Here is a 72,089-nt window from a genome sequence, read left to right as displayed (position 1 = left end):
GATAATTTTAAATGTTCCATTTTGGTGTAAACCTCTTCTACTACTGATAAGAAATCCCAGAAAAACAAATGCTCCTGTACAAATTTTCCTTACCAATATTGACCTAAGCAAGAAGAGGACAAAGGCTTACTATCAGCAAGATGTGCTGAAGTTAATGCCTGGGAATATGCCTATGCCTCTGGCGGGCTTTGTATAAATATTTTCATTTTTCTGTCATTCAAATCTGAGGTCAGTAATATTCTTGATTGGCTTCAGGATAAGGTTGTGTGGGGTAGATTTTTTCAACCTCATGTGCAAACACAATATTGGATGTAGGATATATGTCTGGCTTTGTAATCTGTTCTACCTGTGTCTCGTTGGTACTGAAAGAATGTTGGATCTCCCTTCATGTATGGAAAGCTAAAGATGAGACTCTGTGGGAATCTATCCTACAGCATATTTCATAGTCTCACTTGAAACCACAAGATGACCAAACTTTCCAGAGCTTGTATCCAAACTCCAAGAAAAAAGAAAACTTACCTTATCAAGAAAAGAAGATAGTTCTTAAAAATGCCAGGTTCAAGAGCCAAGGGAATTCAGTAAGAGGAAAGCTTTAAAGGGAAGGGAGGTAAGCTACGTGAGGTGATTTGGGATTCTGTATTATGTTTTGTGGTTTTCATCCATGGTTCCATTGATTCACTCCACCCCAAAGCAGGCCAAGAAAATAGGATTTTCTTCCTCTAAGCAGATCCTAGAAACCTGATCTCTGAGTGCTGCTGCCTCGTAGCTACTTATCACATAGCCATTCTTTCACTGTCCTCTTCTGATGGTAGAAGACTGATCTCCACTTTGAAAGAAGATCTGTCAAACACCTACAAGACAGAAACACTACACAGTAAGGCCAAGCAAAATGTGGAAAGGCCTCGTTGGGTCTCCCTATCCAGTCTATTAACACAGCCTTATGCATTTTTGGCTTTTCAAGTTTTAATCTGGTTATTGTGCTTAAATCATGCCCAAGAAATGAAGTTTCCATTGTGAGCGGGGGGTGCAGTAGAGCAACCTTCCGCTACCACAAGGGAGCACATGAAGACAGCACTCTCATACTGGGCAGGGAAGCTCTGAGTGTTTTTCCATGGGCCTCGTCTTCGGCATCTTTTCATCTGCATCTTCTGCAATAGTCTTTAAAAACCAGTGAATATAAATTTTCCTTACTTTTTTACTGTTTAAGAAAATTAGCCAAACCCAAGAGGAGGTTAGTGGGAGCTTCCGTTTATAGACGATGGATCAGAAACACAAGTAAACAGCTGATATCTAAAGTAAGTGGAGGCAGTCTTGAGACTGGATCCTCCAACCGAAGGATCTCATATCATCTCCAAGTACACAATGCCAGAATCCAATTAAATTAAGGGACATCCAGATGGTTTCCACTACAGGACTGATGGTTTTCTTGGTGTGTGAGGAAAACTACCATCACATACACACATTTAGCATCAGATTTTTATGTCGTGTGAGTAGAAGAAAAACAGTTTGCTTTCCAACTCAGATTCTGCTTTTCAACTTTTCTATTTAGGGTACCTGTAGCCTTTGACGGATTGCAAGTGTTGGAAGGAGTTGATTCGAAGCCAGTGATGTAATTCCTTTCTATATGTGGATTTTGATAAGGGCGCACAGATCACTTTGATTGCACACTACACTGGCAGACAGTTTTACCCTGAGGTATGAAGATGTGGGTCATAGACAAAGACACAATTTTAGACAGAAAAGAAGTGTAATTTTATGAAAGACTCGTGGATAAGAGCTTTGGGTTACCTTCTTGCAGTTGCAATTTAAGTTGTAGTTGCTGTGAACTACAAATGTCCCCTAACTCATGTGTTCTAGCTGTGTTGGAGGCAAGACCTCTGTGACAGTATTTAGGTCACAAACGAGGAGGTTTGCTATCTTCTGCATTTCTGTCATGTAAGGACTGAAAGAGTGCCTCTCTCTTGCCTTTCCTCATGAGGAATGTTCAACACAGATGGTGGTACCTTGATCTTGGCTTTCCCAGAGCCCACAACTACTGTGAGAAAATAGATTTATGTCCTTCATAAATTACCCAAACTGTGGTATTCTATTCTAGCAGCACAAAGTGGACCAAGCTAATTCATCTTCCTAATCTCATCTAGTGAGAGGATGAATAAGTGCATTGGAAAGGGTGGAGCGGAAGCATCAGGATGGGATTGAAGAAGAATGATTTTGCTGCCATCAGAACATGAAAATGACTCCTATAGACAGTAAAGGCTTGGGGACAAACTCATGAAGGCAGCTAGGTAGGAATGAGTGATAATCATCTCGGGAGCTGCACATAGTCCTATAATATGTAGGGTGAACAGTGGAGGATGGCGGAGCAATGGGAGTTGCAGGAAAAAATTCCAGGTCCAGAACCACAGCAGAGCAAATCAGTGGTCTTACACTGAGAACCTTCTTCCCAATGTTCGCCTTTACCCTGTGTGCACAGTAGAAGGCTAAGATCAGCAGAGCCATGTTTTCAAAACTAGGCAGGTAACATTATCAATCAACACTTAGGTAAGTGTCAGACGGCAGTTACCTGGACTACTTCTATGGAAACTTTCACATAAACTATTAAATGGGCCATGTGAGAAGGCACATGAAAATATTTTTGAAACCTTAACTGAGAGTTGCAGGAAAGCAGCAGATTAAGACTACAGAGATGTCTCTCACCCCATTGTAGACACAGGTGAGAGAGAAAATGTTTCTCTATGAATTGCTTGGAAGCAAGCTGTTGTTTAAAAAAGCTCCTCCAAGGTCCACATGTTAAAGTTCACTTTCCAGGGTGTGGAGCTACAGACAGCAGATGAAAGTTTCAAGAGAGGGTTGATCACCAAGTGTGCTAGCGCACATCTTTGATCTCTGCACTTAGGAAGCAAAGGTTAATGGATCTTTGTAAGTTTGACACCAGCTACTTCAAATAACAAGCTCCAGGTCAGCCCAAAGCTACAGCGTGACCTTGTCTTAAAAGGGGGGGTTCTTATCTAAACAAGTTTGGAGCTTGAGGGTGCTTTCGGGACTTCCTATCCCCAACTCTTTTCTTTTTACTTCCTGTTCTCAGAAAAGTGAACAGGACTCTTGGTCACATGTCTCCACCATGATATACTAAGCCTCTAAAGATCCAAGGCAACTAAGCCAACCACGGGTGGAAACCTTTATAAGCCATGAGGCAAAATACACTTTTTTTTTCCTTACGTATAGTTTAGCTTAGATATTTTGTTACACTAACAGGTCCTAATACAATAGCTTTGTCCAGAAGCCAAAAGAGAAATTCTGAGAGCAAACTTGATATAAATCAGAACCAGAACAAAAAGCAGAGCTGGTGGCTTTTGTCAAATGAGGTCTGAACCTAATTTGATGTGTACTGAGTATCTCGGAGCTTGGGGATGGAGAGGTAAGCCTTGGGTGAATGTGAAGCTGGGAGAGTGAACACTGACTGCATAGTTGCACAACTACAAATCTATCCCATTCGGGAGATGACATCTATTTCAACTTTGATATTAAATTCAGAAAAAAAAATAAATTCACCCCAAAAACTAAGGAACTCGGGGAGCTACTTATAATAAATTTCAAGCCACATGTGTGCCATACCGCATGTAGGCATGGAAGTTTAATTTATTCAAGTAAGCAACATGAAAAACTTAAGTCATGAAATTTGTATGAGAAGCTCTTTGTACGTTAAGAATTAAAAATCTTAAAACCTGTAGTGGAAACACATTTGAAATAACTCAAAAACAGTTTTGGTTCTTTCTTTCTTTCTTTCTTTCTTTCTTTCTTTCTTTCTTTCTTTCTTTCTTTCTTTCTTTCTTCCTTCCTTCCTTCCTTCCTTCCTTCCTTCCTTCTTTCTTTCTTTCTTTCTTTCTTTCTTTCTTTCTTTCTTTCTTTTCCGTTTTTACCTCTTTCACATCTAGAGTAATCAAAATCTCCAGGGGAAAATAGGCCCTGCAAAAGATGAGTTCACACATTACAGAATTACAAACCTCACGAGGAAATGAATCACCATGAAGGAGAGTCAAGACATAAAAACAAGTGAAGATTGGCTATCCAAACCTTGAACATGAATTTGAGATCATGTAGATTTGAAAAGAATTAAATAGAACTTCAGGAAATGAAAATGGCAGCAACTAGCATTAAAAAGGAAGCACTAAAGAATCTAAGTTTGGGTGTAATAAGAGTTCACCTGCTTTATTTTGTAGAATGATAATAAATGCTCTGTGAAGAAGGGGTCCATGAAGTACTTACTAAAGTCCTCTTTGAGACTCCACAATAGGCTCTGAAGATGTCAGAGTCAGCTAAGACCTATCCAGCCACTGACCTTATAGAGCTTTTATTCTAGAGAGCAAAATTCCAAGTCTTAACAATGAAGTGTCACAGCTGAATCAGGGTGGATGATGGAGAAACTGTTAAGCCCCTCTACTGGGCGTGAGTGCACAGAAGCTAGTCAGCAAAAGCTCTATGGAAATACTTGAGATGAGTCTAGAAGGAAGGATGTCATTTTTAGACTCATAAAAATGAGAGAAACATTAAGTAGAAGGGTACAGTAAACATATTGCTACAAGACTTAACAGTGGGCTATAGGAATGGAGAAAGAGGATCTAGGGTAGACCATGAGTATACTGTACGATTCACAAGGATGTAAAAAGACGTATGGTGATACAGACTTGGGGCCCAGGGGCAGGCTGCCTGGTTTAAATCTTGGGTCTGTAACCTATTAGTAAAGAAGCCTATTTTAAGTCACTTAATCTCCCTGGATTTTAGTTCCTTCTATTGTAAAAGAAGAAGAAAACTACAAAACTTTTGGACATGATGTAAGTTCATAAAATGAACACTTGTCAAGTTCCTAGAATATTTGAGAATCATGGCACTAGACATTAAACTTCTTGAAGTTTAATGGGAGATCTTCAATGAAGTAAAAATCACTATGACATATGTGAATGGAGCCATTGAAAATTATTCAGCTCCAGGTACATTTATTATGCCTTCAGCTTTTCTTGTATTTTTTTTCCTGAGACTAATTCAGTTTTAAAAGACTTGTTCCTTAAATTGCATCTTGGTAAAATCTTAAGAAAGAAATCAATAGCTAATTATAGTATGTTTGATTTCCCCTCTTTGTTACCCTCAGAGAAATAAAATATGTTCCTGCTTTAGCTAGCAAGGAACTCCACAGTCATCCAAGGGACATAGAAAAGATCACAAACAAAAACCAGGAGGGTCAGCCATGCCCATAGACTGGCTTTGCCAAGAACCCATCCTGTTCATGGCAGCCATTGCCCGGCTGTTTCTATACTTCTTAAAAGCACGGCATTGGTGAGTCAGTGTGTACTTCTGAGCTTTTGTTCTTTAGTGCACACACAAATTGGGACAACACAAACTGCAGTTCTCTATTTGAGTGCCTTCCAGAGTAAGACTCAACTCTATAATGAAGAAATCATTTGACAACCCATTCCAAAGTGTCTCAAATTATCAGGCTGCCCAGTCTGCTATAAATCCAGGCTACACCAGCGTAGAGGGACATTTCTGTGTCACAACTTGTGAAAAGATGACTTGGTGACACCCTAGGTACACTCTCTGGAACTGCTCACCTTAAAGAGTAAAGCTACTGACCTAATTAAAATCGCACAGCTGCTCTCCAGATAAATGCAACATCTTCGAGGCCAAGGCTGGTCTAGAGGTAATTTCATAGGTAAAGTTTGTTTGTAAGGTGGTTTGAGTGAAATTCCCTCATAGTTACCTTATTTCCAGGGAAAGGAGGTTTCCAGGCCACCCCACAGTGTTTGTAGAATGTCAGTAACGATGCTGCTAAGCATAGTCACAGCCACAGAGACTCGGGAGAGACTCATTTAGATACAGACTATTTCCTTTCTTCAGTGACTCTTTCTTCAGTGACTCCGTGACTCTTTGCCAGCCCTCAGAAGGACAATCACTTAAAATGAAGATTGATTCCTTCATAAAGGTAGAGTACTTTTACATTTCTACATTTGGGTAGGGTAAGAAAACACTTGGTATAAAATATTGGCTGCAGGTATTTGGGTAAGTAAGTAGAAGTGAAGGATAAATTGAGTACCAAAGTCACATTAATATGCAGAGAAGGGCCACCTATTTGAATTTTTTTTCCAAGACGACAATGCAATTTCATTACCCGAGATTTTTTTTTCTGATTTTTTTATTTGTTACAATTTATTCATTTTGTATCCCAGCTGTAACCCCATCACTCATCCCCTCCCACTCCCACCCTCCTTCCCTGTTCTCCTCCCATGACTCTTCCCAAGTCCACTGTTAGAAGAGGTCTCCCTCCCCTTCCATCTGACCCTAGTCTATCAGGTCTCATCAGGATTGACTGCATTGTCTTCCTCTGTGGCCTGGTAAGGCTGCTTCTCCCAGGGGAAGGTGATTAAAGAACCAGCTCCTGAATTCATGTCAGAGACAGTCCCTGTTCCCATTACTAGGGAACCCACTTGGACACTGAGCTGCCATGGGCTACTTCTGTGCAGGGGTTCTACGTTAACGCCATGCATGGTCCTTGTTTGGAGTATCAGTCTCAGAAAAGAACCCTGGGCCCAGATTTTTGTTTGTTTGTTTTTTGATCTGTTGCTCTGCTTTCGAGGCTCTGTCCCATCCAGGTCTTTCTATCTCCCTCTCTTTTCATAAGATTTCCTGAATTCTGACTAAAGTTTGGCTCTGAGTCTCAGCATCTGCTTTGATACCTTACTTGGTAAAGTCTTTCAGAGGCCCTCTGTAGTAAGCTCCTGTCCTGTTCCTTGTTTTCTCCCTCTTCCAATATCTGTCCAGTTTGCCTTTCTGAGTGTGCATTAATCATCTTATTCAGGACTATTTAATCTATTTACCTGATCTTGATTTACTTTTGGTAAATAGAATCTATCTTGAAAATTGTCCATTTCATTTACATTTTCAAATTTTGTGGCATACAGGCTTTTGTAGTAACACCTAATGATTGTTTGGATTTCCTCAGTGTCTGTCATTATGTCTCCCTTTTCTTTTCTGATTTTGCTGATTTAGATAGTTTCTCTCTGCCTTTTTTTTTTTTTTTTAGTTTTGCTAAGGGTTTGTCTATCTTGTTGAGTTTCTCAAAGAACCAGCTCTTGGTATCATTGATTCTTTGAATTGTTTTCTTTGCTTCTAATTCATTGATTTTGGCTCTGAGTTTGATTATTTCCATTTGTCTGCTCCTCTTGGGTGTGTGTGCTTTTTTTTTTTTCTAGGGCTTTTCGGGGTGCTGTTAAATTGCTTGTATGAGATGTCTCAAACTTCGTTCTGGAGGCACTTAGCACTATGAACTTTCCTCTTAGCACTGTTTTCATTGTGTCCCATAAGTTTTGGTAAGTTGTGCCTTCATTTTCATTGAATTTTAGGAAGTTTCTAGTTTCCTTTTTCATTTCTTCCCTGACTAAATTGTCATTGAGTAGAGAGTTGTTTAGTTTCCATGTGTATGTAGGCTTTTTGTTATTTCTGTCATTGTTGAGGTCTAGTTTTAGGCCATGGTGGTCTGATAAAATACAAGGGATTATTTTGATCTTTTTGTATCTGTTAAAGCTTGCTTTGTGTCTGAGTATATGGTCCGTTTTTGAGAAGGTTCTGTGAGGTGCTGAAAAGAAGATATATTCTTTTGAATTTGGGTGAAAAATTCTATAGACATCTATTAGGTCCATTTGATTTAGGACCTCAGTAAGTGCCATTATTTCCCTACTATCTTCTGTCGAGATGATCTGTCCTTTGGTGAGAGTGAAGAGTTGACATCTCCCACTATTCAGGTGTTGGGATTAATGTGTGATTTAAGCTTTAATAATATTTCATTTACAAATGCAAGTGTTCTTGTATTCGGGGCATAGATGTTCAGGATTGTGATGTCTTCCTGGTGGATTTTTCCTTTAATGAGAAGTAAGTGCCCCTCCTCATCTTTTTTGATTAATTTTGGTTGAAAGTCTATTTTATTAGATATTAGAATAGCTACTCTAGCTTGTTTTCTTGGTTCATTTGCTTGAAAAACATTTTTCCAGCCCTTTACTCTGAGGTAGTGTTTATCTTTGTTGCAGAGGTGTGTTTCTTGGATGCAGCAGAATGTTGGATCCTGTTTCCACAACCAATCTGTAAGTCTGTGTCTTTTTATTGGAGAGTTCAGTCCTTTGATGTTGATAGATAATAGTGACCAATGAATAGTAGTTCCTTTTATTGTGGAGTAGGTGGTGTTACTGTGTTTTTATGCTTGTTTTCTTTTAATTTTTGTTGTTGTTGTGAATTTATCTATATCCTTTGTTTTCTTGGGTGTAGTTGATTTCATTAAATTGGAGTTTTTCTTCTAATACCTTCTGTAGGGCTGGGTTGCTGTGTAGATATTGTTTAGTTTTGTCATGTAATATTTTGTTTTCTCCATTTATGTTGATTGAAAGCTTTGCTGGGTATGATAGTCTGGGTTGGCATCTGTGGTCTCTTAGCATCTGCATGATATTTGTCCTGGCTTTCATAGTTTCTGTTGAGAAGTCTGGTGTGATTCTGATAGGTCTACCTTTATATGTTATTTAGCCTTTCCTTTGCTGCTTTTAATATTTTTTCTTTGTTCTGTAGATTTAGTGTGTTGACTATTATGTGACATGGGGCATTTCTTTTGTGGTCTGGACTATTTGGAGTTCTGTATGCCTTTTGTATGTTAAAGGACATCTCTTTCTTTAAGTTGAGAAAATCTTCAGGGCCTGAGATTCTCTCTCCATCTCTTGTATTCTGTTGGTGATGCTTACTTTTGTGGTTCCTGATCTTTTCTCTAAGCTCTCCAGCTCCAGGCTTTTCTCTGTTTGTGTTTTGTTTACTGATTCTAATTCTGTTTTCATGTTCTGCCCTATTTCCTTCATCTGTTTGAATGTGGATTCCTGTCTTTCCCTGATGGCCTCTATATTTTTGTTTGTTTCCTCTATATACCTCTACGTGTGCCTCTATTTGTTTGACTATATTTGCCTGTATTTCTCTGAGAGCTTTGTTCGTGTCTTCTTTATGTTCCTCTCATACTGGATAAACTTAGATTTGAGATCATTTTCCTGTGTTTCCAAGGAATTAGATATCCATTGATGTGGGGGGTTGGTCGTGAAGCCATGCTGTCCTGATTTTTGTTGGATGTGTACTTACACCAACCTCTAGCCATCTGCTTATCTGTAACCTTTGCTGTTTGTTCCTGGAGTCTGTACTTCAGACTGGGTCCATCTGTATCTGGTGTCTGCAGCATTCTTGAGGAAGATGAGCGAGGTCCACCGGTTGGAGAGTGGGTGTTGGTGTTTCAGCTGTAGCTAAGGGAGAGGTTGCAGGCACATGTGCGCAAGTGTGGGCATGTGTGTGGAAGTGTGCCTTGAGGGACAGGGGGCTAGAGCGTGGAGATGCCTGGAGGGCGGAGCGTAAGCGCAGGAGTGGATGAGCATGTGCAGGTGCCCTGAATACCTCAGTGCCCTACAGGCCTGTTGTACTGTCCTCCTGGTATTCAGGATGTCTGGGTTCCAGGAATTTTGTGCCTGGTAGACCAGGGCCTTCAATGTTGAAAATGTTGCCCCAAAGATTCCTATGTTGCTTACAGTGGGGGTGTGGGTGGGAGGGTTCTGATGTCTGGCTGCTAGTGTAGAGGGAGCCTGGATCTGGGGTTCTGCACACACTCACTTGAAGGTACACTCACTCACCCACAGGCCTAATCAGAAAGCACAGGTGTTACCCCCTTCTCTACTCTCAGATTTGGGCCCACAGAGGCAAATGAGAGTGTAGGAGATCTGTCACTTCATTAGTGTCCACTGTTTGGCCACCAGGCAGGGAGGCCTATACTTGGGGCAGCCTCCTCTGCTGTCTCAGTCACCAAGCTTAGGGGCTCCTGCTTGGGCTTACCGCCGCTCATCACAGACTCACAGACCCAGATCATCACATCTGCAGACCTGGGAGGCCCATACTGCCACCGCCTCTGCAGTCTCAGTCACCGAGCATGGAGGCTTGTGCTTGGGGCAGCCACTGCTGCCTCTGCAGAGCAGGGAGGCCCATGCTTGGGTCTGGGGAAGTCCAGTGGAGTTGAGTATTCACCACTTTCATTCCTTGGGGACATCCATGGGTGGTCTGGATCCAAACTGTCCCAGCTCACAGGTTGTCCCCTCTCACCCAGGAAGCCTCAATGTCGATGTTCTGGCTTTAGCTACCCCTCCACTCACCAATTTCGGAGTTTCAGACCCCGTGCCCCTCAGATATGGTGCTCGCTGATTGCCGCCATCTTAGAATCCCTGGGATATATTCTTGCCCTAAAGCACGTGCTATTATTTAACCATATCCCTGAAAACATAAACACTTGGATTTATAGACTAAAGTTTGGATTTATAGACTAAAATATACTCTGGGCTTTTGCATTTAGCCTTTCTCTGTGGTGGTTTGAATTAGAATAGTTGCTATATACTCAGATATTTGAATACTTAATAACCAGGTAGTAGGAGTGTTTGGGAAGATATGGCCTTGTTGGGGAAAATATCTCACTGGGGTTTGGCTTTGGGATTTCAAAAGACTCCAGCCATTCCCAATGTCTCTTACTCTGCTTCATTGTTGTGTCTCAAGATGTAAACTCTCAGCTGCTGTCCCGGTGTCATGGCTGCCTGCCTGTTGCCATGCTGCCCACAGTGATGCTTATACTCTAACCCTTTGGAACTATAAACATTGTAGCAAAACTGAGAGAAGTGCGGATGCATTCATCCAATGCAAAGATGCCATTGAGATGTTTCTCTTCTCAATAGCCAACAATCTCAGCACCGTGTGTGTAACCTTTTAATTTCTATATCAATGGCACATATATGTGTATGACTGCAAAGCTAAGAAATTCTAAAGTGATTCTATTATCTGCAGTTGTAAATGGCAGCAGCTACAGCTACACAGAGATGGCAACAGCTACTGCATAATACATTTTTAAAAATCAATTTGTTTGTGAATGATTTTTGGCTTCTTGGGTCAAAAAACTGTATCAATGAAAAAAGAAGTAAAAGGTTCTGCCATTTCACCAGTAAATACTGGAAGAGAGAAGACCATGCCAATAATCAGAATCAAGGAGAGCAAAGAGAAAATGTATTTAAATTAGTGAAACTAATACATTATTAGAAATTTATCTATAAATAGAAAATATATTTATACATGACAAAATTATGACAGATTTCAAAATAAATAGAATTTCTTACACTGAGCCACACTGAAATCACCTTTAACCATTTTTTATTTTGAAAAATGCCTTGCAGCAAATTATACTTAGAATTTGAGTGTCTGAGAACAGAAGACACACAGCTTCACTGATGTAACCAGAAGCTTAAAGAGACTGGAAGGAGGTGGTAAAGGCAGCAACAAACCTTATTACAAATATGACTAAGATGTGCACAGCAGGGTTAACAGATCCTACATCGATTCAGAAGCAGAGACTGGGACAGCAAACCTTGCTCCTCACTGTGTAGCACATTAGTTACAAGTACATGTGCAGGCAGAAATGATTGGTTCTTCCCTGTACATTGTATAGCCATCCTACATTTAAACCTGCCCAGTGACACCCTAACCACCCAAAAAGAACGATTCAGACAGGATAAAAGAGAGTGAGGATTTCTGACTTTCCTTTCATTGTCCAAAGCCGTACAACTGCTTCCACAATAAGCTTCATCCTCCAAATCCCTTATTCTAGACTAATATCTGTAAGTTTCCACCTGCTGTGGAATTATTATCTGTATTATCTGATAGGCTTCACCTTCCTAAGTTAGACTCAGTCAATGAGCCAAATGGACCACGGTTGTTCAGTTGTTTCTCTCCCTCCTCATGGTGACAGATGGGGTAATGCTTTTCAACCAGGAGCCAAGGAGCTTCAGCATTCCTCTAGCACAATATGTAAATGAGGTTTCTATACTTACGGTGGCATGTTTCAAGTAGGAGACCTGTCCCAAGGATAGCACGTGGGCACTCTGCTTAATCTTGACTAAAGAAATGTTTTTGAAGTGTCCAGTGTGTGGTGAGTGAAGTAAAAGTTATCTGTTAGAAATATCAGTTCAGGGCTGGTGAGGGGGTTAGCAGTTAGGAGAACTTAGCCGGTCAATCATGGGGATGAGAGTTTAGATCTCCGTGTTAAGTGGCTCACAACAACCAAAGGAGCTGACATCATCTGCATGCAAGTGCATCTTCTCCAAAACACACATACATATAACTTTTAAAAATCTGAAAATGTATACACACACATACACACATTTAACTGAAGCCACTACAAAAAAAAAAAAAAACAAAAAACAAAAAACAAAAAACCCAAGTTAGAAATTACTGATATGTTCAGCGTGCCAGAGTGTGTTACCGTCTGCTAAAGGATCTTGGTGACATAAATGAGTCTCTAGCTGACTAACTCGGTGTTTTTTTTTTTTTTTTTTTTCAAAATTAATTCATGGTAGCAAGACACTTTAGTATATGTATAAATCAACAACAGGATTCTGGTTGTCTTGTGCCAACCACTGCCAAGGAAGCAAATAAAACATTCTGCTCTTTGCAGAGAGTGCCTCGGCCTCCCCGAAACATCAGGTGAGACAATGCAAGGGGCCATTTCATCAAGATGTTTAAGAGCTGAAAATCATCACATGACACTCTTTTATTTGAAAAGTTATGTGGCTAAGATCTTCAGTTTCCATTATGCTGATTGTCAAAGCTAGATCCAAAACTATACTATTGAGATGTAAACTTGAGTTACTTGCGGAGCTTTCCAGTAAAACCTTGAATCCATTGGGAATCAACTTTGATCCCCTCATTTTCAGTGTTTTCAATTGTTTACCTATGTGCGATGTTCGTGGGAAATAATTCCTACTGCAAAGAATTTGGCAATGCATATGAGTTCTGTGCTTTGACTCCCTGCTGCTCAGTCACTAGGAGGCTCTGGAGAGGACGAGATGACACTGAATTTGATCACAGAAGACAGATCATGTTTAAAGGAATTCTCCCAACAGTTAAGCTTCACAACAGAAATCTGCTGGTTTCTTTTTTGTTTGTTTGTTTGTTTTGTTTTTTTCCTTTCAAGATTTTCAGTTGCTGGGGCTCTTTGAGGCTTTAGTTTTGGATGAAACCTCAGAGAATGGGATCATGCTCACACAAAAGCACTGTCATAAGGCAGCTGTGAGGGAAGACAGGCCATGTACCTCAATGCTCTCTCATTCTCTAAGCTTCAGAATAAATTCCATCCAGTTCCTTACACTGAACACCACAGGTGTACATTTCAGCTGAGGAAGAAATCCCATTTCATCATAATGCCAACTAGTAGCTCTGTTTCAGGGTCGTATGTGAGGCAGGGGAAGGTACAGCCTCTATAAAGGCCAACTATGAAGTCAGGCCTTGAACATGGCTTTCCCTGCACCACAGCAGCCCTGTGGAGTCTCTGCCACTTCAGCGGAGCCGCTTGTTAAAGAAGTAGCCATGATAGCAGCCATCAACGCACTATGCTGAGCTAAGTAAGGGGTTCTGTGTTTTGGGCATCCCATAGATAAGGAGAAACCCATGCTCACTGGAGGCAAACTGCCACCAACTTGTTCCTAGCTCATTGATAGTCTTGTTATTTAGGAGCTAAGTGTGCAGTCTGCAGCAGGTCTCTGTTCCAGGATGGGGCTTCCCGCTCTCTGATCATTTGCCTGTTATTTCTATCAGCAAAGGGAGGCCAGTGAGTGAAGTCATCAGACTGTAAGCCAGCCTCCTCTCTGCTTGTCAGCACCAATAGTAACAGAGCCTTTCGCACTTGGCTGCCGAAAACCTGGAGATCTGGAGATTATTCAAGAATTTCATTATTCACTTCTCTTCCACCCACTAATATCTACAATAATTGGGTTGCTTACAGCGTGAGCACAATTGCAAGTTTGTAAGTGGGTCCTATGCCCTGAAGAGATGAGCATAGTCAGCTCATTGTATATCCACAGCAAAGAATTAAGAGCTTCAGAATACAAAAATAAAGGAAACTCTTATGGAAGCTCAGGTGAGATGAGTGGGAAGTTTAACACTGTAGGGACATCTCGCTCTGGATAAGAAGGATATTTTTCTTTTTTATTAATTCAATCATGTAAGTCATAAGCTCCTCCTCCCAGTCCTACCCTCTCTCCCACATCCCCTCTCCCATATTTGTCAGACACCCCAGGTCATCTATTCACATGAGGACTGAGTTTATCTTTCTCCACTGTGGCCTGGTAGGGAAAGCCCATCGGGGGGTGGTGATCAAAGAGCAGGCAAGATAGTCCATGTCAGAGATAGCCCTCACTCCCATAACTATTGTGTTTATCTTCTTAGAGTGTGTACCTTGTAGTGTGTCCATCGTGTACTACATGACTGAAATCCGCTTCTAAGTGAGTGTATATCACTTTCTGAGAGTGTTCCCTCTCTCAGGATGACCTTTCTTAGACACCAACAAACCGAATAATCCAATTTTAAAAATGGGATACAGCGCTAAACAGAGAATTCTCAACAGAGGAATCTCGAATGGTGAAGAAGCACTTAAAGAAATGCTCAGGTCTTTAGTCATCAGGGAAATGAAAATCAAAATAACTCTGAGATTCCATCTTACACCTGTCAGAATGGCTAAGATCAAAAACTCAAGTAACAACACATGCTGGAGAGGATGTGGAGAAAACGGAACACTCTTCCATTGCTGGTGGGAGTGCAAACTTGTACAACCACTTTGGAAATCAATCTGGTGCTTTCTCAGAGAACTGGGAAGACCATACCTCAAGACCCAATTATACCACTCCTGGACATACACAGGAAAAATACTCCACCATACAACAAAGGCATTTGCTCAATCGCGTTCTTCGCAGCTTTATTTGTAAAAGCCAGAAACTGGAAATAACCTAAATGTCCCTCAATCGAAGAATGGATAAAGAAATTGTGGTATATTACTCCGCCATGAAAAACAAGAAAATCATGAAAGTTGCAGGCAAAAGGATATCTCTTAAAAACCCCTGCACATTAGATTTATAAGCACTTGCTTACATTTGCGTCAGCCAGAGGAGTATCTTCTCCTCGAAGCATGCTCTGCTGTGAGCTTTTCTTCAGGGCAGTGTGAGGAAACAATTTCCTCCTTGTCTGTCTATTTGTAATCTCAATTTTAACACACCAAGTTGTCTAACGCATCTGTAGAGATGCTTCCACTAAAATGTTTCTCCTTGAATATCTAGCAGACGAGGAGACTCATTCTCCCAGGGGAACATTATAAACGTCAAGGCTGTTTTTTATCTTCAAAACTGAGAACTGCTTATAATAAATTAGATGAAGGCTTTCCACATGACACACCTGATCAAGTGCTACCATTCTCTAACATTGTGCATATAGGAGAAAATTAAGTAACCAAGTCATACAGCCGGCTTTAGAAGTATCTGTTTGAAATAATGTTGCCTCTATTCATTACTGCATTTATTTATATTTGTATTAAGAGGGCTGTCTGCTTTGTTTATAGTGTCTAAATCTTCTGTCTTTGTAAACATTTTAATCTCTTGCTTGTACAATTTCCACCTTGATTCAAAAAATTAAAATAAATCCTTCAATTGTTATACTCTTTTTTATTCATGCCTCAGTTTGCTCTTAAACAAAAGCTCAAACTTTTGTTCTTCAAAGACTGTTTTCTCTTTGCTGTTACTTGTGTAGATGACTTTGGAGTTCTAGTGAAAACACACAGTAGCTTGAAAAATAAACTCTGCCAGTTGGTGGTAGTGCACCTCTTTAATCCCAGCACTCAGAGACAGAGGCAGAAGGATCTCTGTAAGTTTGAAGCCAACCTGGTCTACAAAGTGAGTTCCAGGACAGCCAGAGTCTCAAAAAAATTAAGAAAGAACAGGAAGGAGAGAAGGAAGGAAGAAAAGAAGGAAGGAAGAAAAGAAGGAAGGAAGGAAGGAAGGAAGGAAGGAAGGAAGGAAGGAAGGAAGGAAGGAAGGGAAGAAGGAAGAAAAGGAAGAAAGAAAAAAAGGTAAACTAGATTTTGCTTTGAGTTTCTCTTGATCCACTACTTGATTTGCTTTAAGTTCATTCTAAATATTTGAGACCTTGACACAACTAGTAGATTTTCAGATTTGTTTGTACCACACTTACTGCTAGAAATGACAGTCACCAAAACAAGATCTTTGGTTGACAGCCCTTCCCTCGTGTTAACCTCTTCACACCTAAAATGAAAGCCGTGTTTTAGTTAATGACCACTTCCCTCAGGCACGCCTACCTACCCTTCAAAGGAAACCTGGAAACTGTTTTGATTGTTCTTCATTTTTGAAAAGCCTAAGTGCGCGCCTATATTGATTAATAACCTACAGAACAAGGAGTACGACGAGAGACGGAAGTCTGTGGAAGTTAGTCACAATGATGGACCCCAAATCAGAGCACTACCCTGAAACACACAGTATACTCTGCCAGTATGTACACCAGGCTTCATGAAGCTTCCTGCTCCACTTTCTCCTGAGGCAGTATTGTTAAAGAATTTACTTTCATAATCTGTTTTTGAGAATCAATATTTCTTTTCCTATTTCCCTCTGCCTAGATGTAATGTGATTTGAACCAAGACTGGTTATGCTTTGGGAAAATATCCAGTCACTCTTCACCCACACCGAACAGTATTTTCCCCTCCACAAAACATAGAAATGGTTGCCAGAGCTGGCATTTGTAGAAGCAGATTCCCGTGTGTCCCATCTTCGGGGAAGGCAGCTTAGCTGTGATCTTTGTTGAACCCTATTTGCTGCAATAGCCAAATGTCCCAATTCCTCTCATAGCTCCCAGAAGGTTATTTTTGAGATGCAGTAGGATTCTGTAGTTAAGTGAGACCTATTTGGAATATTTACATCTGCAATTTAAGAAAATGTCTGTAGAATACAGAGGTTGTCCCACTGCAAAATAACAATAATGATAATAATAATAATAATAAATATGGGGGTGTTTCTTGTAAAGCATTCTTGCTCCAATTCCTCCTCAGGAGAGGAAACACACACTTGAAAATATCCATATTTGGGGACCAGGAGACACTTGCTCATAGTTACTCATGTTAGATTGTCTGGGATTTAATAAGGCGAGCAATCAGAGGCAAGACTGTATGGCTAAAGGGGCTGTGTCTGTCTGGAATAATCAATGATTTTAAGTAAAGCACAAGCCAGAAAAAATGGTCAGGTTTATAAATTCAAATAATACAATTTGTTACAATAAAAGATAAATGTCTCATCCTTTAAAATAACACAAGATTTTCATAAAGTGATTTTTGTGAATGTACGTATTTATAAAAGGTGAAAACGTCATTTAAAACATATTATGCGTGATTAATTTGGAAGAGAGTATCAGTGTTTTAAGGTTTTTTTCCCTTCATAGAATAATTCAAAGTCATCTTATTTCCCCCTCCATTTCCAGGCTGTCTCACGGTTGATAGCAGTACGTTATGAGATCATTTATGTTTGGACCCGGCACAGGGTTGCTTTGGACAGTTCAAAAAGATCCTCCCTGTTAGTCCTTATCTGTTTCCTGAAGGATTTCCCCAGGCAAGCCAGACAGAAGCAACAACAATGATCTTATTTACAAGGAGGGCAGGAGGGCAAAGGGTTGGAGGCCCCCTGGGCTAAGGCTCAATAAGGTCCCTGTCATTCTGAGACCAAAGGGTCTGCCCAGGCCAGGTGAATAATGACCAAGAACACTTTGTGACTGGTGACTATACTGTTCAGGAGCTAATTGATGTCCTCCTGTTCCAAGTGAATAATGTTCTTCGTGCAGTGACAGCAATGTCATCAAAAGGGAAAATATGTGGCTAGCTAACAAGGAATACAGAGAGGGAGGCCACACAGCCACTCCGGGGGTGCCTGCTTTGCCTTACAGGGAGACTTCTTTATGTGCCCTTGTAACAGTGCCTATGAATTAGCATAATTACCAAAAGATGGGGTAAACTTTGGCATTGTGGACTGATACTTCAAGTCCGCTGGGACTGATGTAAACTGCGGCATGGTTCACCAAGAACAATGACTCCTCTCAGCATGAAGGCCCTGATGTGATGTCCTGGCCAAAGGGACTGGCTTCATTCACTGGATATATTATACTAGCTTACATCTCTTGCTGTGGTCCCCATCCAACCATCTTTTCTCTTCCTTTCACTTCCTAGCATGTCCACATACATTTTTCTATTCCAAGGCTAGTTCCTGTTTGTTCTTCGATAAGCTGCCCAAGCAGCCCTCCTTCCATTGTTGTTGGTCTCGGGTAGGCAGTCATGTCAGTGGAAGTCACCACAGACTGTGAGCCCCAATGGTCCCTTGCAAGGAATGCCCATGGCTGCTCTCTTTATTTTATCGTTGATTGTGCTGCATTGAGAAGGTCCGATTAACCTGTTCATCTTTTTACTGGCCATTAAGTGATTTGATGGTTTACCATAGTAGATAATAGGCACTGGATTAAATACAACAAATGAGCAGGTCATTTGATGTAAGCTGGCCAAATCTTTGCTCAGTAGCCTGGTAGGCCATGAGCATGGTCAAGCTATGCCACCGATTAGTTGCTAGAACTTAGGCAGGCCTTTCCAATAGGGATGATGGTGTTTCACAGGGTGACTGAGAGGACTAAATGAGATAATGTGCCTTATAATTAGTGAGCTCAATTCTAACACTACTATCAGGGCCAGGTACAAGGCAGCTTCATAAATTGCTTATGTACTTACCACAGTTCCAACAAGTTATATTTCATTGATGAGTGTAGAGTACATTTTTCAGATACCTTGTGTACAGATTAAAAAATGAAAGGTAAATTTGTTTCTTTAAGTGAACTGAAGTTAAAATGTTCTGTAGTAAGTAATCAAAGGCTGGAAATGCAGCTAGTGTAAGCGGGGTCAGAAATCAAACTTCCCTTCAATGACTCCTTCACCTGATCAAGGCGAGCCATGTCCATGGAAGATAAGCAACGAGGACCACAATTTTTTTGACACCCGGAATAGATTTTGTTTGAAAAATGAAAGAAAGAAAAACCCTAATGATTGGTTAGAAGCATTCCCCACTCTGTTTCTCTTGTTCCTTTGCAAGTCGGTGTGGTGGAGGGATCCAACTTTTAGAGCCCAAAGGCATAGGTTTCCCACTCAAGAAATGTAACTTATTACTATCTGTACAAGTTACTTGACCTCTCGAAGCCCACCAATGCACTGAAAAATACAAAATTAGAACTTAGATCACTGACTGTGAAATTGACAGGATTTAGAGTCAGAGTGAAAAAAAAACTTCTGGACATTTACGTGTGAGAATTTCTAGATTGAGTCCACTGAGGCAGGGAGAGCTATCTGGTGTGGGTGGCATCGTTCGGTAGTCCACGCTGTGGCCCAGCATTCATCATTCTTTGTCTCTTGACTGTGGACACACGTGGCCAGCTATCTCACACTTTTGCCACCATAATGTCCCCTTGATGATGGACTACAGCCCCGAACTTCAGTGACTCTCATCAGCTGTTTGATTATAGCAACAAGAGCAATAACTTAGTGCCTTAGTCATTCTGGTACCTGCAGGTGCTCTTCATCTTTAAACTGGCCAGCATGTGAGAATTTTCAAGAAATACATCTATATAAGTAAAAAAAAGTACATGGATGGAAGCACTGTTATGGACAAAGTAATAAAGACTCCGTGATCACAGAAGCCTTGATTCTAACCTTAGCTCTGTGATCTCACTGGGCCTTCTTTTTACCTATACAATGAAGCAATGATGGCACACAACTCACAGAGGTGACGTGAAGATAACGTATTTTGTGGAAGTGATGCCATAATACCTGCCTTAAAATATAGTTGTTTCGTTTCTGATTGTTAGCCAACAAACTCATGTAAACCTGTGTGGTTGGGTGTGCCTATAACTGAGATGAGAGAATTGCAAGTTTGAGTCCAACCTGGACTATGTAGCAAAAGCCTGTTTAAAAAACAATGAAGAGAGTGGGGAAGAGGAAGGCAGGAGGGGAAGACAGAGAGGGAGATCTGTAGAACGTAAGTGTGTAAGATAGCACAAAGGATTCCAACGTGGTCGTTCTAAGGGGCTGCATTGATATTTCCGTTTGGACGTCATTTTAAACATATATTTCAACACTGGGAGCATCACATGCTGATAAAGGACCAGTTTGCAGGTTTTTAAGTCCTCTATAAAAATGCTAAAAGAAGTATCCTGTTTCTCTGAAGTACTAACATAAAAATTTAATATCTAAGAATAGATATAATTTATTTTTGTCAGAGCATTAAGGTTCAGAGAACCTAAAAACTTCAGAATAATTAATTTAGGTTAGTTATTAAAAACAAAGGTAACCTAGTTTTAAATATTCACTAATTTGTTATTTCAAAATCTCTAAAGCTTTTCTCAAAATTGATTACATGCTTTTGTTTTATACCGTTAAAATTTCTAATGGTTTCTTTATACTAATCAAATGGAAATTCAGTTTTTGCATACTATTGAAAAAGTATGAATCTCTTACATTGCTTAAGGTATGTTTTTATACTCTCTTTAAGAGGTATGTTTTATAATCTGATTGGCCTGCTCTTTGATCACCTCCCCCTGAGGGGAGAGCAGCCTTACCAGGCCACAGAAGATGACAATGCAGCCACTCCTGATGGGATATGATAGACTAAGATCAGAAGGAAGGAGAAGAGAACCTCCCCTATCAGTGGACTTGGGGAGGGGCATGCATGAAGAAGGAGGAGGGAGGGTGGGATTGGGAGGGGAGGAGGAAGGGGCTTATGGGGGGATACAAAGTGAATAAAGTGTAATTAATAAAAAATAAAAAGATATTAAAAAACCAATATATAAAAAGATGTATGTTTTAGTATGTATGTTAAATTTTAACTTATGTATTGCACTGTTCACTTTAATAAATTACAAAATCATTAGAATCCTTAAACAAACCATGCTTTAAGAAGGCACAGTGCAATGGTAGAATTTTTGCTTTATTTTTCCTATGTTAAAAGATAGAGCAGATAGAACAGAGATTGAGAAAATGTCCAAACAATGCCTGGTCCAACCCAAGACCCATCCCATGGGAGAAAGCCAACCCTGACACTATTAAATATACTCTGCTAAGTTTCCAGAAAGGAGCCTAGCAGAGTTGTTTCCTGAGAGGCTCTACCCAGCAGCACTTCAAAACAGTACTGAGATTCATAGCCAAACACGGGGCAATGAGTAGGGAGTCTTGCGGAAAAGTGGGAGGTAAGAGAAAATGACCTGGAGATGACAGGAGCACCACAAGAAGACCAGTAGAGCCAACTAGCCAGGGCCAAAAGGGGCTTGCTGAGACTGAAGCATCAACCAAGAACCATGCATGAACTGGACCTAGGCCCTTACAAAGATGTAGCAGATGGGCAGCTTAGGCTTCATGTGGGTCCTCTAGTAAGGGAAGTGGGGGGTGTCTCTGACATGGACTCTATTGCCAGCTTTTTGATCACTTCCCCCTGGTGGGACTTCCTTGCCAGACCACAGGGAAAGAGGATGCACTCAGTCCTGATGCAACTTGAGGAGCTGGGGTGGATGGAAAAGGGAGCTCTCCATTTCTGATGAAGAGTTGAGGGGAGAAGCAGAAGGGAAGTTGTGACAGGAGGCAAGGAAGGATGGGGCTACCACAAAGATATAAAGTGAATAAATAATAAAATGTAAATTGATGACTATGTTAATCAAGTATACCACAATTTCCAAACAATTTTATAGGTTATTTTGGGGGAACAAGTTCATTTTTTAGCAATCTGCTTTTAAAATATGAGCCCCCCCCCACCAATGCTTTGCCACTAAACTTTGATACAAGGCAGAATTCAAAGGACTTTTGTGTTTTTCATGATAATCTAGAATTTTTATTTGATTCCAGGTAATTTTAGACAATAGACATGATGAGCTGTTCTCTCTTGAATAAATAACAATTAAATTACATTAATGAAATAAAATATACTGTAGGCTTAATACATCATAAATATTACAGAAGAACTACTTTGCTATAGTAATTTAATGACTGGAGCTACACTTAATAACAATATTACCAGTACTTGTATACAAAATATTATACAGATTACTGACAAAGACATCACAGCAGTCTCAAGGATGCTACCAGTTCAACAAACACCTAACAGTAGAATACTCTTTAAGAGAAAAAGGAAGGATGCTCCATTTACAAAGACAATAAGCAGATATGTTTTTCACTTGAAACACTGGAAGTGAGAATCAAGATCATCTGGTATCTTGGTTTATATTATTACAAGAAAAGATTTCTTCTCTAGGGGACACTCCCCAGAGTTCAGTAAGCTCACACAAAGTGCTTTGTAAAGATGCCACAGCAACTGAAACAAACTCTATCCGAAAACAACTGATCTGCAAACCACTGCTTCAACGCCTGACTTGTTTGTAAAACCTATATACATACATTCAGTCCAAATCAGCAGATAAAATGTTTTGTGTATATTACAACAGGTGTGTTAACATTTTATCAGAAGGCCAGTGCAAAGCAACTGTGAATGGCCATTTAGGAGATTTTAAAATATACAAATATACAGTTAAGACTATGAGAAATCTAATTTTGTGCATGATGTTAGTGGTCTTGTTTATGGATATGGAATGACAGAATGAACTGAACAGTAACCAGAGACCTAGTTCTCACCTGGTAGTTGGGCCCATTTCCTGCAGAGCATGTTTAGGCAGCAAAAATTCCTTGGCATTTGATAGCAGTGGAACCTGACAGTATCAGCGTGCTTGGGAGCCTTCTGGCTCAGGCATATGTCTAAGATGCCCAGATCCACATTTCTTCTGCATAGAGTGAAACTATGTTTTACTATAGGGGCTCTTGGACGCAGCTTTCTTTGCTTAAATGACACTGTTAGTCTGGGACTTAGTCTTCATTTGGAAGAAGCCAAGCAGTTTGGGAATTGGCCCGCTTTTAAGATGAGTAATGGCTGAAGAAATGTCAGAGGAAAGTAGGTAGCCAGAGTGTGTAAGTGACTAAATTTAACCCCCTGAAATGAATGAATCTAATTAAGGGGCTTGTTAATGAATGATACTAATGAATGTAATTCTAATGACTATACTCACTAGGGAGAGAGTTTTGGTCACTATGGTTAGGAAATGATATAAGAAATGGCAAAGTGGGTTCAACTAATTGTAAGTACTTTTAAATGAAGGTAGTATAATGTACACATGATAGTATTTCACAGATATTTCTTAGAGTATCAATAAGCACCAAGTTTAGTGCTATCAGCCCCATTGTCCCTTAGCTTATTAAATATGAGTTAGGTCTTGAGAGTTCAACACACTATAAAATCTATCACTAAAATGGCATTTACACAAATACAGTTCTAAAAGTGAATCTTGGATTGTTTTTTATGCCTATACCTAGAATTTCCTACCAGGTCTATGTAGCCGTGAGAAGAGGTGGTACGGCCTAGTAGCTAGAGACATGTAGTCTGATATTTAGGTTGATGTAGGACAAGGCTGGCAATTCCTAGCCCCTAGCTATCAGTGCCCCTCCCTGTGGAGACACTGATTCGCCAGAATCCTGAGTCCTTGACTGTGCAAGGTGAAAGACAGCAGGAGACTCAGGTAAGTTCTAGATATATCCTCACTTGGTCCTCAGGCCACATGAGTTGCAAGAAGGGGAACTGCCCCATCAGGCTGGGAACCCCAAGCTCTAGAAATCACAGGCAGATGCTAGCTCTCCACCTCATGCTACACAGTCCTCAGGACTGGTGAGAACCTGGACAAGGAGAGATTATAAGTGGAACTTATCCAGAGTAAGTGGCTTCTTAAAAGCAATAGCTCTCCTTCCTGGAAAAGGGCCCAGTTCTGAGCACCATGTCAGAGGAATCATCAGAAGCTAGCCACCCTCCCTCGTCTTATGCTTTGGCACGCTCTGATACCATCTAGTGGAAGCACCGCCTTTTCCTTAGCCCAAACTTAACCTAAACAAAGACAGGTACGGGGAGGTCCCCAGGTTTTCACTCCCTGCTCGTCACCCACTGTCCTGTTCACACTCTGTAATGAAATGGTCTGGACCTGGTGGCTCTCATGAGGTGTGTGATGCTCCTTAACCTGAGATCACGCTGCCTACACGCACCACTAAACCTTGCTACTGTTAGGGGCCTTGGAAGGTCTTAGAACCTTCTCCCTCTACTGACCTCCATTTCCGTGACCTTGACCAACGGTAGGCACTCACGATCCCCACACTTTTATCTCTCTGGGAGAGTCCTCTAAATTTTTGCACCTTGCTGGACGCTGGCCTTATAAAACACCTAAAGGTTATTAGAATACTTAATCTTAGGCGGGAACATTCTTCTGAATGGTTCTAGTCAAAAATTTTATAGAAAAGATTTCATGAAGAGATCAATTTTAGAAACTAAATTCGTGTGCGAGAGTGCAGCAAGTGGAACAGGTCACACTTGGTCAGTTTTCTCATATATGAAATTGCTGTAACAGTTACAAGATAGAACACAAACATACACACACACACAAACACAATCACACTCACGTGGTACAATTTTACTGAGCCAGACAATATTTCTTCTCAATGAAGGAGAAGATGACTGGGGTTTTGTTGTTGTTTTGTTTTTTCTTTTTTGTTTTCGGCCATTCAGGCCTAAAAGCTACTTAAATCTGGAACATAAAAATGCAATACACTTCAAGTAAACAGCAACTGCACAGTGATAACAGGACACAAAGATTGACACATGCTGTCTTAAGAGGTCCAGTTATAGCTAACCACTGAAGAAAGTCAGAGATGGCAGCCTTAAAAAGTCAATATAGTTTCTCTTTTCCATCCTGAATATCATCCATTACCCAACTGAACAGCTGTGGTCCAGAAGATAATAAATGTCCTCATATGAAAATGCATTTCTAGTACAGTTTAAGTGTCCATGAATTCTGATCAAGACTTTGGGTAGTCTTCAACTTCTTCTTGTTGTTTTAACAGAAAAATAAAGCTTTGTGGTTACTTCAATGTTAACTTTAGATATGGATATTGGAAGAAATACTAAAGTTTCTAAAACTGTATCATGGGCAGTAACACTACCAAAATAGGAGTTGCCCTGCTACATACCCACTGATTTATGCCATTGCTCTTATGAGGCCACATTCTGGCTTTGCTAAACTAGACAAAAATGACACATAGACACTGACACACAATTCACAGTACATAAAACATTTTACAAAGTGTCTCTACTTTCACACTATACCTATTGTAAAAATGTACTTGTTTTATACTATGGACAGACACATACCACATCATCATGAAAGTTGTGGTTGCAAAGGCATTACTTATTTCATGGTGTTTTTCGATGGATAGTTAGACTTCAGATTTTTGAAGCCAAGGTTTTCCCTTCCACTTCAGGGACTTTGAAGGACCATTGAGTAACTGAAGTAATAAGCTTTCTTTGCTGTAAACCCCTGGAGAATGGAGTTTAAGTACCTAAACTATTGAGATGTCAGCAAACTAAGTAAGCACAGTAATTGTCACTAGTTTACTAAACGTGGTAAACTTAAAAAAATATAGTCGATGAGACAACAGACTTCTAAGTTTGAAAGCAGAATCTCTGTGTGTGTGCATCCACAAAAGCAGCAGGCTCACAGAGCCTCGGCAGACGTATCTGTGGATACAGACATGGTCACCTTGGCGATCTTCACAGTGCTCTTGATGCAGCTTTCCGCGGCCCTGTGCATGCTGGCTGTGTTGTTGGCGTGCTTGTGCAGGCAGTCTGAGTCCCCCATGCTGTTATCCAGGGGCTGTGCGGTTCCCTCGCACGAAGGGAACATGCTGCGGAAAGCATGTCTCAGGTCCTTGCTCCTCAGAGCGTAGATGATGGGGTTCACGGTGGAGTTCAGCAGGCAGAGCATACTGCAGAAGGCAAACACCGTCTTGATAAGCTTATTCATCTTCCCAAAGACGTCGTAGACCATGATTGCCAGCAGGGGCCCCCAGCAGATGATCAGTACAACCAGGATGAGGACCAGGGTTTTAGCCAGCCTAATGTCCATGCGGGCTTGGTCGGGCCGGGTTACCTGCACCTTGCCATCTTCTGATGTGTGGATTATGATGCTCTTCTGGGTTCCACGTTGAATCATGCGGACTGCGTGGCTGTGAGCCTTCCAGAGGATGTACATGTATGCATACACAATGAACAGCAACAGCACGCTGGTGACTCCAATCCAGAACATCAGGTAGGTTTCATCAATGAGAGGGAAAATGTCCGAGCAGACGGATTGCAGCCGCTTGCAGTTCCAGCCCAGGAGAGGCAGCACAGCAATTACTATCGCAATGGTCCACATCAGGCAAAAGGCGACCACGGCCTTGGGCCTGGTGACGATCCTCTTATAGGCCAGGGGCCTGTGGATGGATATGTACCTGTCGATGGCTGTGAGGAACAGGCTGCCCACAGAGGCCGTGAAGGAGGCTGTAACGCCACCCAGTTTGAACAGAAACACGTTGGGGCTATCTTTACGGTGGAACACATGGAAGTCAACAAAGCTGTAGACAAAAATGACGCTTCCCAGGAGGTCAGCCACTGCCAGGCTGCCGATGAAGTGGTAGGAGGGCCTGCATCGGAGACTGCGGGAATGCAGGATGACACACAGCACCAGCAGGTTCTCCAGAACCGTGAAGGTGCCAAGTGTGAGGGACAGCACAGCGATGGCCAGCTGCTGGCTAGGGTTCAGGATCATAAAGCACTCCATGTCCATAAAGTTCTCCCCACACTGGATGTTCTCCTCATTCTCCTTGTAGGACGAGAGAGACCTGTTGTAGAATTCTGTAATGTTTGTTGTGTCTACGGCTGGGACCAGCTGGGCGTGGTCTCCGGCAGTCATCTTTTCTTGGAAGGGACTGCCCCTGAAGGAAGTGAGAGGGAATTTCTGTGGGAAATATCCTAGTTTGGATGCCATGTCTCCCTTGATGTCTTCGTACTGAATGTCATTGGAGCCCACATACAGGAGGTCTGTGGTGATGGTGCGGAAGGTGGTGTCTGCAAGGCCATCTAGGATCGACTTCATAACCTCAGTCTTCGATTAGGCCAGACTCAAAGTGACTGAGAAAGAGGTGCTGGGAGGGAACCCTAAGAGGAGGGAAAACAAACAAACAACAAAAAAGCTGAGAGGTAAGAAAATCAGGAGAGTAATAAACAGAACACTAGGCACCCCAAATTGGCGTCACCTCTGACAGAGGTTCAGTCAATACAGTGAGTCAGTTCAGGTAAGAGTCCCCTCCAACACACACAGAAATGTCAGGGGATGGAATGCTACACATAAAACACGTTTCTCATTTCTTTATGTCTTTGAACCAAAGTTAATGGACCTGTGCAGTCAAATGTACCAAGTTCAATGATAAAAACTTCATGGTGCACTTCACGGGAAGTGTTGGCCCCCAAGCTCCTACTATCAAGTACATACCATCCATGATGATGTGGCTGGTGATGTAATCCCTGCCCTGTGAGATATTTTGAAAGACAGGTGAGACTGAACAGGCAAGACAACCAAAGAACATGACAGTATAGACTCAAGTATTGAGATGTCCTGTTTAATTGTATGGAAGGACATCTGTGACCACCCAAGATAGCTCCAGACCATGGTGCAAAGACGCACTCCACCGGGCCTGCTTCCTCGCCCAGAGGAAGGGAGACTGCGATCACAGCATGGCTCAGAAGAGCTTATAAAAATGTTTGTGCCAATCAAGTAGGAAACATGACAAACATTTGCACAGAGGCTTATGGAATTCCAAGGTTAACATGAGGAAGGTGGTGATAATGAAGGGGCACTTCAGGAGATTGCCCCTCCGTGTGCTGACACAAAGGACAGGAGATAGTCCTCCCTGGTGGTGACCACTGCTTTCCAAGAAGACAGTGCTGGAAATGAGGATGGCTAGCATGATGCAGCCTTCAGCTCTAAGCTAAGCAATTTGGTGTTATTTTCAACATATATAGCAAGAGAACTAATCTCACCATTTGTAAGTGTTTAAAAGATGGTCATTTATCTCTTTGGTTTATAAAAACTGTTACAAATGCAGGATGACACATGTAACAATTAAATAACCATACATTTTAATATTTTACTCAATTATCATTTGTTGCTTTTATTTGTGACACATCTGAGAAAGCTATTATCTTTTGAAAACATTTAAAATTCTAAGTCTTTCTGCTAAAATACAGATAGCCTGTCAAGACAGTTGACTTGTTAATATAGAGCACCTCTGACATGCCCCTGTACTGCACTGGGTGCTTCACTGTATCAAGGCCACGTGGAGTCTGACACCCACCAGGGGTCAGCTATCTCAGCACCTACAGGCACAGATGGCTGCCAGGCAGGTGACAGTGCTGGGCAGCATCCACTCTAGGCAGCAAAGGGGACGTGCCCAACAAGGGATGCATGTGCCTAGTGTTTGCATGGGTGTGGGAGGGGATAGAACACAGAGAAAAGGGCTTTTAAATTAATACCTCAACATCTGCTCCAATACCCTGCAGGGTAGAGCCCTTCAGAGGCCCTCCATGGTAGGCTTCTGTCCTGTTCCCTGTTTTCTTCCTCTTCTGATGCTCATCCTCTTTGCCTTTCTGAATGGGGAACATCTTAACCAGAGTCCTCCTACTTGATTAGTTTCTTCAGGTGTACAGATTTTAGTATGTTTATCTTATATTATATACCTAATATCCACTTTTGAGTGAGTGTATACCCTGTGTGTCTTTCTGCTTCTGGGATACCTCACTCGGGATGATATTTTCCAGTTCTCACCATTGCCTGCAAATTTCAAATTTTCCTTGTTTTTTATTGCTGCATAATATTCCATTGTGTAGATGAACCACAATTTCTGGGGGAGACAGTAAGACCTGGAGAGGACAGGAACTCCATAAAGAGAGCAACAGAACCAAAAAATCTGAGCAGAGGGGTCTTTTCTGAGACTGATACTCCAACCAAGGACCATTCTTGGAGATAACCTAGAACCCCTGCACAAATGTAGCTCGTGACAGTTCAAGTGGGTTCCATAGTGATGGGAACAGGAACATGTCTGTGACATGAACTGATTGGCCTGTTCCTTGATCACCTCTCCCTGAGGGAGAGCAGCCTTACCAGGCCACAGAGGAAGACAATGCAGCCACTCCTGATGAGACCTGATAGACTAGGATGAGAAGGAATAAGTGAATAAGTGAAATAAGTGAAGGGATCTCACCATGGACAGGGGAAGCACACACATGTACAGGGATCAAGGTTTCTCACCCAGGAAGTCGATACACATGTGTCCAAAATAGAGATCTATTTGGGTGGGAGTTATCGGTAGTCTAAACCAGGCATTCTGCATAGAGCCCCTGGTCTGCACTCCTGAGCAGTGCCATAAGCAGCTGTGCCTAGAAAAACCAGGTGGCCAGTGTTAATGAGAGCCTCAGCACTCAGTGACTGGTGAGCTGAAGGGCTGGCCCGTCCACTCCCGCTGGTCAGGTCAGCAGTACAGCTGTGACACGATGGCAGCACCATCGAGCAGAAGGCCCGGAGCCTCCAGGGCTCACTCTGCCCATCACTCGGGGCAATGGGCTTTCTTCCTTTATGTGGGCAGTTCTGCACACCATCCCTGGACTGTCAAGGCACGGGGTCCACATGAGAGTCAGGTACTGCCTGGCCAGAAGCAGGAGTTGTAAAGCACAAAGCACAGAGCAATACTGAATCCAGTTAGTCAGTTAAGTCCAACACACTCTGGGCTGTGGCCCAGGGGCAAAGGGCAGCTGCTGAAGCTGTAGGCAGGAAGGATATAGAGAGATGAGGCCAAAGCCCAGGATCCAAGCTTGGTGCCCAATACTCCTTAATTCCTCTACCAAAAGAATATCTCTCCCGAATTTCCAGCCTTGGCCTGGTTGCAAGTAACCATCAGTGTTCCTTAAGTTCTATCTGTCAATCATATCCTTTCTCACATAATTATTTCTTCAATGAAAATGCCATCTGTATCCTACCTAATGGGTCAACTCTGTTTACATATGAAAACCTTTATCCACGATTAAAGGGCTATGGTGGCACTTCCTCAAATCAGTGCTTACTCCTCCATGGTGGAAGGGGACTCAGAAGCCTTTAAATACACAAACATATTGGAACATCTTTCTACTGCCTCCTCTGTCAGACTGCTCACATCCAAGTCTTTTGTAGGCTAGAGGGACCTTCCTAAACTGGGGCCAGTACTACTTCTCTTGCCAGCAGGCTTCACAAACTGCCCTACTGAACTCTTCTGTCATCAGCCACTGGACACCATTTAAGCACAGGTTTGCATATCCACTGTCAGAACCAGAATGCAGTTTCCAAATGGACTGCTGTTCTTCACAACCACCATTCGTTCTGAGGAGCAGGGAACTGGGATCCCTGGGAAACGCTCACCTGAACCTAGTAAGACGACAATGCAATTTCATTACCCGAGATTTTTTTTTCTGATTTTTTTATTTGTTACAATTTATTCATTTTGTATCCCAGCTGTAACCCCATCACTCATCCCCTCCCACTCCCACCCTCATTCCCTGTTCTCCTCCCATGACTCTTCCCAAGTCCACTGTTAGAAGAGGTCTCCCTCCCCTTCCATCTGACCCTAGTCTATCAGGTCTCATCAGGACTGGCTGCATTGTCTTTCTCTGTGGCCTGGTAAGGCTGCTCCCACCTCAGAGGGAGGTGATCAAAGAGCCAGCCACTGAATTCATGTCAGAGACATGTCCCTGTTCCCCTTACTAGGGTACCCACTTGGAGACTGAGCTGCCATGGGCTACATCGGTGCAGGGGTTCTAGGTAATATCCATGAATAGTTCTTGTTTGGAGTATCAGTCTCAGAAAAGACCCCTGTGCCCAGATTTCTTGGTTCTGTTGGTCTCCTTCTGGAGTTCCTGGCCCCTCCAGGTCTTTCTATCTTCCCTTTCTTTCATAAGATTCCGTGCACTCTGCCCAAAGGTTGGCTATGAGTCTCAGCATCTGCTTTAATACCCTGCTGGGTAGAGTCTTTCAGAGGCCCTCTGTGGTAGGCTCCTGTCCTGTTCCGTGTTTTAGGGATTTAGTACTTATTTTCTTGTCTCAGAATTGAAGAAAAGAAAGGTAGCTCAGCAGCCATTTGGCTGAGCAGCCTAGTCTCAAGCACCCTACAGTCCCATGCTTCAGGCATCTCCTCTCTGGCAGCTAGTCCTTCACACTTCCCTGTTAGAGGCTAACTTTGAAAGTTTTCAAATTACAAGTGATGTTTATTTAGATTTACAAGGTTCAGATTCGCACAGTACAACAAGATATACTGCGGAACCCTTCTCACAGGTATCTTAGAAATGCATTCTTTCAGAGCAAAAGAGTTTTCTGGAGGTAGTCCATACACATTCAGGTGCAAGTGCACGTGTGTGTGTGTGTGTGTGTGTGTGTGTGTGTGTGTGTGTGTGTGTGCACATGAACCTGTGGGTGTTTGTATTTGTGTATGCTTACCACCTCTGTACTTCTTTAGAAAGTGTTTGCACTTACTGTATGGCTTTCCATTTAGAAGTACACACCAAAGGCAGTTCCATGCTAGATCAATGCATCCCCCATTCTCTGGCTGCCCTACTGGTCTGGTAGATGGCTGTGACCAGCCTCCTATTGATGATAGGCTTGGGACTTTACTGTCTTTTGTTACCACAAATAATGCTGGATGAATTAGTGCTAATCACTTTATTTTTCACATTGCTAATGCCATTGTGAGTAATCTTTCTAGTCATCTTAACTCTTAGCTTGGACTTACTGTGACACCACCTCCTTCTTGGCCTCTGTAATCAGGTGTACCTCTTAAGTGTCATTAATCTTCCCCCTCTCAATTTAAGCATACAGAAAGCTTATTGTGGACAGGAGGACTCTTTGAGCCTTTTATATGTATCAACTTGTTTTATTCCTACAATGGCTTATGAGGTAATTTTTGCATGAAAGGTACAGAGAAGGTAAATAACATACCATTAACTCACCTAGTAGGTGGTAGAGCTGGGCTGAGCCTGGAGTGTAGACCTCATTTGAAGCACTAGAAGTAACCAGTAGCTGCTCACTGGACAGCCTGGGTCCAGAGTTCCTGATACTCTCTCTGAGCTCTCTTTCCCTCAGTTTCCCTTCTGATCCTGATCAGCAAAGCCCTGTTCTATGGAGTGAAAGCTGCTATAGGAACTGGCAGACCAGGGTGGATGTCAGGCCACATCTACTCAAGCAGCTGATGGTTGTAAGCCTTAGCGTTTCATCTACAAGCTAGAGATAACAATGATGCCTAAATCACAGAACTGTTAGGAAAAGTAACTCAAAATAAATCCTACTTAGACCTGGCACAAAAGTAAGTCTTCAATAAGCGTTACTGCCATCGCTGTGCATAACTACTGGTGAGTCATCACCGTATAGTACATACTAACTGCATTTCAAGACTATATAATATGTACTAATTACTACATTACATACTAATTATATTTCAAGAAAATGCATTATCTTAATTCACTTACAGGCTGCTTACTTAGTCGTATCCTTGTATCAGAACGTAAGCATGGGCAGAGAGAGCATATACGCTGAAGAGGAGCCTTAGCGACATGTCAACTGTATTTGATACTTGAGGAAGTTTACCTACATTCCATCAGCAAACTAACACAGTGACAATCAGGATCTTATTTCTTACCTGACTCCCCACGCAAAAAGGAGACCATTGGATATGTAGTCAATAATTCAGAACACAAATGGAAATCCTTGTTCAAGGACTTCAGGATCTCTGCTATAACATTATGTCTATTTTAAGGTTTAGATAGTAACTAAATTAAAGGTATTTTGCATAGTATATTCAAACCTTATCTATCCTTTAAAATGTAAAAGAAGGCATTACAATAGTTATTAATAATTCCTAATAAATCACTATTTCCTATCCCAAATCCTCCAGTAAATCTTCCTACTGGCATGGACCCAAGGATTGAAAATGTAGCCACAGAATTAAGATTAAGGATGGACAATGGATCAGAACTCAAAAATGCCCTGCAATCCACTGTATTTATGATCACCACACAAGGCCACAATGCCTTTGGTAATGCAGCCACTGTCATTTTGACAACAGTATGTTAAATCTAAGACACAGACAGGTGGTTATGAGCTGTCCAATATAAGCCAGAGAAGAGTTTAAAATAAATGGGCTTTGCAAATTTGAGGATGTCAGAACACCGCTGTATACAGGCTGGTGCAGAAACTAATGAGAAGCCGTGTTTCCTGCATCTCTAAAAGTCTTTCCTTTATTTCTACATTTGGATTATTGCAGTAATTTCCACCTTATCACCTTCGCATGGAGAGTTTTCTTTGAGAGTTCATTAGTAATATAACTTAGGCTTTGGGGGGTGAAGCTGCCATTAATTTTGTTTTTGTTTGCTAATAGGAAAATCATAATTGGAAATTCTAACAGGATGTGTAGATGTGCCTATTAAAGAAGCAGTTGGGGCTTATTACAGTTATAGTGAAAGAACAATTGAATGGCAGCTAAAATTTCCTAACAACTTAACATAGAAATCATGCTTTCATAGTAATAATAATGTTTAAACGTACGGAATCTATTATTTTAGGAAAACCTCCTTCAATTCCTAGGTTAGTACCATCTGTTCTTGTTCCCTCTTTGTGAATACACCTGCATCTCTACTCCCTCTTCCTCCAGAAAAAAAAAAAGCACATTATCAACAAACTGACTATGCTATCAGTGAAGTAATTCTATGAGGATGGTAATAGCATGGAGTCTTTTTTAAATGTTTATCCATATCCTTAATTCTATAGCCACTGAGCATTTAAAACACCCCTGTCTAAGGTTGGCTGTGGGGACTCACACTTGGAATCCTGGCACTTGGGCAGATGAAACAGGTGTATAGTGAATCCAACCTAAGCTTCCACAGCAAGACCCTGTCACTAAATTAAAGCAGCAAAATTTCCAAACAATAGAAAAAACTAACAGTGCTTCTGATCTGTACTCTGAGAAGTTACTCTGAGGACCTGTTTGGGTTTTGCTGCTGTTTGTTTCTTTTAAGAGGGGTTTTATAGTGATTGAGGTGTCTGCCACTGCTGCATCTGGGTTAAAACTCTTGTAGTTCGGACCTCAGTAGGATCTCTGGGATGAGAGGTAATAGGTTGGTATTTTCTTGTTGCAGGTTGTATGTCCGTGAATACAGAAAAGCTCTAAAAGCATCAGAACAGAGGGTGTACCCAGACATGTTATAGATTATGCTGGCACACTAACAATAGTCCCTTCTACTCACAAGTTTATAAATGCTTAAATGAGACAGACACAAGCTCATAATGTCTGAACTGACAGGATCCAGAGCAAACGTGGGACTTCAAGGCCCTTGATTAACCCGACTGTTTCCCTATTTCCATGTTCAATTTCTCTGCTTGGGTGGCCTGGTCAAAGTGTCGGATGAAGGGTTCAAAAAGGATGGAGGTCACAGGGGATATTTGCTATTTTTTCATTCACTTCTTGGAATAAGTCTGGTTTCTACTGATTTGCTTAAGGAAAATAAGTACCTTGATAATCTATTTCTCTGAAGTTAGCAGAGAAAAACTTTAGTTGGCTACTATGATGTCTAAATCATGTCCTCAACAGACAGAGCAGCAGCATAAGCCAATGAATGATGGTTTGAGCCCAGCTGAGCAGGCAGCAAGTCTCTCCTAAGCCTCACCTATGACTCACGACGGCTTGGAACAATGAAACTGGTTTGGACATCTTTTCCATCATCTTCTACAGCTAAGTAAATAAAGAATTGACTTAATTATCCTGATAATTCAGGCAAAATAGATAATATTTCTTCCTTGTATTAATGTCAGTTCTTTTCCTGTATACGTATAAAAATTCCATTATACTGCTAATGTTTGACTGGCTACCAAAGCTTCAGTTTTTGTTTTTGTTTTTTGTTGTTGTTGTTGTTGTATATTTTGTAAAAGAACAAATGAAGTTATTAAACACATCATTTTCTCTGGTCTATTCTTTACTCACAAAGGTATTCGGTGTTTTCTTTTTTTCTTAAAAAAAATACATCAAATTAGTATGAACTAGTGACATTAAGACACTAACAAGGTTATATTTTCTTGAAAATCTAATGTGAAATATGCCCTATTATTTAACACTTAAGGGCTTGTTAAAGTTTAATTGCAGAGCTCAAGAGAATGATGCCTTGAAATTACATAGGCGTAAGCACTGTGAGGTGACAGTGTTACAAGAAAAGCTCTCCGCCAAGGCGGACGGGTGATACAGTAAAACGACTTGTCGACTGGGGAGATAACATCCATGTACCATTGAATTCTGCTCGGTGGCGTAGATGTTTGCTCCTACTAAGCGCTTTGACCTTTTCTGGGAGAGAGATGTTTTCCACAGTCTTTAAAAAGTGTGGTTATGGAGGTGGCCTTCTCTTAGCAAAGAATTTGCAGTTTTCCATTCAGTATAAGCTACATAGGTTGTCTTTAGCTTGTACATGAAGCTTTCTCATTAAAAGTAGGAAGCAATGTATTATTTTAGAGCAGAAAATATGTACAACCCAGCTAATGGGCTCTTATCCTTACAGTTCATTATCGAGGTCTTCACAACAATGGTTGAAAATACTCTGCATGGTGTCAATTGTGTAGCATAGCTTTCAGTTTTCCTTCCTTTCATCTACAGATTTAGGGGTGTTTTAACTTTGAATCCATGAGCATATAAATTAAGCCTAAAGAAAAGCCAAATGTGTTCTTTGGCTTCAAATCTTAGATTCGAATGAATAAATGTATATTAAAGATAATTTGAATTTCCCTAAATTCTCTCCTAAGAATAATTTGAATGACATTATTTTTCCTTCGTATTTATGTTGCACAAAGTAGTATTATAATCACTACTCTGTATAAGGACAATTGAGGCTCAGAAAGGCAAAAGCCAGGCCTAAAGCTCCAACAGCAACTGTTTGGGAGAAGGTAATGCGGAACTTCAACCCATACCTGCACAACTCTGCTCTTCACTTTGCAGTCCAGGAAACGTGTAAGTGCCCCCCACCTTATTTTTATTTTTATTTTTTAGTGAAATAGAAAAGTGGGTTGTGCAAAAGACATCCTAAGCAGTACATGACAAAGGTTAATCAGCGAACAATTAAAATCTGAAAGGACAGACAATCTGAGGACGGCGGAAAGGCTGCCCCCACTCCCTGCAGAGCACCCTGCCCATGGTCTTCAAAGACAGGCAGAACAAGCAACTACATTCCTGGTTCTGGAGCAACACCTTGGTTGAAATGACTATCAGCAAATACATGAAATCTAAGTCATGTTTGTCACTGCTGTTTTTAATTAGGTATGATGGGATGTGTGTGTGTGTGTGTGTGTGTGTGTGTGTGTGTGTGTGCGCGCGCGTGCGTGTATTGTTTGTGCCTCATTAATCAACTTACAAGGGTTGCTGATGGTAATGACACCTTTCTACACCGCGACTGAGATACGAAGAGGCCTTCCTGTCTGACACCTTTCTCACACAGTCTCACTTTAGAACAAGACCTGCTGGCTGCTGGTAAACAAAAGCTTGAAGCAGCCACTCTCTGTGTGTACTTCCACAGAGAAGTGCAGTGGACTTCTCTTAACCACAGAGGAAATCCCTCAGCCCAAATTCTGAGCTGAATCAACACCAAGAAATTATGGAAACTTTATGCTCCAGCAAAATGAATGATTTTGAGTCTCTTAGCATGTGTCAGTATCAACTGTGTGACTGCAGAAGGTGGCTGGTGGGTGCTCTATGCCTTTACAAGGCTCATTCAGCACATTTCTAACAGGCATGTCCTCTATGCTGAGCACAGACATATACTCAAAGCCAGGAACATTTTCTACAATATATTACTCTGAAATGTTGTGTACTTGTGTAATAGCTATGGGTTGGGTAGAGAAATCAGAGAATACAATACTTTTTCCCAGCCCATCCCTCAGCTAAAGCCTATGTATGTCTCTACCCCCTCCCACAGTTAAAATCATGGCCGATGAGTTATAAAGACTGTGAGCTGTGGCTTGCAAACTTCTGCCAGAAGGAACCATGAGCAATGCTGAGCCATCTTGCAGCAGCCTCTCCCTTCAGGACCTCAGCCTGGCTCTGTACCTTGTCCAGAGCAGGCTAATCAACGGATACTACCATGCTTTGGCAACACTACAGAGCTAACTCAACAGAATGGCTTTCAAAAGCGAACAATTGCCCTCAGCATAAAGCCAACTTGTCATTAGAAGATTGTTAGTCTTGGTCTCATACAAATGTCCCCCTGAAAAGGTTTAAAATGTCAAAATGACATAAAAGGTACCAATAATGATCTATCAGAATGACCCTTCTCTCAGAATCAGAATCTCTCAGAATCAGAATCTCTCAGAATCAGACTTAAGTTGTAGAGTATGGTATGCAGAAGTCAAAGGCAATGACTGGGTAAACACGTTTTACTCTGATTCTTGTTCACTGTGAGGTAAGACAAACTATAACAATTAACCATGTGACAGAGATCCTTGTAATATACACAGCCTTGAATGGATCCTAATACATGCTTCTGATACACATTTAAAGACACGTAAACGTGCTCTTAGAGTAGAACTTTTCCTTTCCTAAGCAAAAGCTAAGTACTGGTCTTTCCCAAATGGCCTGTCAAAAGAAGTTATGTAAAAACTCACTAGATAGCAAGGCTTTTCTCAGCCCTTGGGAATCAATTTGCTATTCCATTCACTGGACACAGCTCTTGCTTTGGCTGAGCAACTTCTGCTACAATATTTCATGGATTTACAGCTGAATTAATTAAAATATAAGAAGAAAATATGCCATGGAGGTTAAAATTGGTTATTAGTGCTGCCTACAAAAGTGAAATTTCTAATTACTTTTCTGAGGTAGAGACACTGAGAAAATTCAATATATTAATAAAAAATTAATTGTGAATATTTGGAATTTTGCCTCAAGAAAGTAATTAAGAATTTGTAAATAAAAGTTCTACTGAAAATACATATGTTTATGCTAAGAGATATTGAAAATAAAATGGGAGGTCTCAGGAGCTCAACATCAATCTAATAACAAACTAATTTCTATTTTATGAAATATTTAGCTTTCTATTTTGGAAACATGAAGTCATCAACACAGATCATAACTAATTCTGAGATGAAAATTAATGGAAACTATTTTATGATCAGGACTGATATGAAATATTTCACGAGAAGGAAATATTAGTTTATATAATCATATTTATTGAGAACAAAAATAACTTCTAAATAATTCAATTCCCTTGCTATTATTCATTGTAATAATTTTAAATGAATTGAATTGCCATTTAAGTTCAGGATTTCCTTTCACATTATTTTAGAAACTAAGAACTTAAGTATTGGCTACTTTAGTTGAACCGATCAGAAATTTTTCAGTGTTTACTCACAACATAAGCTATAAGCCAAAGTGTACCTTCAAGACGCCAGTGATTACCCACGCGTAGACGTGGAAGTGCTGGGTTTCAGGGGCAATGCAAACACGAAACATGAAGATGTGACTTCGAAGCAAACTGGATGAAAGTACGTGACCTTTATGCCACTGTGCATACTCAAGCTCAAACTCATTCTGGGGTTTGTGCGACACAACTACAAAATTCTGAACTGAGAGGGAATTGATAGTGTTTGGAAAGAATGATACGCAGATTTAAAAAAGCTGGTTGATAGGACAGGAGCGAATGAGCAGGGAGCTCAGCCAGTGCATACCTTAAGGACGGTCTGAGAGGCCTGTAGAGATCTCCACCCACGACACGCTTGGTCCCTAGGCCAGGGGGTGTTCTCCCAACCCACAGCCGGGCAGCCTCTGGGAACTAATGAATGCAAATCCCCAGTCTGGATCTACGGAGCTAGAAACATTAGACTTGGGCACATCTGGGCTGTTAACAAGGCCTCCGGGAAATATTTCTGAAATTTCAGAACCACTGGTTTAAAGTTATGAAGCTCATGAAAAAGACCAAATGCAGCAGCAGCAGTAGGGAGGGTCAGCCTTTAAGAAGCCCGGAGGTTAAGTGAAAAGACAGCTTCTGAAAGTACAGGTTTTGAGAGCATGAGAGCTGAGAGAACCTGCGCACAAGGTAAAATAGCACCCTACGGCAAGGACTGAGGCCAGGGTGCTCCTCTCCCGCCGGCACATGGAAGCACCGGTAGCCTGCAGATGAGAGTAAGGTTGGGGAACCTCTCAAGGTTCTCACTACAGTTCAGGACTCCTCTAGAGTTTTTCTGGAAACTTCCTGTCACATATTTTGTACAGTACAGGAAAGTGACTTCAAGATGTAATACATACGGTAGACAAACATAAATTAAGAAACCTTTATCATTTTTTTTCTCATTCTATTTACAAGCCTTATGGTCAGCTCTACAGGACCGCTACACAGAAACCTTTAATCGCTGAGCGCAGAAGAATTTTTAGAAAGTCAAAGAAATTAACACTTCAGCTTATGTGGGAAACACTTGTTTCTGTTCTTTACTCCCAAACCATAAGGTAATGTAGCCCAGGAAATGAACACGGGGACTTGCAGGGGCAGACACGCACTGAACACTGTTGCCGCTTGTGTCTGATGGCAATACAGTCTACAGCTCCCATCTTTTTAAGTACCTAGGAGCAATAAGCTTGTATTAACATATCCAAAAATATTCAAATGTATAAACACTGAGCAACCATTTCCCAATTATTACAATGAAAATGAATCCCAGATTACTTGATTACCATCCCTCTTAGCTTCATGGAAGTTAAATGTTACTTCCACGTGTAGCTGAATGTCTCCAAAGCCAGATTCCCACAGAAGTAGGAGTACAGAATTCTTTGAATTTTTTTTCATTTCAGTTATGAGTTAAACCTCCTTCCTCGCTTTCTTTTCTATTTATCCATTTGTACTTGCTCAACACTTGTGCAAAGGGTAAAAAAAATATATACAAATTCTGGCTAGTGACATGGAGATATAAATTGAAATTTTAACCAGCCAAAATAGTCACACAGTATTCAATTGAGTGGCTCCTACAAGAATAGATAAATTTAATTTTAAAGAAAGCTGAATGAAAAGTTAATATAAACGCAAAAGCATACCACCTCAATTTTTAGAATGTTGATTCACTTTCTATAGAAATAGGAATTGTAAAATTACCAAGTACAAATGTCCAAAAAGGCAAAGACTTATTTAAGACATAATTTTTAACGTTTTTTAAAGCATACTAGGATTTATCAGTAGTTTGAATGCAACACTCCTTCCAACCCAATTATCACATTGATCACAATTTCCTTGTGTTAAAAGTTTGGCTCAAAATAGCAGATAAAGAAATGGTTAAGGGTAGAGAGGGATCTCCCATTGAAGCATAAACTCTGAAAACCAGATATCCTAATTGCGTTGTATTTTAATTATATTTAAATATACATATACAGTTTGTGAGAGCATTTGTCAGTATATTAAACCACCACAACAGATTGCCTGGCACAGCTCTGAAGGATGCCTCTGCTTTTCTTTAAAAAGCAATAGCATGGAATTTGTTAGAGGAAAAAAATAGATATTACATTATCAAACTTAGGAAATTATACTGCACTTTCTCTCCCAAAGTTAAAAAATATTGATTTAAATGCTACTTAGAGTTGATAAAAAGTAGTAAGGAATCAAGTCAAAAGTACCAAATCTATTCAGCTTTCATAACTATGGGCAACTAAGAATGCAAGCAAGAGCAGGAACATAATGTTAAATAATAAGATACTATGCTGTTGAGAGGGAAAGTATCATTTGAGTTAGAAAAGAGAAAATTAAAATCACTGTCTTCCCTTCCAAAAATCCCAGAACCTATTTTATGAAATTTACTGAAAAATACAAAATATAATGCAGGTAGTACAGGTAGCACAATGAGATTAAAAACAAAAAACAAAAAACGCTTGCCTGAAAAACAAGAGCATCTAAAGAGTTCCAATTCAAAAATAAATGACAGCAAGACAAAGAAAGCAACACTTCAATGTATTATTAAAGAAAAAGTGTAAAACTTTCTTCCTGTGAGTCCAGAACAGAACCCAGGTCATTGCCAGGACAAAGGTCAGGACTATTTGCTCATGTTTGGGGAACAAACAGTTCTCCCCTCCCCCGAAGGGGAAACAAAACCTTACAAACTCAACTACTATAGTCCTCAAGAATTTCATAGTCCACTAAGTTATGACAGTAAGTTTGTCACGATATTGTTCAACCCTTATCTCTGTGGAGAAGTCCTCAAACACAGAGACAGCATCAGTGACAGTGAGATCAAGTACATTTGTACACACAACTAGCTGTCCTAGAGAAAATCCTGGAGTGGAATGTACTCTAATCTGCCAGGATACCCTTTCTGGGGAAGAAAAATAGCATAGGAAAGCTTTTAGTAGATATTTTCATCTCTAAATTACAGGTAGTCACACTGACTCGTTCAAGGAATGGCTTTGACCTAATGTTACCCATCTATTGTAAATGCACCTATTATCCTTCTGGCAAGCCCAAGGAAAACATTCATGTAATATTCAGCAATTGAATAGTAGTCAGAGGTGATGGGCACTATTAAAGCTAACCCTCCTCTTCCTCTCTCACATATTTCCTACGGTTTTAACATCCTTGTGATAACATGACAATGTTTAATATATGAGGCAAATGGGGCTATTTTAACATGCATTCTGTGATTTTTTTTCTCCTGCCAATCAGTATAGTTCTAATATCCAAAACTATGACTTAATCATGACTGGCAGAAAGCTGTCTTAAACCCATTGGTGTTTATGATAAAAATTGTAATTGAATGTGATGTTCATCCTAGTGTATTTACAAGACTCTTAGAACAACAAGACTGGAGAGCTCTCCCTCTCCTGGAAAACAAAACAGCCTTGTTCTGATTCAACGTTAATACTTCCTTTTCCTTGGAGTCTTCTGGGTCCATCTGCACAGTTGCTTTGAACTTGGACACTTTCCCAAGATTGCAGTATTCATTTAAAATCAGAACAGTATTCACAAATATCTAAAAGGCAGTGTACCTACATTTTTTTTTTATCTCTAATACACATCCATTAAAAAAAAAACTTTGTTCATGCATATATACACATTCAGTTTTGAAAATGATGCAGTATAGAGTTCGAGAGCATTGATGTTCTGGATGGCATTTATCATTTCTTTCAGTCCAGGGAATATTTTAGAATCTGAAGTGAACTTTATGAGATGAATCTTATCTAACCTAAGAACATACAGCTAAGTGAATTAAATAGTTATTAAAGAATTAGCAATTCAGTGGCGAAGTGTTGCAGTCCCAACCCACGCAAAACAGAATCTGCACAGTTATAACATAAAGTTAACATTGTTATAAGAACAAGAGTGGCAAAGAACTGAAGATTTGGAGGAGAGGGTACAAAATACAGAGTTCAAACATAAGTGATGTTTCTATTCCTTCTTTTTCTTTTCATTGTCTCCAGCCAGTAAGAGAAAAATAAGCAGAACTGCGTGTCTGAAAATACAGGTGTGCATACAGTCTATGACTTGGTCCTGGTAGCTTTCCAAAAAGTATGTAGTTCAGGTTTCTGGTTTAAAAAATATAGAATTATAAATAATTTAAACCCAAAGGCTGGTTTCACCCTATCAGCTCAGTCAGAAATGATGACTACCAAAACAGGATAGACAAGTCTTCACCTGGGAAGACCCAACACCCTTTAAAACACTGGGAAGCCAAGTCTGAACTGTGTTCCTTATGCAACTAAACTAACATAATTACCCCCCAAGAATAATAGGCAGCACCCTCAAGAAGAGACTCCATCTCACTAACTAAATTCAAGAAGCTATGAGTAGATTGCTCTTGACTAATTATGTGTTATTAGGCATATCTAAATTCAATTTGCTACTTTTTTCCCTTGCAAATTTTTGAATAGCTAGTTATGGGAAATTGTTTATTAGGCCAACTCTTTTCTGGGGAGAAGCATTTGGTAAGTGTCATGAACTCTAAACTGCTAGTATAAGCTCTATTTCATAATACTGTCTTCCTATATAGCAAATCCAAGTCAAATTTCAAAGACCAACCCACAAGACAAGCAAGGAGCCCATCTAAATATTCTGGTGGTTAATGTTAATTCTAAGTCAAAGCAAAGGAGAACGCCACGGATTGTTTTGAAGAGTTCCACAGGCTTTGCTTTCGTAATTAATAAGCTGACACAGCATACTAAACACTTATCAACACAATCAATGGGGCTGCTTCCTTCCTTGGGAAAAGAAAAAGCGATTCATGGAGTTTTCCTTTGGAATTGTCTGTAATATATAATATGTCACAAATATCGTGGTTCTTTTGGAGAGTTTCATTCCCAGCAGTTTCATCTGGGTAACATTTAACAATTTCACTATTTTAACATTTTGAAATGCCAAAAAGAACACACTGATCCTGTAGCTAGGCTTATTAAAGAAGAGCAGGCTCACAGGCAAGACAGAAAGGAGCACAGTCCTCTGGGAGATGGGGAGCAGATAAAAAGCAGAAAACACTAGAGAGCAAACAAAGCCAAGCCTGCTCCACCATGAGATCTGATTTTCACCAGAATTACAAACTTTACACACAATTCACTAACCTCTCCTATGGCTTAATTAAGGTTCTTGTCACAACATCCATTCTGTACACAGCCACCGATGCCACTAAAATTTGTGGGCAGAGACAGCAGAGTTGTCTTTTGACAATGAGCGTGCAAGCATAGTCATCTGGAAAGGCCAGAAGTGTGTATTTCCACCGTGTGGCTTAATCGCACCCTCATGTAGGATCAGGAACACAATGGGATCTCCCCCCCGTCAGACATGTGATACATACATACCTCAGCCATGGGTGTTCCTTGCTTGTAATGGGAGATAATCTTTTGAAGCAATAAGAGATCCTGATCACAATAACTTCGCCTAATGACCTAAAATGATTAGTTTTCTTTAATACACCATATCAACATGGAGCCTCCTTCCCAGCTACAGCAACTGCTAGTTGTGCCTACAGACAGCAGCCTGCGCTGTTTGTGCTGCTTAGCATTCGAGAGGTGCAAGGATTTTGTTCCCGTGTGGATGTAATCAGAAAATTATTTTTTTTCTCAGTTAAGTAACTATTCATGGCCTTTCATTTTGATAAAATTGCTCAGAACAGAGTTAGGGAAGGGGGGCGATATGGAGGGGAAAGGGGGAAGCAGAGAAAAATCGATCAGTAGATCTATCTCCCTTTCAAATTGTCAAAAGCTGGGATTAGAAGAGCAGCACTTTAAATCAGACAGTCCTGTGGGAACCTGGAAGGTCGGTCGCTCCTAGTTTCTCAATTTTCTGCCAAACAGTCTGATGTCTGAGGACCCACAGATAATCAGTGCCCGGTGAGTCTCCTCTGAGCCCATGTATGCCCGCATTGTTCAAAGACATTAACTCAGTAATAAAAATGAGAAGTTATGGGATCCAGAGAGATATGGTTCAACATCTTTAAAACAGGTAAATCTGCTCTAATCCCTTATTGGATTAAATGCCAGGCGGTTTAAAATGCCAAGAAATAAACAAAAGCAGGAATAGCTAATAGCTCCTATTTGGAAGAAAATTAAAAAGATAGGGAAAGGAATGTTTCATAAATAGGTGATTAAACCTTTCTCATCTCCTTAAAACCTTTGAGAGCTAAACCACGTACTCCAATTAGAAACATGCATGTTGTTTTAAACTTTGCAATGACCAAACAGTTTTTCACATCTACCATAGCAAACATTTGCATTCAGGAGATGCTCCATGTATGACTTGTCAGCCTTACCGAGAACCGTCTTTTTAAAATGTCAACTTTATCACCTGGTGCCGGCTCTTAGTTTCATGTTCCTAGAACATTCAATTACAGGTATCAATGCTATGCATATTGGTTTTTTCTTAAAGAGAAATGGCTACTGTAGCTATTATTCTGCATCATAAGTTCGTTCTTTGACACAGGTTTCTCTACATGACATTTCATATATCAGTTGAGTCGTTTTCTAGATTTGATGCAGAGACACGTATTCCTCTGCAAGACTCGGTCTCTGATACGGTTAAAAGACATCAAGCATCAACTCAAGCGCCTGTTTTTCAAACATGCACAGTTACACATTTTCTACAAACAGATTATCAGTGTATGCAGATCTAGGTGCACATTCAGTAACTGTAGATGGTAGAATCCTCCAGAAGTAGCTCAGACTACAGTTAACAAGATGGGACCACACAGCTCAGTAAACACCACCAACGCACGATTTGCTCTCCTGGAACACGGAACACGAACTCCGTGCAGGACACCTGGGACCACTGGCTAGTATCGAGGGGCCGGGAGGCGGAAAAGCTATTCCCAAACGCCACTGTGCCGGGTCTTACCCTTCGCATCCCCCGGTCCACGGGCCAGAAGCTCCCTCGGCACCTGTCGCCCAGCCAAGGGGCTGGCTCACTGCTACAAGGAAATTTGCCCCCCGACTCTACGAGATCTCCGCAGGCAGCCCAGGCTCCCGCCTGAGCCAGGGGAAGGCTCTGGCGCCAGGGGAGCCCGAAGGAGGCAGAGGCGGAAAAGAAGTGGAAAAGGTAGAGGCAGGGAGAGAGCGGGAGAGGCGGCGCGGGGCGCGGCGGGCGGGGTGGAGCGGGGCGTGCCTGCGGCGGCCGGTCACTAAGTCAGTCGGTCTGCGCGCCCACGTCCCCGGCCTCTAGCGCCCGCGCGCCAAGGCCCCCGGGACTGACGCCCCCGGGCTCCGGCAGGCCCGGGTTGCTCCCCAGCTCTCCGTGGCGTCCCGCTGGCCGCACTGGCCGGCCTGGGGCAGCCCGCCTGGGCCAGCCCGAGCGCCCGTCGCCGCGCCCTGCTCGCGGTCCCTGCCTCTCCCTCCGCTCGCGCGCTGTCTCTGGCTCGCTCTCGCTCCAGTCCCATTTATGAAGCGTGGTCCCATCACGTGTTAATGAGCCTTTGTCCTGCCCTGGCAGCGGCGGCAGCAGAGACTCCGCCAAGGGATCTGCGCGGGGAGGGACCAGCGCGCGGCGCCCGCGGCTCCAAACTTTGCTGCGCGGTCCCCGCCGCGGCTGTGGCCCGGGGGCCGGAGAGGCCCGGCCCTCCGGCCCGGCACCCACGGTGCCCTCGTCACCGTCTGCCACCGCCTCGTGCCGAGGACCCCGCCGCCTGACCCCGCTCTGCTTCCCGGCGCCCTCCCACCCTGGTGGGGCCAAAGGGGACGCGTGCCCCGCCGCCCGCGACCTCGGGGCCGTTCATCACGCGCTCAGCTCAGCGCCGGCACCTGCGGGAGGTCAGGCGCCGGGCGGCCGGGCCGGGAAGCGAGGCTGCCGCAGGCCGGGTGTGGTCTCCGCCCGACCCTCCCCTACGCGCCGCCCCTGCGCCCTGAGCTACCTGGCCGCGGCCGCCGGCCCTCCGCCCTCGGGGCGCACCGCGTCGGCCCGGCGCCTCCCGCGCGGGCCCGCACGACCCCTCGGGCCGCCCGGTCCCCAGCCGCGGCCGCAAGCGCTCGGCTCCCGGAGCGGCCGGGGCGCCCCCTCCCCAGCCCCGGCGCTCCCCGCACCTCCTCTCGGGGAGTCGCCGCCGCGGCGGGCGGGGGCTCTTCTGGGCAGGGCGCCTGGGGACCGGCGGTGCGCCCGGCCGCCGCCGCACGAATTAGGGGACATGCTCTTTAATTGGTTCCACTATCCGTCGCCGTCTGCCTCCTGTGTGCAGGGATCAAACCTTAATTGGTCTTTACATTTATCAAGGCGAATTGCAACCCTATACACGAGCGTCAGCCCGCAGCTCCAGCCGAGAGGGACATTCTCCGCCCGGTCCTCGGGGCCCGGGCGGTTGTGGCTAACGCTGAATCTCTCCGGAGAGTTGGGTCCACTCGACCTGCAATGTTTGCACCTGGCGGAGTCACGTGGTGTCCGCTCCAGGGGCCCCTGCCTTAGGCACGACCTTCAGTTCTAGGCCCGCGAGGAGCAGCTTGCTCAGATTCGAGGACGGCTAGCCCAAACAGCATCCTTCAAGGCCTCTTTTGTTTTCACCAGTTTTTCCTGACGTCCTACCCCCAGCTCAGAGCCAAACGCAGTCATACCGTGTATCTGGGCCCCTATTTTGAATCTGGTGACAAGGATCCCAGAGGGCGAGCCTCGAGGAAGAGGGAACATAGAGGGGAGAGGAAACTGCAGAATCCGAGGAGGAGAGCGGGGCTCTGAGAAGGGAAGACTGAAATCTTCCTACCTACAAGTCAGTTGAAGAAAGGCTTCCCGCAGAGCCCCAGCTGTCTGAAAATCCCTGAGACTGCTCTACACTAGAGTGAGTAGCTCCCATCTCCATGTCAGGAGATGGCCTTTTGAGATAGAGCCCACAGCCGAAGCAATCAAGTTGTAGGTAAATATAAACAAAGATCTGACAGACCAATCCATAGGGAGAGAAATGATTACGATAGATGGCTGGATGGATGCGGGATGCCTTCTAGGCCTTAAGCCTGCTGCCTAGGTCCAGGCTCTGCTTTGCCTCCTCCAACACACCTCCAGGGTAAGGACAGCTCTTTCTGAGCATCAGGGGAGAAAGAGGCGTTACCCTCTGCCCTTTCTCTTAGAGGCTGTGGCTGTGCTTTCACCCTCTCCCCCAACCCCATTCCTAGCAGAAGAAAACATTGGGTGAGAAGGGTGGGGGCAGTCTCCCTTCTTGGGACCTCCCAGCCTCTGCAGATGTCTCAGCTCTGCCTGCTAGGACTAGTTCAAGTAAATGGCTGGTAGTTAAAGACAGGAAGCAAGCAATTCTTGCTCTGTGTGGTCAAGCTGGGGAGCTGGGCTCCTCGGTGATTCCAGACAGCAAGTTTTTGTGTGGATGTTGGTGCTATTTATTCACTTGGGTTATTTAGCATTATCCAGGTACCAACACAGACATGTCCTGGTAGTATATAGAAGACCTTCTTCCCAATATTGACCCATCCTCTTGCTGGTCAGTATCAAAGAGTCATTCACAACCCGTGGGAGGTACTCTATATAAGTCTTCTGTCAACACCAGCTTTTTTCCCTCCCTAAGACAAAGCACTCTAATTCCTAGGAAAGATCTTGATGCTTATTCATGTCTCAAAATCATACCAAATCTCTTTGATTGATGGCGTAGTTTTTCACTGAATCCTATGAAACACAAGCAAAAAAAAAATTAATAATCTGTGATTTTAAAGGCTAGGAGTCTGTTTGTTGATTGACTGGCTGAAGTGATCTGTGGACTGAAACTATCGGTATTAATCTAATCAGGAGAGATTCCAGAAGCTATCACTGTTTCGTTACTTATTCTCTTGTTCAGAATGGGGACCTGGAGTCTGGCAGCTGGAAAATTGTACTAACTATATTTAGAGCTCAAAGATGACACTCAATAGTGGAGGCAACGTCTGACTTGTGACCTGGTGTTTTATCACCACAAAGCAATGCTTTGTTAAACCAAGAGAATGTTGTCTGGAAAGCACCCTTCCTGGGGGATGCAGACATGTTTTTCAAGTTCTATCTGTCTGTCCTGAGCTCGTCAACCAGGCAGCGAGCTGTTGTCCCTTTCCTTCTGAGCTGGGGAGCCAGAAAAGAAGCAGGCAGCTGATATTGGAAAGGCCAGGTATTCTTGGATGCCTTGGACTTCGCTTTCCAAAGATCACTTTTATGTGGGAGGAAATGATTTACACACACGTGTGCTCCCAGAGGAGACAGCAGGGATGGCAAAGGCAAGCTGTCAGTGTCCCTACTAGGGACACTATGCTAAAGACACATGTAAGCAGAACACAAGATGTGAGTGATGTGATTCTTAATCACTACAAACCAAGGATGAGTTAGAATCCATGTCCTTCAGAGGAAAGACCTGTCAACTCCTTTTTGGGCTTCATCAGCTCCTTCAGACTTTCTGGGTTTTCAGATCTTTATTCTTTTTAAATTATAACGGGGCTATGATGAGCCAATTTGCTGCTGTTCTGTGTAATTTGGGTTATTCATTCAGTGGGTTGTAGAGGATGAGAACACAGTTAAAGTGGCATATTTAAACTTCAAAGAAAGATCTCAAATTGCAGAAGTCGATATGTTCCTAGTTACACACTAGACACAGAACATTAAAGAAGCAATGGCATCTTTCTGAGATGGCCGTTGATCCTAAAGAGACTACATGTAAGGTTTCCCCTTTAACCTGTGTGGTTTGTCAGTCCCTCCCACTTCCAGGGTGATAGAAAGTGGTTCCCTTATTCAGGAACTGGCAAAGCAAAGTCATCACTGACTTTCAGAGTTTGGGGTTTGGGACTCAAGTTGGGCCCCCATGTCAATTCAGTGGGTGCAGGGTGATGTTCATTCCACAGGGCCAGAGTGCTGGATGAGTAAAGACATTTGGGGACTGATCTGGCCGTGGGATTTCATTCTAATTCAGAGAGCAGCTTTAGAATTTCCGCAGCTGTTGCTGTCTCTCCTCACAAGTGTTAAAGCATTTTTGTGTGGCAGTGGCTCTGCCTTGCTCGGTGCCCTGCAGCCCTGCAGTCCCGGCTCTAGCAGCTGCAGTGTGAGGTCTGAAGTATCTGCTTGTGATGTATTCTACAGGGATGCAGCAGCCAACAGAACCACCCACATCACTTCTGCATGCATCTCAGAACGCTGCTGCTGAAACAGGGGGCCCTTTGTCATGCCACCATCAGAAAGTAGACTTCCTGTGCCTGGCTTCATGTGGAGAAGCTTATTGTCAGGGTTGGGTATGAAGGAAAGAGGGAATAAAGAAGGAAGAATGGGGAAGTCTTTGACCTGGGGATACTCTGTTATATTAGAAACAAAGACAATACTGTGGCTCCTCAGTGATCTTTCCATACAACTAAACATGTGCTACTTGGACTTTTCTTTCTTTTCTTTTCTTTTCTTTTCTTTTCTTTTCTTTTCTTTTCTTTTCTTTTCTTTTCTTTTCACCTTCTCACCTTCTTTCATTAACATGCCAGATGGGCAGTGGCAAAGAAAGCCAAGCAATGACAGGAAAGCGTTTTCCTTTGTTACCATGTTGGGTTTTGTTTTGTTTTTGTTACCGAGCACAGGATCAGTAATGAGGAGATGGGGCATCCTTACCTGCAAACCACGTGAGAAGCGTGGTCTAGCAGAACGAACAAGCAAGCGGTGTAAACACACAGCAAGAGAAACCAGGTAAACACAGTCTTTGTTCCCCTTGATGAAGTTCATACAAAGCTGTCACCAAAGCTCTGTAATTAAAAAGGCTAAAAGGAAAATCTTTTTATGTTTCTATGTTTCTTTTTTAAGAGTGGGATAATCAGCAGTATGATAATGTCAAAACAGCAAACAATAGACAGTAGTAAAGACAGGCACATCTTAGTCACCCACAGTCCTCCTTTAATACACACATGGTCTTCCTGGCTTGGTTACTTTCCCATTACTGTAATAACACAACATGCACCAAGGCAACTTTGTCAAGAAAAAAGAGTTTATTCATTCGGGTTTAGAGTCTCAGAGTCATGGCCATCATGGCAGGGAGCATGATATCAGGTAGCCAGGCATGGCACTGAAAGGTGGCTGCAGGCTCACATCTTGAAACACAACCATGAGACAAAAGAGGAGACGATGGGAATGGTTTGAGCTTTTGAAACCTAAAATCTGGCAGCCAATAACACACCTTCTCCAACAAGGCCACACCTCCTAATCCTTCTCAAACAGTTCCATGAAATGGGGACCAAGAATTCAAACATATGAACCTATGGAGGCCATTCTCATTCAAACTACCACACTCATGTTTGTCACGGTTTGTCTGTTTCTTTTCTTTTCTTTTCTTTTCTTTCTTTCTTTCTTTCTTTCTTTCTTTCTTTCTTTTTTTTTTTTACAACTTTCAATGTGAACTTAGAAAAGAAAAAAAAATGAGCATCCTTCTTGAGAAAAAGAGAGTAAATGCAATAATGGATCTAAACTCTCTACCTGGTACCCAGACTGTAGGCTCTCAGTAAAAGTTGAGAATTGTCAAAAGCCAATGGGTATGTGAAGTGTCTGCAGGTTCATTGCTTTGTCTGGTATAGCTGTCACTAAAGAAAACAGGTACAGCTCAGGCCTTATTTAAGAAGTGGATATAACAAGTGGTTTTCTAAGTTTTTGTTTAAAGAACTATCGATGCAGAGATAAGTAGGCGAGATTCAGGGTCTTCTATCCATTGCTCTGTGATGATGGCCCAGGCTCCTGCTTACCATGTCTAGACCTCTCCTTTCTAAGAGGAAGAACTAACACAGACCTTCCCTACTTCCCTTATAGTCATTTAAAGCATCTAATAATACAATAAGCATGAGAATCATTGGGAAATAATTCTGGGAAAAAAAATCTTGACTGTCAACTGATTTTTCCCTTGGATCTAATTAAGTAGACTATTTTAACTATTGTACTTATTGAAAAAAAAAGAACAATAAATAATTTGTGAACCTTAAAGCTGTGATGGCATCAACTCATGAAGAGCCAAGAAGAGGCTGTAATTTGTGAATAGCCAGGCTGGCAAGTCTTCAGCATCAATATGAGCTATATGTAACAAACAATTAAATGTATGAAAAGGACTGTCAGCTGATGGCCTAAGGAAGTCACTGTTCAAGCTGGGGAAATAATCATTATGGTGTCAGTGACAATATCTCTCAAAATCCATATCTTAAGAGCTAACCCTCAAGGTGGTAATATTTTAAATTAAAAGTTTTGAGGAGTCAGCCATGATGGCTCTGCTTTTGTAAAAGAGATTGAAAAATGTTGCCTTTTCCCCTCTACCTTGTGAGACTATCTATCTCATTTGCCCCTTTCAGTGTGCCCTGATTTTGGATTTGCTTCTCAGCCTCACAACTATGAGAAATAAATCCTATTGTTTATAAACTATCAGAGCTAAAGTATTATCTTACCAGCAGCCTGAATGAAATAAGGAGCTGATCCAGCTGTGCTTTTTGCTACTACATGCTACAGACTAATGCATGCTAAGTGTTAAGTTTTCAATTCAAGGGGATAGAGTTGGCTCATAGAAACTGAGAAGGCATATGGTTGATTATGCCTTAAAATGCATTTCTCAAATGCATTTTAGTGAATGCATTTAATGAATACTTAGTATTAAGACTGCATAACTTATATGTCTGTGTGGAAATAGAATATAATAATGGTAACTTCCTCTCTGTATTGTATATGGTTCTCAGGTATCAGAAAGCCAGCCTAAATATAAAAATTCAGTGCTTAAACCAATTTAGAAGATAGTCATAATTTCCCAAATAAGATCTCATGCAGAAAAAAAAAATTTGAGGTGACAATTTCTTAGTATGGAAGTTATAAAAGTGCATATGAAGAAAATGGACCATTGGTAAATGTCATTTTAGAAAATCTTTGATTCTGAGGTTTTTCTGTCATATAGTGTTACAACTCTGCTCTCTGTGCTCTGAATTCTATCTTCCTCTGCACCCTCTAGGGGAAGTCTTCTTTCCTTTCTCTAGTCCCTTTTATTACTGTGGAGCCCATGGAGATGGGGAGGGCAATAAAAAGAAGAAACAGCAGCAGCTTAGGATGGCGTGTGAAATCTTTGACCTGATACCTTGCATAATATGAAGCAATGGCAGTGCGGAGCTCTTGCAGGCAGCCGCAATGGCCTGACCTTAAAGAGGTCCTCACACATTTTGAGAGGGCAAGCCTTTGAATTCATTTCTGCCCCAAAATATTTCAAAGAAATGGATGAGTCTAGGAACGGGCCTGAAAATTAGAAAATACTTACACAAAGTGAATATTCAACATTTTCCTTTCTAACTTGGTTCACAAATAATATGATGCCAGGATGGCGTGTTCAGTGTCATGGCAATAATACACTAGAGCACTCAACTGGGTCACTGAGTTCAAAACTTAAGTTGGCAATGTCATTTTTGAGCCCTTTATTATTTTTTCTGCAGTGAATGTAGCATTACAATTAACAATGAAACATGCGTATTATAAAGCAAAACAACAATAAAAATTTAAATCAAAGTTATCTATTCTGCTATTATGCAACTCTTTATATTATATTCAGACGAAGTCAGTGGAATGAATTCCTGGAAGAGGAATTCTGTAGGCAAACTTCTGCACTGCAGATTTTGAAGGAAAATACCTATTGCAAAGCAAGTGCTTGAAATGGATCTCATCGGCTCATTTAAGCACGGGTCTGGATTCAAGTGAGTGCCTGATCCAGCCCCTTGTCTCCATTGTGCTAACTCCCACAACTCCCAGTACTATCCATTGTGCATTGGGCAAAGAACAAGACAGTGTTGGGCTAGCTTAAAGATGCTAGACCATGGGCAGTGCCACTTGCCACAGACTCTGCAAATGTGAAGGACAAGGAGAAATGTTTTGTTATTCTAATTGGGAGAGTGAAACAAGGAGCTAAAATAGCATGTGCTACAGGGCAGTTCCATTCAATTAAAAAAAAAAAAATCCCATAGAACTTAGAGATGTTTTGGTGGGCATTCAGGTTGGTGAGAGCCTGCTTGCCATCAAGTCCAGAACTCAGCTACACTGTACAGATAGGTTTAATTCTCTTTTGGTTTGTTGTTTGGTTGTAGCTTTAATTTACATTGGGATTTCAGGCATAATGATCAGAATACGATCACAATTTAAGCACTTTGGGAGACAGAATTTTTGTGATGTACAAGTCCTCAACCATGATACATTTTCAATCTATTTTATTTCTAGTGAATGCATCTATATATAATTTGGCCCGGCCACCATTATGTCTAATCTCATACATGATGATATAGTTAGTATATAAATAACTTTCTTCTTTGCTAATTTAAATATTACTGAGAGTATTACAGAAAACCATGTGTGAAGGGAAGTGAAAAGCAAGGTACATCGCCTCTGCCTCTGCCATGTAGCTGATGTTTTGTGAAGATTTAAACAGGGAAGTCGGGAGTATATCTGCAAGATACGTAAGTGTGTATGTGTGTTTGTGTGTGTACGTGCACACATGTGACTTACTCGACATTGTGCTAACTCCCATAAGTCCCATCACTATACATTGTGCATTGGACTCCTATATTGGAGTCGGAAAACTTAACCATTATGTTAAATTTCATAACTAAAATATCACTTATATTTTAGACTGTTTTTCAGCATTTCTTTTCTTAAGATGATTTAACATTCTTTTCTGACTTTAAGTTTACATAATACGAAAATTCTTTCTTCATAGTATGGACTATATTGTGAGGCGCCGGCACCCACAGAGGACTGGAGAATCTGAAGTCATCACTAAGATGCCAGCTCTATCCCTGTATGCAGAGTAGCCTGAGCTCTCGGCTCTGCTCATTTCAGCATTCTCAAAAACAGTGATGGCATTATACCTTCCCTTTTGATTTTCAGGTTAGAGAGGCTACTCCAATTCTTATCATGCACCAGTACTCAGGTTTCAAAGGCCAGAAATCTTTGTTCCAACTTCACTAGACCCTGCCACTAGTCGACTCAGCTGATCGCCAGGAACTAGTATTGTCCTAGATTGCTGTCAGACAGGAGTTCTGCCCACACCTGTATATAATGGTGGTGATCTAGAAGTGAGGAAAAATTCCAACAGCAGTTCATTTTTCTTAACTTTTTCAGAGACGTGTGTGTGAGTTTGGGCACACACGTGTAGAGTTCACAGTGGACCTTTCAGAAGTTAGTTTTCTCCTTCTGCCACGGGCTTTGTATTCATGTCAGTTTTCAGTCTTGGTTTTTTGCAAAGGCGATTCTATTGTTTTTTGTTTGTTTGTTTGTTTGTTTGTTTACAACAGTGAAGAATTGAGGGGTCGTCCTGTTTGATGAATTGATAAGGCTGTCACACAGTGTATAGAGAGAAGGTTTCGTCAGACAGTGTCCAGGTGGGGGACGCCCAGGAGTGTTTCAGCCATTCACCTTCACCCTGAGCTGCAACTGGTTCTTGTTTGCAGTTTTATATAGGAAAGGAGACTACAAGCAGCAACAGACAGATGACTTGGCACCATTCCCAGCCTTTTTTGTTTTTCCAGAGGCACATGTTTGAAATGCTGGTTGTCCAGCCCTAACGTAGGTAATATATCACACAAAATCACCACTTAATCAAGAATACTGATTGAGACTGAAGAACAAGGACCAAGGCTCTCTTTATGTGTTTCTTTATTTACCTTTTTTTTTTGGCAAATATCCCCTAAAATTCTGGATCTTAGAAGTCTTGCCCAGTTGCATTATAATAGAGCAATTCATATTGAGGAATGAGGTTGGTACAAAAACAAAAGAGATGAGGTTCCTGGCCTTGTAGGCTTTACAGTATGTGAGGGAGATAGACACAGAAGCAGATACATGCACACAACAGATGCCCTTTGGGTACAGAAGCTGTGGAAACAGAAAGGCGGAAGTAACTCATTCTTCCTGGAGTAAAAGTTACTGTTCTCAGAGACCAGTGGGAAAGGATGTATGGCAATGAGATTTGATATTGCACAATGGCCACTGGCCAATAGCCTTCGGGTGATGTGAAAACCCCCCATAACCTTTCAGAGACAGCAGTGTGTACATGTAAATGTGCAGACAGCAGACCGCAGAAAGTCATCAAGCAGCAGTCACTGGAAAAATGTGCTCTGAATGCACTACAATTCAAGATCTTTTTATTCTCATTTGAGAGTTTCCTTACTTCAAAGTGGCAGGTTCAGGCGTTAATCATTCTGAAGGTAGAAGGTTTGGGTGCTTTCTCTCAGGTTGGGCTCCTTTCATTAAACTTGCTTCTTTTTGTTTTGCTTTTAGTGTACAGATCATTGGGGGTTTGGCTTCTTTGTTTGTTTGCTTGCTTGCTTGTTTTCCTCTTTCCTCTTAGGGTCAGCCATATTCTTTATCTTATAACTGGAACATTGTACTTAAAACCAAATTAGGAAATTATAATAGCCACAGTTAAGATTGCATAGTACTTCCTAGTTAATGCACACATCAGTCCCCTTCTTTTGAAGCAGGTAAAGCAGATTTTCACAGAAGAAAGTAGAGACTTCATTTGAATGGCATATGCAAGTCATACAGCTAAGAAGATGAGCTGGGACTTTGGTCTTTGCTAAGTGGTCTGCTCTTTCCTTGACACCATCATGCTTCCCATGGACTATTTGCAATTCACATGACTTATCTACATATTTGTTCAGTCCACATCTAGAGAAAAAGAGTATTGGTTCAGAACTCAGAAAATAATGGCATTTTAATACAAATGACACTTTGTTACATAAAAAACATTAAATTAATCTCACTTAAATCTATAATTTTGTTGGGTTGACAGTGTGTTTAAAAGAAGGAATATTTTAAAAATTGATCTTTGCCTTAATGGAAATTTTCTTTTGATGCCTGCTTTAAAGACTCTTGAACTTTGAATTAATTCATTTGTTCATCTGCCCATCCAACCTCTTCTTATTTTGAAACAGATGTTGTGTTGTGAATACCAAAAAAACCAGTATAAAATATAGTTTCTGTCAGCAACTTAGATTTGAGGTAACCTGACTCCTCCTTGCTGGACACCAAATTTCATGTCTTTTGAAATATTTTTTCCTTTATTTCTTTCACTTAGAGCCCAACCTTTCTAAAAGGAAGACTTTGTACGGACATACCAATCCTTGTCAAGTTTTACTTAATTAAAACCATACACTGGGAAGTAAATAGCATTCTTTGAATGATAGGTAAACAGAAAAGTCACATCACCTACAAATGTATTTTCAAACCAAACAAATAAAACAGAAAAAAATAAAATGCAACCCTAAAGGTAAAGTTTTATCTAGCTCAGAACAGCCATTTTCAATAGACTTTGGAAAAATAACTTGTTTTCTGGTGACAATTAAAGAGAATTTCAAGAATTATATAACTTGAATAAATAATTATGAAAATATGATATAATGAAACATCACTTATTTGAAAAACATGAATGCCAAGTTTAAAGATAGAGATGGGAACCGCCAATCAGACAATAGATGTTGAAGAAAATCTGTTACAAAAAAAACCACAATTATCAAAATTACTAGGACATTGAACAAAATGATTAAAATAATTTAAGTACTCAAGGACATGTGGAGTGTCATGGATAGCCAAGCAGTCTACAGCTCCTGAGGGGGAAGAAACAAAGAGCTAAGTATTAATCAGAAGAAGATGTTTGCTGGTCCAAAGAAATTCAGCCTAGCATTCAAAAATTTAAAATATGATTACAATCCCCAGGTAAATGTCATAAGAATACAACACTCACCGGTGCATAGTTATGAAGAAAATATAGCAATTCTAGACAGTCCCAGCTCCTCTGTGTCCTGCCACATACCCCAGCAAAACCAGCAACAACCACCAGTCCCTACTGGAAGCAGGAAGTGACAAATACAAGAATGTTGTGGAATCTTTGAACCTTTCCTGGGAAGCCAGGGTCCTGGAAACCCGCTGGCTATCTAAAAGAAAGAGACAAAAGAAAAGAAAAGAAAAGAAAAGAAAAGAAAAGAAAAGAAAAGAAAAGGGAAATGTTTTGCCTTTCTGAAATATGATTTAGGAAGGTGAACAGATCTAGCAGAACCCATGGCAATTCCTGTCACCCACACTAGGGGATGGGAATCCTGGGGAGGAAAAAGCATGCTCTTATTAAACAATTGTCCCTCCCTTCTTAAGATGATTCTGCCTACCTAGGTGGGGTCCCACTTTCCTGGGGAAAGGTAGGCCTGCACCTCAGACAGAAAACAGCTCTCTCTAATGGCCACCACAAAGCCCTGATCAAGGTTGCTCCACAGATGGTAATCTCTGAAGGCTCAATATATTTAGTACTTAATGAGAGGAATGCAAATACAGACAAGGAGAGTGAGGCAGCCAGATGTTAGCAATGATGGGGCATGGTTGGTGTCTCCGGCGCTGAAGAAGCAACGGAGAACAGAGAAGGCAGGACCTGCTGAGGCTGTGCCTGCAGCAGCAGTTCTGTGTCTCCTGGTGTGTCAAAGGGCATAACACAGAAAGGGATGCTGTTGCTCAGGGAAACAGTGGGGAAAGGCAGCATGGGTCCCTCTCCCTCCTGCCTTCACATCTCCCGCTAATTAAACCAGGAGCAATCTAACAGTGGTGCCCCCAAATGCAGAGAATCACTCTCAGCGATCTAGGAGGGTCAGAGCAGAGGGGGGAGTCTGAGACAGGTCAGAGTGTGGAACATGGACTTGTGGAAAGAGAACAATCGGTAACATACCAATAATCCAAGAAGGATAGCTGAGAACTATCTACTTAGCCTTGGGAGGGAAAATGTTTTGGTACAGGAATTCTACATTCAATTAAACTTGTGCAAATGAAATGAAAACAATCACACAGTCAAGGCCAGGCCTAGGCTAGCAGTCTTCTGGAGAATCCAGTAAGTACAAGGCAGGGGCCTTTACTCTGCTCCCTGACTCACAACCATGCTAAAAATCAGTTTGTAATAAACAGTGCTGAGATTTCTCTACCAATTTAGATTCTACTGGTTGCAGGGCTGTGAAGCTGTGCGTGGACTGACAAAGAGCAGGTTAATAGAAGAAAAGTATATCACAGGTGCATGAGTCTCCAGAAGAGTTTTGGGTAACGTTTGTACACCAGGCTTCAGGAGAGACAGAGGAAAGGGTTCCAAGTTAGAAGGCCCTGATGAGGCTTAGTCACACGATACCTGTCCTTGTTCAGATGGTCAGCTTCCCAAGGGTGTTTTTTTGTGGCATCTGGCTTTCCATTCTTGTCAGGTGAAGGAAGTTGAGGCAAACTTCATTCTTCTCTAGCTCGGATATTTTTCCACTTTGAAGAAATCTCTATTCTAGTTTGGTGTTCTGCTGGCCTCTAGATACAGCTGTGAAAGCAGAAGTTCAAAGTGCCATAGGAATTCCTTCACAAGGGAACGAAGTGGGCTGTCCTCATCAGGGAGACTCCAGAGAGCTGAGAGTTGAACCTGAAGCATGAATGACTGTTGCTTTAGAGGGATGCTGGAGACATGTTGGACAAGCATGCTGCCGAGGTCATGGAAACGCAATTCTCCTGGCGATCTCACTGTCAGAGCATAGTCAACATACTCTGGTGAGACAGATTCCCTCAATCTATCAGATTATTGAAACAGTAGACCTTAAAGACAGAGGAATTTCTCCAGGAATCTCACTCTGGGAGAAGGAAAAGGACCCACCAGAGGTGAACTCGTCTCCCAGAAAGAGATCTCACACAGTTCTAACTTGTCAGACCACACTACAGATTACAACTGAAGCCTAGACAGTGATGGGATGACAGTGGACAGGACCATACCTTGACTAGGACTGCTTAGATATGGACCTCCTTAGCCCTCTAGTCAAACTGGGATCTCACTTCAGGGCCTCCCGGATGCAATCAGTGGCTCACTGTCTCTCTTTGTCCCTCTTGCCAATAAGGCCACATTGGATAATCTCCACTTCTGATTTCCACTATTATTTGGCTCTCTTACTTGGCTTCTCAAGGACAGGTGGCTAAACTTGACCTTTCGAGATTCCAACTGTGATTCCAAGCTGAGCAGCAAAAACAGCTCATCTCAAAGGCCTACAAACATTTTCACAGGAAACTGTTATCATACCTGAGTTAAATACAGTTATCGTCATTTATAGAACTGGTACCAGGGATACACAAACCAACACAATACTCTGTGTGTGGGGAGGTTGCAGGTGAGCCAGAGTTTTGCTGGAGCTGTGCAGTCAAATCACTGAGGTAAGAGAGGCCCCACTCATGTGCTAGCATAGACTTGAGTTGGTGTTCTGATCTTGACACTTAGAGCTGCGCTGTTACCATGAGACGGTCTCTAAACAGTGGGTCACTGGTAAATTTCATGTAAGCAACCTTGCTAATGAAAACTTAGAGAAAAGGATTTCTCGGCGGGTTTGTGGGGAAGCCTCAACAACAGAACACACTAATCACACAAATTTATTTAATTAGTATTTCATGGCACAGGAGGCTTTAGAAATGAAACAGAAGTGCTGTGTTTTTATGCTAAGTCTAACGAGGAAGCATTTGTGCATAGGATCATTAAACAAAGAGAGACTCAGAAGGCTTGTGTCCCGAGTCCAGAGAGGTTCATTACTCCCAGGGAAAGCCAGAAACTTCATGTTCACGTTTTTATAGTGGCGCAGAAGGGCAGCAGAAGACCCAAGACACCCATGCTAGACCTTGGGGTTCACAATCTGAATCCTACCAGATTCACATCCGCAAAGCACTGCTGTTGACTGCTGCCCGTGCCCGCCATCTCTCATCTGTGTTCACTGCTAAGCTTGATCATGGCAGGAGAAACCGTGCAGGAACACTGTTTCCCAAAGATTTAAACGTGACTGATTAAATGTTTCATCAAAAATCTAAGTTTTAAATTATCTAGTCAAATAAAGGTACTGAATCTTCTCTGGATCATTCTGCATCAAAAAACCTGTGCAATGATTGATCAAGGTTCCCTTTTTGACCAGGTCTTTCAGCCCTCCGCTCTCAAGACCCACCTTGGGGTTCTATCTCTGTCTTGCGGAGCCCAGTTTCAGCAAGGATCCAATCTGCACAGTTTACCTTGATTTCACACCCACTCCAACAATGAATCAAGTTTTGTATTCCTCGCTGCCAGCCTTCGGTATTTGTTCAGCGTGGCACAACTTCAGTGTAAGGTCAAACTGGTGAAGAATTTATCCAGCCTTTTAGTGCTTTTCCAGCCACTGATTCCTTTGCTCTTCTATTCACAGGTATAGTCATCTCTCTTCTTCACCACAAAATTTTATTTGGAAATAGAACCCAAACTAATCAAGATAGACCTAATTAAGCCCATCATACTGTCTTAATGTGTTCAAGTGACTTTTTTTTTTTTTTAAAGAAAACATGACAAACATTTCAGAGGATTTTCTTAACAATCCTATTGGGTCACAAACTGTGTGTTTAAAAAGTCCCAGGGAGCTGGACCGGGTAGTGAGTGCATGCCTGTCATCCCAGCATGCAGGGAGGCAGAGGCAGAAGGATCTCTGTGAGGACAGCCTGGTCTACAAAGTCCAGGACAGCCAGGACTACACAGAGAATCTCTGTCTGGAAAAAAAGACAGAAAGAAGTCCAGGGAAAGCATGGTTCCATCCACACTGAGCCATCTGTGTCTGGGCATTAGTTCACCTGTACGATGGTTTGACAAGTTGTTAGCCCTACCTGAAGTCTCTTGTTGGGATGCAACTTCCCCTTCAGGCTGATGCTTTTCCTTTTCAAACCAAGAGATGCTTGGGGAGATTTTTCCATTTCATTGGGTCTATTGTTTCAATAGTCAGATAGTCAGATTTAGAGATACAAGTGTCTATTTAGAATATTTTCGTTTCTGCCACTCCTGTTCCAATTCCCCTCATTCTGTTTTCACACCATATCCTTGAAATGAAATATTCTGGTGTCTGAATGCATGCACATAGCACAGAAAACTCAGTAGAGCTGGTCCTGATTGCAGGAGTTGTGGGTGAGACAGCCCCAGAGAGTGAGTGTGAGAGAGCTGGCCTTGCCACTCATCTCCCAGGCGGTGGCATGGACGAGGGAGAGATGCCCTCCCTGCTCCCTCACCCCTCACTACCTGTAGCAGTTGGGAGACCTGGCCCTGGGATCATGAGAGCAGGAGAGCTGACCCTGCCCCTCACCAACTGTAGCACTTGGGAGAGTGAGCCCTGCGCCTTGTCTGAGTACACCTGATCCTGGTGGCCAGGAGCTTGGGCGTGCTGGACCCTGAAGGTGTGAGCATGGGAGAGCTGGCACCACCACTTGTCTGGCATACAGTGGTGTGGCTGAGGAATAGATGCCCTCCACCTCTCACCCGTAGCCACCTTACCACAGGCAGTAGAGCTGGCCCTGCCCCTAACCTGCTGCAGACTTGAGACAGATGGCCCTGCACCTTGTCTGAGCAACACAGTAGAGCTGGCCCTGAAGGCATGAGCATGAGAGAGCCATCCCTAACTCGTGTCTGCTGTGTGAAGGCATGGGCAAGGGAGAGATGCCCTCCTTGCTCTCACTACCTGCAGCAGGAGAGCTGGTCCTGCCCTTCACCAGTGAGCTCTGCACCTTCCCTGAGAAGTAAGTAGAACTGACCCTGGAGAGGGGAAGCAGGTGGGCTGGCCCCAAGAACAAAAGCTAGGGAGGGTTAGTCCTGCAACTTGGCTGCCGTGCAGTGGCACAGACAAGGGAAAGATGCCCTTCTCCTCCCCTCCTCCTAGTCCCTTGACACCCACGGCAAGCAGGGTCACAAGAGTGGGAGAACTGTCCCTCACCAGCTGCAACACTCAGAAGAGGGGCCCTACACCTCTCAGCAACATAGAGCTGGCCCTGGTTGTGGGGTTGTGGGTGAGCCAGACCCAAGGACATGAAGGCAGAGAAGGAGAGCTGACCCAGCCCCTCAGCTGCTGCAGCACCTAGGAGAGCAGGTCCAGCCCCTCACCTGGGCAGCACAGCAGATGCTGTTGGTGCAGATTAGCTGGCCCTGAGGGCAGAATGGAGGGAGAGCTGGCTCTGCCACTTGCTCACTGAAGAACTAGATGACCCAGCCAGGGCAGGGATAGGAGAGGGAGAGCCATCAGGCTGAGCAGCTCAGATACCTTTCAGGCCCAGATCCAGGGCTTTGAGTGTGCCCACATCAACCTCTACCCCATCTATGAACTGCAAGTGAAGAGGCTGGTTCTATGGATCCAAAACTACAGGATCTCAGTGACACAGGGCAACAATGGGACGTCCGAGAGGAGTCGCAGTGAGGTTCCAGTATTGATGGTGTAGCACAAGCCTAAGAGAGGCCTCAAACCAGAGCGATGACTCACTGCAATTAACATTTGTAAGTTAAAGATGTATAGACAAAGGGTAATACTATAGGATACACTGACACCCTACAGCTTCCACAATGAGATTTGTTTTGTTTTGTGGGGGAGGTTGCGAGAGTGGAGAGCAGATATGAGGGGATGGGAATTTGAGTGGGATTGGGATGCATAGTGTGAAATCACAAAGAACCAGTAAAAGTTTTTAAAAATGCTGCTTTAAAAAAGCTTTTTTTTTTTTTTTTAACAACCTTGTGATTTCTGGTTGCTTTTGGAAGGGCTGGCAGGATTTGGAGACAGTATCTCATCATGCAGCTTAGGATGATGTCCTCTAACTTAAGACCCTCCTGCTTCAGCTTGCCTGGGCTTTCAGGCAAGCACTACCATGCCCACCATGACTTTATTTCAGTTCTGACAACTCCCTCCTTTGTCTCCGAACAACATTCTCTAAAGACATTGATGACTTACTATCTGGTGTTTTGTTTCCCATTGTTCCATGAAGCTCGGAGAAGATTCATTTTGGGTGGTCTGATCTGACCCCACATTATGGATGGGTAAGAGACAAGTGTCAAAAAGTTCATTCCAGCAAACCACTTAGTTCCAGATTTAAGTAGCTTGGATATAGAAGGAGTGGATCTTGGGTCAGACACACTTGAATTACATTCTACTTGTCCTGCAGGTAATCCTCGGGCACCTCAAAAGTGCTGTTCAGGTTTCTTTGTCAGAAGCTGTTTTAGTGAATAGTGCTGCTTAGTATAGAGTATTTCCAAGTATACCTCGTGTATATATTATGTTAGCATATGTTAGCATATGTTAGTATATACCTATTTTGTATACACCTAGCCTTTGAATAGTAAGATTGTATCAATGGTGTGATGGTTTGAATAGGTTTGGTCCTCATAGGCTCATGTGCTTGAATGCTTGGCCCAAGGGGAGTGGCACTATTAGGAGGTGTGGCCTTGTTGGAGGAGGAAATGAATCACTGCTCAAGCTTTGCCCAGTGTGCAGCTTCCTGCGCCTGCCTTCAGATCAAGAAATAGAACTCTGGGCTCCTCCAGCACCATGTCTGCCAGCATGCTTCCATGCTCCCTGATACTGATGACAATGGACAAAACCTCTAAAGTTGTAAGGCAGCCCCAATAAATGTTTTCCTTTACAAGAGTTTCCTTGGTCATGGTGTCTCTTCACAACAATAGAACCCAAACTAAGACAGGTGGCATAAATTTTAGATAATGTTTTAAGTCTCCGGAGACACTGAAAGATCAGTGTTCTATCGCACATGTGATGAGACACCCCTGAAGGCTCACCCTTCCCCATTGGTTTGGGGAGTTAGTAGCAAGGGGAACTAAAGAGAACTGTTAACAAGGTCCAATACAGCACAAGCAGAGTCCATCATTTGGATCACTTCTTCATTTAAAAGTGCAAAGTTAGCTATGCAGACGGGAAGGATGTTCTTAATATCCTCCCAGTTCACAGTCACCGTGAGTTACCTCTTTCTTTTACCCAGGCTGCTGCCATGGGATTTTTCTTGTATTTCTTTACTGAGTGGGTTTATCACAGATTCCTTTGCCTGGGCCAGGGCTAGGCCTGTTCTGCCTGGTTCTCAGATTGCCTCTGGCTGCAGCCATAGACTGCTAACCCCATTATTGTATATTCTTCATGGGGCACCCCAGGCTGCTGAGAATGCACTCAGCCATACACACAGCTGAGCAGTAACACCTGTCCATAACTTGGCATGTATTATCCTAATATACTTTCAACTCTGTAACTTCTGCATAATAAAACTTTTAGGTACATGGCTCTACATGTTTTTAGTCTCAGATACATAGAGCATTAGTGTACTAAAATAGTTTAAAATAGTCACTTACAAAGCAGCCATGTACAAATTGATCCTCAACAAACTCCAGACTTTGATGAGAATCTCCCGAGCAGCCAAAATTGTGAAACACAAACAGCAGAAAACGTAAACCAATTTTTTTTTGACAAAACATAAATCTTGTGTTTGGTTTATCATAAAATATTATTCTGAGCAAAACAATCTCATTAAGAACATCCTGTTGCTTTAGACATAGAAATTAGCTTCTAGTTTTCACATCTTTATATCAGGACATTAACAATTTTGAAATGAGTGTTTTTTATTTTATTAGTTCTCAAACTGTATTTTTATAGTTTGGGTAAGTTATTAATTTCTCTATTGTATTTTTCTAGCACTGCTCTAGATGTGTGTTAAAGATTCTAAATATTCTACATAAATATATAAGCTATGTAAATATATATAAATATATAAGCTAAACATTCTAAATAAATATATAAAGGTCCAACGATATGCATTACATTATTTAATTTTGAAATTGTCAGTAGATGATAGATAGCCACACACACACACACACACACTCACACTGTGAGAAGCTATCTCCTTCCCTCTCTCTCTCCCTTCTTCTTTCCTTCATTGCTACTATTAAAAAAATGGAAAGAAACTGTATGCTTCTGAGTATCTGAGACCCTCAGGGAAGCAGGAGAGCTTCTCACATGAGGACTCACGTAACTAAAATTTGCTTCTTCCTCTCTTAGTGAGAGCTTAAGCTCAGCTTGCCTGTCCCCTTAAAGAGTATAATCACAACAGAAGAAAAAAGACATGACGGTTTTAAATACACAGCCTATTGTAATAGGAAGCTGCTCAAAGACTGTCTCAACACTCCAAAGAAAGACAACTGTTTAAACAAAAAGGAAAACTTAAAGAAATGTCAAGAGAAGAGGGAGAAAGGAGCTCACTATGCTACAGGGAAGGGAGATTTCAAAAAGAAAAGCAAATGTATTTGACATGAAACTGTCACATGCTACTGTTAATGGTAAATTGTGTTTGGTGTGTGTGTGTATGTGTGTGTGTGTGTGTGTGTGTAACTCAAAGTGAACAATTTCTACTAGCATTTTAAAAATTTTTTATTTAACTTTTATTAATTACACTTTATTCATTTTGTATTCCCCCATAAGCCCTTCCCTCCTCCCCTCCCAATCCCACCCTCTCTCACCTTTCTGCATGCATGCCCCTCCCCAAGTCCACTGATAGGGGAGGTTCTCCTCTCCTTTCTGATCTTAGTCTATCAGTTCTCATCAAAAGTGGCTGCATTGTCCTCTTCTGTGGCCTGGTAAGGCTGCTCCCCCCTCAGGGGGAGGTGATCAAAGAACAGGCCAATCAGATTATGTCAGAGGCTGTCCCTCTTCCCATTACTATGTAACCCACTTGGACACTGAACTGCCATGGGCTACATCTGTGCAGGGGTTCTAGGTTATCTCCATGAATAGTCCTTGGTTGGAGTATGAGTCTCTGTGAAGTTCCCTGTGTTCAAATTTTCTTGTTCTGTTGCTCTCCTTGTGGAGACCCTGTTCTCTCCAGCTCTTGCTATTTCCCACTATTTACCTAAAATTCCATTCACTCTGCCCGACAGTTGGCCATCAGGCTCAACATCTGCTTTGATAGTCTGGAGGGCAGTGCCTTTCAGAGGTCCTCTGTGGCAGGTTTCTAGGTTGTTTCCTGTTTTCTTCTTCTGGCTTTCAGAGGCCCTCTATAGCAGGTTCCTAGGTTGTTTCCTGTTTTCTTCTTCTGATGTCCATCCTCTTTGCCTTAGGGAAATGCAAATCAAAACAAACCTTACACCCATCAGAATGGCCAAGATCAAAAACACAAGTGACAACACATGCTGGAGAGGTTGTGGAGAAAGGGGAACGCTTCTCCACTGCTGGTGGGAATGTAAACTTATACAACCACTCTGGAAATCAATCTGGTGCTTTCTCAGACAACTAGGAATAGCGCTTCCTCAAGATCCAGCCATTACCACTCCTAGGCATATATCCAAAAGAGGCTCAAGTACACAATAAGGACATTTGCTCAACCATGTTTGTAGCAGCTTTATTTGTAATAGCCAGAAGCTGGAAACAGCCCAGATGCCCCTCAACTGAAGAATGGATGCAGAAATTGTGGTACATCTATACAATGGAGTATTACTCAGCAATGAAAAATAAGGAAATCATGAAATTTGCAGGTAAATGGTGGGACCTGGAAAGGATCATCCTGAGTGAGTTGTCCCAGAAGCAAAAAGACACACATGGTGTATACTCACTCATATAAACATACAACAAAGGATAAACCCGCTAAAATCTGTACATCTAAACAAACTAAGCAAAAGAGAGGACCCTAACTAAAATGTTCTACTAGCGTTCTTATCCTGTTGTATTTTTCTGTTATGCACTGATAACAAAATAACAAAAATAATGAGTTTAAGGATGGGCTGATCTCTTGATCTCTTTTGTAGATGAGATTTTTTTTTTATAATCTTGAGTATTTTACAAGGTACATTTTCACCAACTTAAATTAGATTGGAGACAACCATTAGAATATTTAGAGGTGATGAGGTTGGGCCCCTCCTTTATAATTGCTTTTAGACCCTTTTTTACATTTTTGTTGGTAATACACAAAAACAGGGAAGTGTCACACCCCAAGTCTTATCTTTGACAATCCAATCTGTGTCAAAGATTGTAACATCACATATTACCTGCCTCAGTGCTGCTGTTTAGGGGTCTTTATTGTTGGGCTTCCCTGCTTTCCTGATTCCAATTCGAAGGGAAAAGGCAGGGGACCCTAACCTTGTCTTTTCTTTTTTGAGATCTTGACTACAATTCTAACTACTCCTATTGGGATGCTGGGTATTTTTACTGCCTCCCTGAAGACTTTTGTTTTCCCCCTGTGTGGCTTCATACAAACTTCCTTCCCTGAACCTGCCTCTTTTCTTGGTTCTTAACTCAAATGGACTTTTTCTATTGAATTCATTCCCAAATTTTCCATTGATAAGACTATGACTTCTATTATATTTAGATGTTAAAAACCCAATTTTATAATATTATTTACAACAAACATATCATCTGTTAGCAATTTTCCAAAAAAAATGCCTCATTATTTTATTAACAAACTGTGCACATTTTAAATAGACAAGGACTAGAGGTATGTCAAAATAGCTCTACATGGAGGCTGATTCTAAAAATACTAAATTTGTCCAGAAAATAAAATGCAGTTTAGAGACGTTTTGACTGTTTAATAAATACACATCTTTTTTTCTTAAGATTTATCTTTATTCCATGTTTGAGTGACTTGCCTACAGGTGTGTGGCCAGTGGGGCCTGGAAGAGCACCCTAGACCCCCTGGAACTGGATTACAAATAGGTGCAAACAACAGCAGCACTAGGATCCGACCATGGATTGGAACCAAGATCAGCAAGCAGTATTAGTGGCCAAGACCCAGCCCTAACTTTACTCTTTAAATGTAAGACAAACAACTAGAAGATCCTCAAAGTTACTGTTACTACATTACTTTCCTGGAGCTTTCATTAAACATAACACAGAGATCTGAGAAGCACAACTCTATCATTATCTACAGCATCATCTAACATTTAATGTGCACTCCTAGGGATATTTATCAATGTAAAAAAATCACTTCAGGTGTTAAATATTTTAAATTTTAGCCAATTTTGTAAAGTCTGTGATAATTTTTTTGTTTCTAAAATTAACATTTGAAAGCGCCAGCAAAAAGACAAACACAATTAACCTTTGTACTAGTAACATCCCAAGACCTGGAACCCACCTGCCTAAAGTCCAACCTGTTTTTCTTTTCCCAGATTCAGTTTTTTAAATTTATTTCTGTATTTTAGGAAGAAGGAGGAGGAAGATACAAAAGCAATGGCTATTGCAAAGTACAAAAATCACCCAAAGCACGCATCTTCATTCATACACTCATATACACCTTTTAAAAACCCATGTCAATCATGATGCTCAGGGCACAGTGTTAGGTACTAGCCTCAGGTCTGAGGAATTGAGTCAGGCTGTACCAGGCATTATGTCCTAACCATAAATGGTTCGGCCTCAGCCTGACAGGTCAGCTTCACCTGCAGAAACAACAGGCCCTTATCAAAATTAACGCAACGCTGTCTCTAGTCAAACCACAAAATGTAGCTGTAACTTCCTGGTAGCGTATGGTGTGCGTGTGTGTCTGTATGTGTGCATATGTATGTAACTATCTCTCAGGCCCTCTAAGCACATTCAACCTTTGTCCCATGGAAAGGTTGACTTCTCTCGCTGTTCCGGTAGTGCAGTCTCAGCCTGTTGACATAGACTCTGCCTGTCTCTCTGCCTCAGTTTTCCAGTTAGGATTCCCTGGGCAGAGAGCCCTCCTTCCCCCTTCCCCATGGTCATTCATCTGGGAGCATGGACACCCTCTGAGCTCACTATACCAGTGGAACAGCCACCAGTCTGACCAGAGCCCAGGTCCTTTTATCTGCCTCTGCTGGCTGCACCCCAGTGATGTCCAGTCCATTTCTGATCCTGGTTTAGACTCTATGGCTACGTTAGTCTTGTATTTCCCTCACACCTCTGATGCCTCAGGCTCCCAAGAAGTGACAGAGAAAGGCTGGAGGAAGATTCTGACTTCAACAACGGGTGAGTGAGACGGAGGGTCTGCAGCAGAAGTTAATATTTGTGCAGCAGTAGAGTGACTGGGGAGGATCAAAGTGGGGACCTGACAGCCACTAGGAGGGTGACTACACTGTCTCAAGGGCTCCATCTTCCTAGCACACATTGCCACACCTGGGGACAGTACACACAGGATGGAGACTTAGCTAATAAAAATCTTTAAAGGGGTAGGGGTGGGTAAAAACACAGAGGACAAGAGGGAGATGTGGAGCGGTGCCCAGGGTGGTCTCTACCTCCGTGAGCAGCGCAGGTCTCATGGTCGGAAGACCCCTTGGTTCTTGGGACTTTATTGGTGCTCTGTGTAAACCCTGTTTGAACCCAGTCCTCATGTGGTTCTCCAAGTCCTCCTCATCTGTCTTCCTCTGACCCTTCCTCTGACCTCTTCCCCCTAGGCTTACTGAAATCTGGGCTGAGAGGCCCTGCTCCTTTTGATTGCTGCCATCCACACCCAGGTTCTGCAGGACAAGATGACCTTCCAGAGGGGCCTGACCCAGAGGTGCCCTAACCAGACCCCAGAAGCTCCAGAACCTCACTCCTCTGCATCACAAAGTCTTGAAGGTTGTGGTAACCCCCCAAGTTTCAACTAACTTTATGACCCAATCCTCTAACAATCAGATTGAGGGGCACAAGTGCCTTTTTAGAAAACCTTCATTTCTGTGGAGCCAGCTGTTTTTTAAATGCTAATTTATTTATTTACTTACTTATTTTAATTTATTCACTTTATCCCTGCTCCAGCTCCCTCCCTCATTTACTCCCAGTCCTACTCATTCTCCCTCTTCTCCCCCTATGCTGCTTCCCCTAGTCCACTGATAGGGGAAGACATATTTCCCTTCTGTCTGACCCTGACCTATCAGGTCTCATCAGAACTGGCTGCATTGTCTTCCTCTGTGGCCTGGCAAGGCTGCATCCCCCCAGGGGGAGGTGATCAGAGAGGCTGCCACTGAGTTCATAACAGAGACAGCTCCTGCTCCCCTTACTAGTGTACCCACTTAGAGACTGAGCAGCCAATGGGCTACACCTTAGTAGGGGTTCTAGGTCCTCTCCATGCATGGTCCTTGGTTGGAGTATCGGTCTCTGTAGGCCCCCCTGGACCCAGGGTTTTTGGTTCTGTTGTTCTACTTGTAGAGTCCCTGTCCTCTACAGGTCTTTATAGCTCCCTCTTCTTCCAAAAGGAGAACCCTAGGGAAGATGCTTAATCCTCATTCAGAAGGGCAAACACGATAGAGATTGGAAGTAGGAGAAGACAAGGAAGAGGACAGGAGCCTTCCACAGAGGACCTCTGAAGACTCTACCCACCAGGGTATAGAAGGAGATACTGAGACTCATGGCCAAACTCTGGGCAGAGTGCCAGAGCCAGCTATGTTTTAAGGAATATACAGAGGGGGAAAAAAAAAAGCACAAAATGGGGAGTAATCCCAAAATACACACATAATCAACTGTATAGTTTCTGAAATTAATCTGTTATTAATTTAAATTGTTCTATTTTTTGCCTTTGAGAAGGCTTTTATTTACAATTAAATATATAAATATATGTGATTAAACTTATCACTAAATTTGATTGCCATAGATATAACGCATCTTTGTGCAATGTGGCTTCAATCAATTTTCAATCATTTCTCAACAAACATTTAAGAACAAAGGCAAGGGGGCTTTGGAGTTTGATATATAGATCTTGGCTTTTGTGAACTGGTAAGATAAGAAATATGCTCCTTTGGATAATTTTCAAGTTATTAAGATAATGTGTGAGGGTTTCTTCTGAGTACAGAATAGTTTCTGGTGAAATACCTATGTGGACAGAGTCATTGAGCCCCACTTTGTCTTCTCTGTCTAAGACTATGATGAAGTGTTCCCTGCTGCTAAAAGATTAGTATATGAACTGAGCAGCTAACCTCTCTGCATCAGTGAATTAAACACTCCTCTGTTACAATGTAAGTGCAATAGCCCCAGTGCTTCAAAATGCTGTGAGCAAAGACTATGGAGCTCACTACCTTGTTCTTTCAGTGGTTTGCCACAGGGGCATTAAAAGGCGGGGGACTAAACTCTCAAGTGTGACCCAAGCCACTTCTTGCAGAGGGGAGCAGAAACCCAGTCCTACCCTTCAGCATCACCTCAGGGTGGGCCAGCTAGAGAGCAAGGTCAGGGACAGTGAGCAAGGTCAGGGTCGGTGCCTTAGAAGGTCAAGGTAGAGCGAAAACCGTAGAGCAGGTGGCCAGGCCCAGTTTGTTGTTTGAAAGTTAGACTGGATCAGTTTGGAGTTAGGATCAGTCTGGAAGGATTTTCTTCTTCCAGTAGTAGGAAGGCTCTCACAGGAAGGAAATGACCCTTGGACTGAGAAGTAGAAATGGAATGAAATAAATGTCTTACATGACTGTCTATCTGTCTCTGTGTTTCCTGTGTGTGTGTGTGTGTGTGTGTGTGTGTGTGTGTGTGTGTGTGTTGTGAGATAAAACTTTCCTGGGGTGATATGACACGCTTTTCTATTCACCTTCGCCACAGATATGAAGCCCATGACAGACCAAATGTTGGATACCACCAAAGTCCAATTTGGTGAGCCATGAGTTTTATTGGTGTTGCCGACAGGTATGCAGGTCAGGGGTCACAGAGAGAAACAAAAGTGACTTAAAGGCAGCTACATCACCAAAGCCAACCCCTGCATGGGTTATAGCTCACAAAGGCTGGGAACCCAGAACTTGTTGTACAGCCCACAGGGAGCTCAACATGTTGGAGAGTGTCCTTTTCAGGTGCCTCAGCTGGTCTAAATCTCTTCAGGCAATTTAGCTGGTTTCTGTTTCTTCCAGAGGAGAGTCTTTTTTGCTGTGTGGCTTGTGTGAGTGTGACTTATCAGCAGCTTTATTGCTTTCTGTGGGAGAAAGGGGGTAGTGAATCTGGTAAGTTTCAGGGACTTCCTAAAGCTATTTTG

The 72,089-nt window shown here is 42.2% G+C and overlaps 1 protein-coding gene across 2 annotated transcripts; it reads right to left on the bottom strand.

The window, feature by feature from the left end:
- Nucleotides 1-21,823: 21,823 nt before the first annotated feature.
- Nucleotides 21,824-45,839, bottom strand: Cnr1 (cannabinoid receptor 1). 2 transcript variants are annotated; one of them, XM_055599450.1, is made up of 2 exons: nucleotides 45,294-45,839; nucleotides 21,824-27,059 (listed from the first exon to the last, which is right to left on the bottom strand). In XM_055599450.1, exon 2 carries the CDS (start codon nucleotides 26,995-26,997, stop codon nucleotides 25,576-25,578), a length of 1,422 nt encoding a protein of 473 aa, XP_055455425.1. In that variant the 5' UTR covers nucleotides 26,998-27,059; nucleotides 45,294-45,839; the 3' UTR covers nucleotides 21,824-25,575. The 2 variants fall into 2 exon arrangements, with proteins under 2 accessions (XP_055455425.1, XP_055455426.1); XM_055599451.1 differs by lacking the exon at nucleotides 45,294-45,839 and adding an exon at nucleotides 43,763-43,818.
- Nucleotides 45,840-72,089: the final 26,250 nt, after the last annotated feature.

Source organism: Psammomys obesus, unplaced genomic scaffold (genome assembly GCF_907164565.1).
Source record: "Psammomys obesus unplaced genomic scaffold, mPsaObe1.curated_primary_1811, whole genome shotgun sequence".
Lineage (NCBI taxonomy): Eukaryota > Metazoa > Chordata > Mammalia > Rodentia > Muridae > Psammomys > Psammomys obesus.
The sequence above is the reverse complement of the archived record's forward strand: the minus strand, read 5'-3'. Positions and strand labels throughout refer to the sequence as shown.

Bases quoted from the DNA above. Each gene is read 5' to 3' on its own strand.
- Cnr1 (XM_055599450.1), bottom strand. From the start codon at position 26,997: ATGAAGTCGATCCTAGATGGCCTTGCAGACACCACCTTCCGCACCATC.